At 46.6% G+C, this 72,089-nt stretch overlaps 2 protein-coding genes and 1 long non-coding RNA gene across 5 annotated transcripts in view; 2 read left to right on the forward strand and 1 right to left on the reverse strand.

Moving 5' to 3' along the window:
* Positions 1 to 26,624: 26,624 nt before the first annotated feature.
* LOC120651733 (disease resistance protein RGA5-like) lies at positions 26,625 to 54,886 on the forward strand. Of its 3 annotated transcripts, none has more exons than XM_039929342.1 (11): positions 26,625 to 26,830; positions 26,911 to 26,937; positions 27,434 to 27,528; positions 28,147 to 28,300; positions 28,468 to 28,741; positions 28,948 to 29,164; positions 29,276 to 29,399; positions 49,587 to 49,781; positions 50,008 to 50,385; positions 50,482 to 51,395; positions 52,505 to 54,886. In XM_039929342.1, the coding sequence occupies exons 4-11, from the start codon at positions 28,157 to 28,159 to the stop codon at positions 54,468 to 54,470; spliced, it is 4,212 nt and encodes a 1,403-aa protein (XP_039785276.1). In that variant the 5' UTR covers positions 26,625 to 26,830; positions 26,911 to 26,937; positions 27,434 to 27,528; positions 28,147 to 28,156; the 3' UTR covers positions 54,471 to 54,886. The 3 variants fall into 3 exon arrangements, with proteins under 3 accessions (XP_039785276.1, XP_039785278.1, XP_039785277.1); XM_039929343.1 differs by having other exon boundaries at positions 26,649 to 26,830; positions 28,420 to 28,741; XM_039929344.1 differs by lacking the exons at positions 27,434 to 27,528; positions 28,147 to 28,300; positions 28,468 to 28,741; positions 28,948 to 29,164; positions 29,276 to 29,399.
* A 9,304-nt stretch (positions 54,887 to 64,190) lies between these two features.
* Positions 64,191 to 65,197, forward strand: LOC120648736. Its single transcript, XM_039925414.1, has 2 exons — positions 64,191 to 64,804; positions 64,912 to 65,197. Exons 1-2 carry the CDS (start codon positions 64,384 to 64,386, stop codon positions 64,956 to 64,958), a joined length of 468 nt encoding a protein of 155 aa, XP_039781348.1. The 5' UTR covers positions 64,191 to 64,383; the 3' UTR covers positions 64,959 to 65,197.
* Positions 65,198 to 71,795: 6,598 nt separating this feature from the next.
* LOC120651734 overlaps positions 71,796 to 72,089 on the reverse strand; it is a 3,268-nt gene continuing 2,974 nt past the window's right edge. The window contains exon 4 of the long non-coding RNA XR_005666297.1: positions 71,796 to 72,089. This exon is cut by the window's right edge and continues 7 nt beyond it. This is a non-coding gene — a long non-coding RNA (uncharacterized LOC120651734).

Raw genomic sequence — 72,089 nt, forward strand, 5'->3', positions numbered from 1 at the left:
GCATTACCAACAAATATTTATTGTGCTATCAAAATTATATAATATGAAAACTATAAAAAAATACTACTCTAAGTCGTGAAGCAAATACTATATACTCTAAATTGTGAAATTACTACCTGAATATGAGCAAAAGTACTACTCTGATTTATAAAAAAATACTACATAAAATTATTTGTAACTAAGAGGAGTAATTAATATTCAAGTAAGGAATTACCAAAATTGTTTTAAAGTAAGAGGAGTAATATTCAAAGAAGTATTCACCCCGTGCATGCATCTACCCGTCAATCCTTATAGCTTGCGGCTTATGTAACAGAAGCGCATATACTACTCTAAATTGTGAAATTACTGACCAAATTTGAACAAAAATACTTCTCTAAATACTTAAAAATACTACTTGAATTTCTTTAAAATTAAGAAGAGTAATATTCAAAGAAGTAATCACCCCATCATGCCCATTCATGTGACGCCCCTGAATCCTTCTAGCTTGCATCTAATAGAAACACATACTACTCTAAATTGTAAACTTATACTGCCTGATGTGAACAAAGTACTACTCTAAAATTACAGAAAAATGCTACATATTTCTTAAAATTAAGAGGAGTAATATTCGAAGAAGTAATTACCAAAATGCTACATTGTATATGGGTACAAACAAGCAGTAATGTTTCAATCTATTGGGTAAAATCTGAATACGTACATTCTAGCGTATCTAACCACTACCAGACAAGATCAATGAGAGCATGAATAGTTTGTTTGGTTTGCGATGGAACAATAATGCAGAAAGATAATACTTAAAAGGCATACATGCCTGAGCGAAGCTTTTGCCTGCCCTAAGCGGTTTGTCATTTGATTAGCACATCCAAGTCACAATTAGAGAAATGGATTGGCAAACAAAACACATAAGAGAGGTGCATGGAGCTCATCACTCACCAGTCACCATCCCGAGAGAGAGGCGCATCACGGACACCTCTCTAGCTAACGTGATATCCTCCATCTCTTCATCAAAACGAGGGAAAGAAACAATGAAATTTCTCTTATCGTTATATAAATTCATAAACGCACAGAGAAGTGGGAACCTAACCTGAAGATCTTCATCCGTGCAAGGATCATATATGAATTGCAAACAAGGACAAGGTTGCCACCATGGTTACTGCACAAGCATACAATGCGATTGTTCCAATTAATGGTTAATTAAATCTTCAGAACTGAAGATGACTGTGGTGGATCGAACAAGCATGTAGGTGTGGTTGAACTCACCTGGTTTCTGACCGGAGGTTGAGCCCATGGCGGCCAATGGCTCCGACTAGCCGGCAGCGGTGGTGGTCGAGCCCCACCAGGTGGAGGACACCTGAATCATGGCTATGCCCAGTCGACGACGGTGGTGAATCATGGCTATGCCCAGTCGACGACGGTGGTGGCATCCCAAATCACAACTTGATGAAGCTGCAATTAATGAGAGAGGAAATTAGGGGAGGAAAAGCCGCAATTGCATTTGCAGCAGGAGGTATTAATGGCACAATCCCCGAGTCTCCAACCATCCTCATATTAAAATGGGTGATGTTGGCAACATGGACCGTAAAAGGTTCTGAATCTAATTACTCATTTAGATGGGAGTTTTTACTATCTTTAGTGGGTGCCCAGTCATTTGTTGGAGTTAAAGCGCATTGACTGCGGTGGCTACCTTTCTGCTATGAATTTAAAAAGAGCGGTGCTTTTACTGGCTCGTCGGACGGTGGTGGCGCCGCCGGCGCGCTGAATAATATTCAGCTCGCTGGGTACCAAATAGACTATATATATATATATATATATATATATATATATATATATATATATATATATATATATATATATATATATATATATCCTCATGTTATCCAAATAATGAAGAGAGAGATTCATAAAAGGAGTATTCCATTTCCACCATCCACCTTCCACACATGTGTACAATCTTGATCAACTTGTGAGATTTGTCATCTTCATGGATCCTTTGTTTGATTTTGCAATATATGTGACACAAGAGCATGCTTCCATTTCTCCTACCAAGAGCTCCACATAAGCTATCTTTAGAAGTAGGATGAAAAGAGGCAATGCTTTGGTGAGGATATATACACACTAAGCGACATGAGAGATCTTATAGAGAAGTAAAGCTATGGTTGGTCTTTGCAAAAATATTTCCAAAACCCCCAGTCATATAGCAAGAAAGTGGAGGAGACTGAAGTCAACACCGTTCCACTCTTCAACTTCCCAAATAATTCATGGTAGATACATCAAAATTCATAGGTAAGGGTGAAGTTAAGAATAATCTGTATGCAGGTGTCATATCATATGGAAGTTGGGTCCGCCTTAGTTCTAGCCTTTACTCAAGGACGAACAAAGAACTAAGTGTGGGGGGATCTTGTTGACGGTCTTTATTGACCCATTTTGACCGTCAACTATCGTGCAATAGTTGAGCATCGGAAGGAATAAATGTTGGCATATGATGATTATTTGACGAATTCCACAGATGCTGGTCTGAGAATGTGTGCAGGTGAATTTAGGTCAAAACTGCATGTAACAAGCATATTATCCAAGGCATAAATTCCTAGGCCAAGTACAAGCAAGCCCAAAAGCCAAAAAGACCCATTCGGCAACCACACAAGAGGGGGAGAAGCAGCCCATGCGCATGACACATCATCAATCCAAGGCGATCTCCTCTCAACCAATCAGATGCAAGCGCGAGGATCCATGGGCCCACATGGAGCAAGAAACCGACTTAAGACAGGGCCTATCACAGAGATCTGACACATGGGACATCAGAGCAACACAACTGACCAAGGGGGAGGTCGGTTGGGCCTGACTCATGGTCGGCCGACCAGGCGCCACCGCCTTTCCCCCTTTGATGTGGCACTCTCCCATTGGTCCTAAACGTCGGTTCAAGGAGGCTTAACTGCAGAAGGCACCCGTGCAAACCAGTGGATCCCTCCTATAAATAGTAGATGAGGGGGGAAGAAATGGAACATACACACAACACAACACACCACACAACACAACTCAACAAACCTCTCTTCCCTTGGAGCTTGAGGCCTTCATCCTAGATGCTTAGGTAGTCTAGGAGGCATAGAAGAATAGGAGGAGAGTGAGGAGGAGTCGGGGGAAGTGCCGGGTTTGTCGGCACTCCTCTCCGCTTGTACCTCGATGGATACTTATTCGGTTGTAAGTGTTCGAGACTTTCTCATTTAGAATTAGAGTTTAGATTGCAAGTTATCATATCTGCCTTATATAAGTTGATGTGTATGCTTAGAGAGTAGCATTTGATTTTAGCTTAACACCCCGAATAGAAAAGGCAAGTCTTGGCCAAGGCTAAGGTTAGTAGGGAAAGGTGTAAACGTGGTGTCTAGGCTGGACTATACCACTCAGTTGTCTGATAGTCCCATGGTTTGTAGAGGCAGCCAGCAGGTGGTGACAGCCTTGTTCGAGCCCTAGTAATCCTCCACGTTCGGATATTGGATAGAGCACGTATTATTGGAGCTATCGGCTTGTATAAGCCGGTCGAAACCAGTAGCTCTAAGTATAACTGCGATGTGATCCCTTCTTCTAAATATAGATTCTAGATCATAGAAAGTCCTCTTTTTTTCTGTCCCTCCTACACCAGCGTGTGTCCTTGGATGAGCCTGAACCCGTAGATAGTGCACTCACGTTCCTCAGTGGATATGATACCTTGGAATACTCTTGAGTGAAAGCTACAGCAGTATCCGTGTGCTTGCGGATTTTATTCGTGATGTTACAAAGTACCAACAGCGGCGCCTCGGCCTCGCATTGGGGTCGCTCGAGAAGCGACCCCACTTGTCGCGCGCCTGCATGAGCGAGGAATGGTCGGCGCATTCCGCCATTGCGGCTGGGGTGCAGAACAAGGACACAAGGGGGAGCAAGGAAGGCGGCGATGGATTGGAAGATGAAGTCGCCGGCGACGGAGACGGAGAAAACCTATCTGCAGTCAATCGTATTGGGGGAGAAGGCGAAAGGGGCGCGGTGGTTTTTTATTCTTAATCTAATAAAACGAAAGTCCATGCCCCAACTTAGCCAATTCACTGACCGACGGGGGATTCTTGCCCCCTGGATGGTAAATCAACGGCCATGATTCGCAGTCAACTGTTGACGCTCACTAACAACCATTTCCAGGAGTCAACTTGATCAGAAAATCATGAGAGTTTGCATTTCTTACATGCATCTTTATCCAATAAAGTCCCTAAACCACACTTCACCTTCTAGAAAATGCAAGTTGTGTTTTTAAGCTAAAATGCAAGTTGCAAGCACACTTTGGCCCGACATAAAATCACAGAAAATATCAGAGCGACGATTCAAGATCAATTGGACCAAGTGTAGCCCAAGAACCACACCAAATCCACTCAAGACAGGACAGAACCAACATGGACCAGACAAGGCAGTCCAGGACAACCCACCAGAGGAGGTTGGGGGCAGTTGGCGCCACTGGCAGGCCGGCCGACCAGCCTGGTCGGCCGACCGGCCCGTGGGCCCCACCGCCTTAATCCAGACACGTGGCGACGTCCCATAGGCTCACAACGTCGGTTTGCTGAGAATTGGTAGCTTCTCACCTATGGCTCCCTGCTATAAATACAAGGGGGGTAGAGATTGAGAACACACACACACACCTCACACACCTCACAACACTCACCTCTTGCATAGCCTTTAGGCTTAGTGGAGTTTAGGAGAAGTCTAGGAGTCTTCGAGTCGCTGGAGTTGCTCGAGAGTTCTGGTATGGGTTCATCTCTAGCTCTCTCTTGTAATATTCGGTTGTTTGTAATAGAATTAGACTATGGTTACCGATATCTGCTCGAAGTATGTTTTGAGTTATCGGATATATGCTTCTTGGTCTGGTTGCGTTATTATTCAATGTTTGCATTGTATGATTGCCCTGTGCTTGCGATGGTTAACATATCGGCCTTAGAACTCTATCAGCTGCTCCAGTATTCGTATGTTTGCTCTAGTGTGATGTCTGTCCATCCGGAGGGTGGGGGCTCCGCGCGGGACACTAGAGTATCGCTTACTAGTGTAGACATGGTGTCTAGATTAGCTAAGAGTTGCTAAATGTCAACTATACCCACGGTTTGTAGAGGTAGCCGGTAGGTGGTGACAGCCCTATTCGAGCCCTAGTAATCCTCCACGTTCGGTATGGGTGGTAGGAGGTGCATAAAGCAGCCGGGGTGTATGGGCTCCCCCCGTTGCTTCGATAGCGGTCTCCCTGTTGTGTAGTTTAATCTCTGACGATCTAACCATAAGATGGCATAGATATAGCTAGCCTAGCACAGTTGAGTCAAGCTCTAACTTCTACCTTGCTCCCGGCCTAAAGTATATTTTCTTTTCTTTTATTTGTTTACACTACTACAAAAAAAAGCTTTGTAGGGGCGGGCTAAATCATATTTGTAGGGGCGGACGGTGCACCCGCCCCTAATCTCCGCTCCTAGAAATAGCTATTTCTAGGAGCGAGTGCATTACCCGGCCTTGGAAATTGATTTCCAGGGCCGGGCGACCGCATGAGCCGCCTCTGGAAATTGATTTCCAGGGCCGGGCGACCGCATGAGCCGCCCGTGGAAATCGATTTTCAGGGGCGGTCCACGTCCCAAACCGCCCCTAGAAATGGATTACCAGGGCGGTTTGTGGGGTGGACCACCCCTGAAAATCAATTTCCAGGGGCGGCTCAGGGTGTCGTCTGGCCCTAGAAATGTTTTTCGGGCCCACAAAAAAATACAGCGATTTGAAATATGGATTCCCGCTATATTGTTCTATGGAGCTAGTTCACAATCCAATCTCCACTATATTGTTCTATTGAGCTAGTTCACAATCGAATGTCCTAGTGATCGACATGGAACCTTTCATAAATATCAATAAATATGAACGCAAAAATAAATGTAGTGATTAACCACACACATGTATCATTACATAGCGTATATAACTAATATAGTACACCATTAAAATTGTATCTTGAATGCATGATTTTCTCCTATTTACCGACGCTACTAGAGGAGGCACAGTGCTTCTTGTTCTCCCACTCATGAAGACCAAGATATTTACTCTCCATTGCTAATTCGCTGTGTTTACCATAAAATGTTCCCCTCGGGTTGATCACTTCGTGCATGATGAAATGGCATAAATCGGCGACTACTTCTAGAAGCTGTTTCTCATGAAGTTGCCCATAGTTCCTTTCAGCATGGTCCTGAAATTAACGAGAATCCATGAAAAAAGTAAGCACAAGTGTTAGATATACGCAAAAATAATGTAACACATGTAAATCTATGCGTAATAAATAGTAGTCCCTTACATTTTCAGGATTAGTTGTGTATCTCCCTTGTACCCTGAGATGCTCGCACAAGTAATACCCACAGTACACGGAGCAAGCAGGTTGCTTGTGGCATGGAAAGTGTGTGCGTAGAGTCATTTCTTTAGGCTTCTCAGGGGGATGAGCACCATTTAATGCAATATATTGTTGGTAAGCCCTGTTTGAAAAAGATAGAAGTGAGAAGTTAGTCTATAAATGCATGTTATTTATGCGAAATTTTACATGATGTATGTATGAAGCATAGTAAGTGCACTAACATTCTGAGGACGAATAAGAAATCAGTGTATGTTTTCTTTGGCCAATCCAAAGAGTCGAAGACAAGGACTCTTCCAATCTTGGGTTGCAGTGCAAAAGCGATCCAGTGATTTCTGCAATATTAAATATGTATTTTTTTTAGCTATGAATCGCAGCAAGTGTATATTGTAACAAATGATTAAAAGTAGAAGTACCTAATGTTATATGGCGCAAAAATGACATCAGCATCATCTTCCCATTTTTTCATCATTTTTGCTATGTAGGCTGCCACCATCTTCATGGCCCCTTTGAGGTGAAATTTTTGTTCCTTAGCTATTTGCGCATGCGTTTTACAGTTCTGGAAGAGATCATGGTCCTCTTTCCACGTATTTGGCCCGTTGTGCTTGGCCTCACAAATTGCTAGAGGATCAAGATACTTGATCCTTCTACCTAAGACAAATGCATCACTTATTTGCATCCTGTAGAATAGAATTATATAATTAATAAGATATGCATATATATAGTAGTTAAGACAATAGCATAAAAGAAATTAAGTATCAATGAGGCACTTACATGCACCATAGTCTAACTATCTCGATGTCAAGTTCTTTGAGGCGGAACATAGCGTGGATGTCTTGAAAATCGAATAAGACATCAGTGATGCCAGGGCCTGCAGGTCCAAATACTTGGGAATAGTATGGAGCGGATATGGTACGAAGCCCAAGTCTGTATGCCCTAATGTACCAATTATGCATCTGCTGCATTTCACTTGGAACATCCTGGAGGCATCAATCAGGTAGAAGTGCCTGTTCGTACATAAACTTCTTAGGACAATCAAGCAAATCTAGAATCTCATCGACCCCGACTATTTGTTTAAAGTGTGTGTCAGTGCAGCGCTGGGAAAATCCTGATATTTTAGCAATAGAGGTTGAATCATCTTTTGACTTCGCCTTTGTCTTGTCCTTCGCTTTAGGCTTTGGATCAGCCTGCTTCATGTTTGCCTTGTGCCACAAGTTTGAAATCTCTTTCCCATCCTTTAGCTCCTCATAAGCACGTATCACTCGCGGCACCTCATGCGGCGGCTGTTGTTTCTGTGCTACTATTGGAGCCTTTGTCGGGGCTGATGATCGCGGGGCAAGTGGAGATGCTTCTCGAGATGTAGCCAGTGGTGATCGCGGGGCAGGTGGAGATGCCTCTCGGGATGTAGCCGGTGGTGATCGCGGGGCAGGTGAAGATGCCTCTCGGGATGTAGCCGGTGGTGATCGCGGGGCAGGTGGTAATGCCTCTTGGAGTGGAGCTGGTGGTGATGCCTCTCGGAGTAGAGCTGGTGGTGATCGAGGGGCAGGTGGAGTTTCCTCTCGGAGTGGAGATGGTGATGCCTCTCGGGATGGAGCCCGTGGTGACCGCGGAGCCTGTGGTGATGCTTCTCGCGATGGTGGAGCCGGTGGTGATCGTGGAGCAGGTGGTGATTGCGGAGCCGCTGGTGGTGATGCATCTCGCGGAGCCGAGGGTATTTGATCAAGCAGTATGATATCTCGCTTATGCCAAAGAATTGTGCTGTCGACACATTGTCCAAGGCAATTCTTCCAATCTGCAGTGGGGATGTCTATCTCATTATACTCATAAATTGAATTCAATACTTGCTCCACTTGTACGCATGCATACAGGGGTGGGACCGGCTTCCCCTCAAATAAACCCCCGACGGGCTCCACCAGGGCCTTAGCGACTTCTTTTGTCTTCCCGGCCCTGCCGATCAGATAGAGCAACAAGCAGGGAGTACTAGTTATATTTTATCCACCGGTCGAGGCGACACTGCTCTGAGCACATGTACTCAGTTGGGCAAGTACCGGAGGTGGCGCCGGCATGACCACCAACTAGTTTTGCCCCACCTCTTGCGCCGAGTTGAACAAAAGTAGCCCCGACTGCTGGTCCACAACAGTTGCCTTCAACAAATCCTTAAACTTTGCCTCCATTGCAATCTCTGCCGCTGCCACAATTTCTTCTTTGTAGCGGTGTTGGCGCTCTTTAAGTACCCATTTTATTATATGATTAGGAGTGGTTTTGGTAAATTCTTCGGGATGATTCATATACTAACCCGCCACTTGACACCCGAACTTGACCGTTTTCGATTTGTCCTGGATTTTGGAGCATGTTGCATTTTGACAGGAAATTGGACATTTTCGGAGATGTTTTGACGCATGGTTACAACTGGGCTAAGATGAGGAATAAGAGGAAGATTCAACACGCGAAAGTTGGGACCGAAAGGGGCCAGAAAAGGCCCAGGCCGGCCGGCCTAGCCCTTTTCGGAGCCCAATCGATCTCGGTTTTCTTCAGCACGAAGTATGCGTCAACCCTAATCTATGTTTTACCAAAATCACCGACTATATCTGCCTATAAATACCCTGAAGCCGCCGTCAAAGGGGGGAGAGCGGAGAGGCACCGCAGAGGGATCGCAGAGATCGCAGAGAAAGAGCATCCAGAGATACATTCGAGTTAGACACAAGAGAAAGGCGACACCGGAGGCCTCATCGTCCATCGGCGCCGCTGCAAGTTGGAGGACAGCAAGGGATCCATCCCTTGCCGGAGATTTCGCCACCATGATCGACTACACTTCGCTTAGCTTCATGGGGTAAAGTCCTCGTTTGTTCATGGGGTTGTAAGGAGATCTTGAGTTGTAATTGCCAAATCCTTTATGAGATTGATCTATCACGATTCTTGTTGATGATGCTTTGATGCCTAATAGTTCGCGACTTGGCTTTGGGTTTGCTTTGCTCTTGCATGGTTTACTTAGATTACATCAACTATCGTGTTCTTGTTGATTCGTTACCGATTATCCTCGTGTAGTGACAGTATGCGGGAGGGAAAGGTTTTGATCTTGGAACACACCTTTGGTATATTAGATCCGTTCTTCGTTGCTTGGCGATTACATCTCTAGTGATCCTAGACCCTATGGACAAATGCTCTTCATATCTTGTGCACACATCTATCTTTGCTCACAAGTCTAGATTAGATTAGATTGGTTAGATTAGATCTATTTCACATTCAAACACTCAATATAGATCTTTTACCAACATCATTAGTGCTTAGTTAAGCATAGTAATACACTTGTTCCGTGGATTGATAAACCTTGGGGGAATACTCTAAGAGAAAAGCTACACGATCCGTGCGCTTGTGGTACGTAAATTGGCGCTTTAAGAAGCGTCAACAAGCGGTCATGGCACCTGTACCTTGACCGGTCCTTACCGAACCCATCCTTGAGGCTCAACTTAGAGGACAAGCCTCTGGCGCGCCCTCCATGCTCCTTTGACCCAATTGCTGTACTCAGCACATCCATCTGATTATAGCGCCGATGGCGTTATGGAACTTTGCTGCAATCTCCGGGGGTTCTACGGGCTCTCCTGCCGCGCTAACTGCATTAACCGTATACTTCCCTTCGGGGTAGTGGTTTCTTCCTTGTTGACCCTGTTTCCTTTTGTTTTTGTTCTCCGAGGACGTAGTTGCAGGATCAGGGCCCGAGCTTGCATTGTCTTCCTCTGTAGGGCTAGGAGGTTGGCGTCTGCGCTTACCCCTTCCTGTCTCTGCCGCCTACATGGATCATACAATCCGACAATTCGTTAAACATAGTCTATGAAAACATATAGTATGGGTTCAATCTTATATGCATTACCTGACGTGGTTCCGGTTCGTAATCCGGATCAAGTTCCTCCCTTGAATGGCTTTGTCTTGGTTCAACAGGGAATGGATCAAGCGGATCTTGCCACTTGCCATCAACCCATGCCCCTTGACCAATCCTAGGACCCTCCTCGTCCTCAGATACGGAATTGCGGTCATACTCCTTGTCCCACTCAATCTGGGATGCAATTCTTTCAAGTTCGTCACCACCCTCACCTTGTGGTGCGGCATCATCCCTTCGGGACGAAGATGGCAATGATAGATCCATCTACGATTTTTTCACTACATAGCCATCGACGATATATTTGAATTTGAAATTTAAATCACAGTAAACAAAATGACATTTATAATTAAATGCATATTAACATTAAAAATTTAGACAAGTGAAATTAACAATACTGACGAAGGATATCACAAGTATAGAATAAATTTTCATTTCACGTGTACAGAAAAATTTCATATACTCAAATTCACATGCTCAAATTTCATATACTCAAATTTCATATCAAATTCAAATGTACATTTGAAATTAACAATACTAACGATGTGAATGTACATTTGAATATCAAACTCAAATTTTCATTTCATATGTACAAAAAAAATCATATACTCAAATTCTATACTTGATTTGCACTATTTGCACTAAGATCCCCACCAAGATTTTGAAAAAGCAATTTGCACTAAGGTCCCTGCAAAGATTTTGCACTCAAATTCCATAATCAAATTCACCACTCAACTTGCACTAAGGTCCCTGCCAAGATTTTGCACTCAAATTTTATAATCAAATTCACAAACAATTTGCACTAACGTCCCTGCCAAGATTTTGAAAAAGCAATCGGGTCCTCGGCACCTTCATACGGCGTCGGCGGTGAGGCCGGGGCGAAGAGGAGGCGCGCGGGGAGGAGGTGTGCCCGGGGCAGAGGAGGGCTCGGGGAGGAGCAGCGCCGGCGGTGCTCGGCGTCGAGGAACAGCGGCGGCGGCCCTCGGTGGCGGGCCGGAGGGGGAGGCGTGAGGGGCAGAGGAGGAGTGCTCGGGGAGGAGCGGCGGCGGCGGTTGTCGTCGAGGAGGAGGAGGCAGGCCCGGTGCAGAGGCCGGCCTGGGGACGAGCGGCGGCAGCGCGGGGCGCGGTGAAGGCCGGATCCGGCGGATCCGCACGCGCGGAGAAGGGCTGGGGCCGGGGAAGCACGAGGCGCCGCGGGGCGAGGAGCAGGAGCACCGGCGCGGGCCGAGGAGGAGTGGCGGCGCGCGGGGAGAGAAGGGGAGGAGCGGCGGCACGCGGGGAGCACCGGCAGCGCGGGGAGAGCACAAAAAATTTCGGCAGCCTCCCGGCGTCGGTCTGAAGTGTGCCCTCGCGGTTGAAATTTTTCTAAGTCCCAGCTGTATATATAGTCGCAATTTCCAGGGGTGGAGGGGGGCGTCGCCCGCCCCTACAAATGGATTTCTAGGGGCGGGCGACTCCCCCGACCGCCCCTAGAAATCCATTTGTAGGGGCAGGCGGGGGCGTCGCCCGCCCCTGGAAATTCATTTCTAGGGGCGGGCTAGGCCCCCGTCCGCCCCTAGAAATCATTTTTCAAAATTATCCCATACTTCTTTTAATGCAAAACAAATAGTAAAACACATCAAAAATATTTGAATTTTTTTCCATACGTATACTATGCTATGTATCACCATGGAAAAATATAAAAAATCATATTTTACTGCATTTAATGAAAAAAAGTGTCCAAACTACAAAGTAACCCTATACACTACATATCAATGTACCCTTAAGACTAACTTTGTATTTTGCTCACTCTTAAACAATAAAAAGCACTAAATTATGTATTTCATAATTTTCTCTAGGTCTATAGGTCAGCATATTTCTATGGCTTAAATCATTTTTCAGAATTATTCCAAAAATTCGGTTAATGCAAAATAAATAGTAAAACACATCGAAAATTTATGAAATTTTTTCCATAATCATATTGTGATTTTGAGAACATAAGAAAAATACCTAAGTCACATGTCAATGTATATAGCAAAAATAAGTGTTCATACACAAAGACCTCAAATGTTAATATAGTAACAGGTGACATTCATACTAATAATTATTTGAAAATATAGAAATTTATGAGATATTTAAGCTGTAACAATTCTTGGTTCGCCATCTTTGCGTGCCGATGGCTTGTCGTCTTTTCTTATGCCTGCTTCTATAATCTTCATGTTATGTGCTAGATCTGTGAAAAGGTTCATTTGATCATACTGATTATATTCTTCCACATCGTCGATACCCTCAACTCCGATGATATCTTGTTTTTCATGGACGACAATATATTTTGTCTTTTTTGCAGGATCAGCAACATACAGTACCTGTGCAACCTGTGAAGCTAGTACCCATGGGTCGTCTTTATAACCAATATTGTTGAGGTCAACAATCGTCAATCCATAACCGTCCACCTCAACACCTTTCGGGTGTTTGACCCAACGACACCGAAAGTCCGAGATTTGTATGTTGGAACCATAGTGCACTTCCCATATATCATCAATGACACCAAAATATGTTGTATTTTGACTTGTTTTCTCATCTAAGGCCTCAATACGAACACCACTATTCTCGGACACAGTCTTTCTGTCCTTGGTGGCAGTATAGAATAGATATCCATTAATATCATACCCTTGCCAGAATGTGACCTAGCTAGATGGGCCAGCTGCTAATCTTTTGATTGTTTGCTCCCCACGGTCTCCCCATCTGGTAGATGCAGGTCCTTCAACCATGCAGTTAGTCGACGCTTGTGCTCTCTCATAATCCAATCATCCGAGCGGCCGTTACTCTCTGCACGAATCATGCTCAAGTGTTCGTTGACTAAAGGTGTCATTATCGTGAGGTGCTGCAAGATGCTATAATGTGCTTGCTGCACACCTTTGAAATCTTTGTCGATGAAAATTTTCCTCCCTACTCCCAAAAATTGTGGAGTTGGCAAACCAATGGACACATTATTCTGTAAGTAACCAAGGCAAGACTCGATGACTTCCTCAGTACTGTATCCCTCTATCATGGACCCCTCAGGATGAGCACGATTCAATACGTACTAGTTGAAGATGGACATAAAACGCTCATACGTCCACATTTCGTGTAGATAAAGTGGACCAAGTGCCCGTATCTGATCAACCATGTGAATCATTAGGTGTTCGATTATATCAAAAAATCCCGGAGGGAAGCACATCTCGAGTTGTTCCATAGTCTCCCCAATGAATTCTTTGAGATGCAGCAACTCATCTTCGTCGATCACTTTTTGTGAAATCCTATTGAAGAAGTAACACAACCGAGTGATTATCATCTTTACATATACTGGCTTGATCGCTCTGATTGCAATCGGGAGGAACAACATCAGAAACACATGGTAATCATGATAGTTATAGCCACATAGTTACAAATCTTTCATCGACACTAGTTTCCTTATGTTGGACCTAAAACGACTCGGGACTCTGATCCCTCTTAAGCTCTCACACATTGCCTTCTTCTCATCACGTGTCAAGTTGTAGCTAGCTGGGGGAGGTTCATATCTACCATTCCATTTGTCAACGGGGTGAAGATCTTTTCTTATCTTCATGGCTACCAAGTCCTGTCGTGACTTGTACATATCCTTTGTTTTGACAGATGTCTCCAGAAGGATCCCAATTGTGTTACCAAACATATTCTTCTTGAGGTGCATACCATCGATTGCATGGCGGACCTCAAGATCTGCCCAATACGGCAAGTACTTGTAGAAGATGGACTGTTTCTTGAATGGTACGCCTTCGATAGTGGCCTTATCTCTCTTTCTCTTCTTCCCATCTTCCTTCTTCTTCCCATAAATGACCTTGACATTTCGGACCATATTGAAAACATAATGCCCGTCTCGTCATTCTGGAGTAGAACGGAATTCAGGGTTGCCATCAAAATGATTATAGAACTTCTTACTTCGGTACCTATGCCCGTCAACCAAGAAGCGTCTGTATCCAAGGTAAACTACCTTTCGAGAACCCTCAAGGAAAGCCAATACGGTGTCATCCACGCACACCGTGCATCCCGTCCTACCTTTGATCTGTCCTGACAGGACAAACAATGCCTGATAATCATGGATAGTGACGAATATAATAGCTATAAGATTAAAGGGCTGCCGTGCAAAACCATCATATATACCGATACCCTCCTTCCATAAAGTTTCCATCTCTTGCATCAGAGGCTCAAGAAAAAACGTCTATATCGATGCCAGGATGTTTGGGGCCCTGTATAAGCACGGATAGCAAAAGATACTTCCTCTTCTAGCACAGCCATGTAGGAAGGTTGTACATTGTCAGTATCACTGGCCACGTACTGTGGGTGATACTTCTTTCACCAAACGGATTCATTCCATCCGTACTCAATGCGAACCGAACATTTCTTGGGTCGTTCCCAAATTCCATATAGTACTTGTCATCGAATTCCTTCCACTGCCGAGCATCAACTGGATGTCGGAGCTTTCCGTCACCCTTTTTGCGCTTATCTGAATCCCACCATCGCATCAGCTCAGCATCCTTTGGGTTCGAGAAGAAACGCCTAAGGCGATCAGAAACTGGGAGGTACCACATAACCATGGCGGGAATTCTGCCCTGTTTCTCATAAATGCCTAAAGTAGCATCATCTGTCTCAATGGAGGCAACACTATTATTCTTCTCCATGTTCCCCTTCCCCTTATTCACACCGGTTGGACCTTGATTGTCGTCACCATAGTATCCGGCATTATTTTTGTACCGACTTGCGAAACATATAGGGCATTTTTTCAAGTCTTTAAAAGCACCCCCACGATACAATATACAATGATTTGGACATGCATGGATTTTTTCCAAACCCATGGTGAATGAGCTGACAAGCTTCTTTGCTCGGTGTGTGTTTGCTGGCACTTTATTTGGCTTTGGAAGCAAACAACCCCAGATACGCAGCAGATCGTTGAAACAACAATCTGACCAACCATGCTTAGCCTTCAAAATCAACAGCTTAATTACAAAACGAAGTACGGTCCAGTGTTTCGGGCATCCCTTCGATCGCTCATATATATTTTCCTCTGCTGATTTTCTAACCGTATCGAAGTTTGGTAACCCCCTGGCATTAGCAACCAATACCTCCGCTTCGGTGTTCCGCAACAACTAGCTCAGAAAATCACCATTGTCAATTTCCTCATCCCTGCTCTCACCATCGATGGGCCCGTCATCAACATCATCACCATGGAATCCACCAACACCGTCATCATCACCTTCGCCATCATCATCAATATAAGCATCAAACATTCTGTCAAACTTCAAGTCTAGTATCATTTCATCCGGTGGATTATTCGCCGAAGGGGGAGCATCTGTCTCGCCATGTTTCTTCCAGATCATGTAGTCCTTAACAAATCTACTCACTATCACATGCAATCTGATTGTGGTTGGGTCGCTGAACACTCTCAAATTCTTGCATGCTTTGCATGGGCAATGTATCTATTGTGTCTTCTCATTTCTTGCATGGTTCTGCGCAACTTTAATGAATTTATTAAGCTCTCCACGGAAATAGGGTTCCGTCCTATTTGTCTTGTACATCCATGTCATTTTCATCTCTGAACAACAACAAATAAATTAAATGCATTAACACAATCAAGTTTTAATGTAAATACATGAAAACAAATAAATCAACAGAAATGGTGCCTTAAATTCATATCAATATATACTTATATATATGCATATGTGTTGAAAAAAATTGATTTAACTACTACTAAGTACAAACAATCAAAACTCAGCATATTATATTACCACAAAATATTGAAAAAAAACTAATAGGTATCTTTGTAAAATAGGAAAAAAATCTTCTTCTCTCTCCTCTATAGATCTTGGGCACTATTTTCTTAAGAATGAGGCTAAAAACTATAGACTAAGTCCAAATGATAACATAATCTTGTTCTCCTACTAAAATAGCACAATTTCATCCAAAAGTTTGAGAGAAATGGTGTCTCAAATGGCTAATCCACACTATGGAGATCTAGATCTAGTTAGAGGCTAATAGAGCCCCATTTGAGCCATAAAACTAACAAAAGAGCTAAGATATGAGAGAGAATTAGCGTTAACTTGCTTCCTAGACCCTCCAACTCGAAGGAATTCAACTTGAAAACCTCCCCCCCTTTCTTTTTTTAGGATCTTGGGGGGAGCTCCTCTCCCGACCAAATAATGGGGGGTCGGGAGGAGGAAGAAGGGCCCAGGTTTTTATACACCTTTTTAGGGGCGGCTCATCCCTTGGGCCGCCCTTACAAATTTCATTTTCAGGGGCGGCTCACGCCCCAGGCCGCCCCTGAAAATGACATCTATTTTCAGGGGTGGCCTGGGGGGTGAGCCACTCCTGCAAAAATTTGTAGGGGCGGCTCACCCCCCTAGGCCGCCCTTGAAAATAGACGCTATTTTCAGGGGCGGCTCACCCCCCAGGCCACCCCTGAAAATTAGGGATGAAAACGGTCGGAAACGGTAATTATTCGGTAATCAGTTTTTTGGTCGTTTTTCTTTGATTGTGAATAAATAGGATATAGAATCTTGTATAAAAATTTGTATTCTTGTTTTGAGCATTGAGCTTGTAAAGATTCATAAAAGGTAAACCTTAAATTCATCCTATATTTTCTCAAATGATAGATATAAAATTCGGTATGGATTCGGAAACAAATTCGGTATTTTTTCACTTTTTTTGTTGTAGGGAGCAAATAATGCATAAAATAATTTATGCAAAATTTTATTCTTATTTGTAATAATATGCTTGATAATATAAGAAATGATCACCATCAAATTTTATACATATCTATTTTAAAATATTAAATTTATTCTAACAGTTCAGATTACCACTTTCATCCCTACTGAAAATAGACGTCATTTTCAGGGGCGGCCTGGGGCGTGAGCCGCCCCTACAAATACATTTCTAGGATCGGTCATTTTTTTGGTCCGTCCCTGCAAAAAAATTGGGGTGTTGCTACAAATCATTTCTGTAGTAGTGTTATCCAGAGGGTAGTTTGTGTGTGTCACACTACCTCCTACTATGTTATCTATCTTACCCCTGTTTATGCATGAGAATATCCAATCTAGATAAAGTTCATCAACTAGTCTATATCTCTTCATTTACCGCCTTCTTTGCAGAAATATAAATGACACCCCGGTGTACTCCCAGGTAAAATGCTACAGCGGTATTCCGTGTGCTTGCGGATTTATTCGTGGTTCATGAAATACTGTCTCCCCAAATTGGCGTCTGCGGGCATCATCGATGCTTTCCCGGTGGTGACGCTGGTAGGCGCCAACATCAACCTAGGGTAGACTCAACCGAATGGTACCACCACCCACTCCGGCCAGAATCCCCAATCTTAAGCGGCGGCGGCAGTGGTGGATCCTTGTGTTCCGGGACCCTTCGCCCAGCCGGTACTCACCCTAAACCAGAAGTAAGAATCCTCGCCCCGCAATCATCTATTTATTATATGACTATAGTTTGGCAAGTGATAGCTTTGATTTTCCTCTAGTAGATTGTTGAACTAGTTCCAATCCGGGCACTCCATCACCCTGATTTGTTTAGGAAATTCAAATATTGAGATGGACAGAAATTGGATAACTAATGGAAGAAAATTCACACCTTCCTACACCCTTGGAGTGGAGCAATTCATGGAGTTTGTTAAGCAACGATCTCCTGAGCACGCCCATATAAGTCGCCCATGCACCCGGTGTCTTAACCAAAGTGGCAGGGCTCAGGTAGTTGTCCACGACCACCTTCTTCTGTTTGGAATGTCAGCTACGTATACAAAGTGGACGCATCATGGGGAATCTGCAATTGATGCGAATGTTGAGTTTACAGAGCAGGCGCATCCACATGAATATGATGGGATTTGGGAATCTTACCATTACGATGGGATTCATGTTTCCGAGAAACCCAATGTTGGTGACCAAGCAATCCCAGATCTGGAGATGTTATCAGAATTGTATGCAGCCGCAGAGGAGGATGGACAGTTCCTAATTTTACTGGAGTGTTGAAAGATTTGAAGCGGACGCTTTGCCCAGGATCTAGCCACTCAAGATTCTCCTTTCTTGTGAGGCTGCACTGTATCAAGTCGTGCTACCGAATCAGCAATACAACATTCAATGCAATATTAAAGCTGCTATCCTCGGCATTCCCTGACTCCAAATTGCCTTAAACATATGATGATGCAAATAAGTATCTTCGTGAACTGGGCCTTGGATACGACGAGATCCATGTGTGCCAGAATAATTGTGTGTTGTTCAGGAAGACGTACGCCAACATGGATGCCTGCCCAAAATGCAAACAATCGAGATGGGGAGATAAGGATGGCAAACATGTTCCTCGGAAAGTTTTGAGGCATTTCCCCCTAATTCCAAGGTTGAAGAGGATGTTCGCTTCAAGCCGAATAGCTAAGGACCTCCAGTGGCATGGGACGAGGTGCGAAACGGTTGAGGGTCAAATGAGCCATCATATAAGTTGTTGTCATCCTATCATTTATGTAAGTCATCAGTGGCATTACGATAGCCGCATATAACTTTATTATATGCTTGGTTGTAGATCGCGGAGCTGCGCGGAGAGGATCCTAATGCGGTCAGCCAGGGATTGTTTGCACTCTCTTGTGGTCCTGTCTGAGTCTAGACGTGTGCAGCTTGCAGTGTCAATGGAGTTCGCTATAGCACAGTTGCCCGGGAGAAACACCTAAAAACACAGAATAGTGGTGTCATGGCCAAGGGGACACATAGAGGCGAGACAATTGAATTTTATGGTGTTCTCAAAGAGGTAATACAGTTGCAATATAACTCTAATCTGCAACACCGTCGGTCAGTGGTCCTATTTCGATGCAACTGGTACAATCAAGAGGGAAAGACTATAGGCATTAAAGATGATGGACATTTTAAGTCCATCAACATCAACTCATTTTGGTACAAGTCTGACCCTTTTATTCTCGCAACACAATCCACAAAGATATTTTACTTGCAGGATAATAATTTAGGCAAAGATTGGCGAGTTGTGCAAAAATTTAACACAGGGGCATTTATGATGTGCCTGAAAAGGATGGGGACGTACACCAAGACGATTACTGTTCTGATACGGAGCATGCAGTGCATGAGGGCGATGAATATGCTGCTAATGATGTGCACCAGCATGAGGATGCAGACGTCATTGAAGCTAATCTAGCAGACCTTGTAATGGGAGATTCAGCAAATGATGAGGAAGACGAGGAGGAATATGAGAATGAAGGAGATGACACTATCATGGATTATTGTACTGACACTAACGCAATGGGAATGGTGATGATGACGATGACGAGGATGACAATCTCTAGGATTATGCATTATTGTTTTCGGACGTGTGTCTTGTTGCCTGTTATTGCACATTCAGACTTGTCATAACATTGTTGTTATACTGGATTTGCACACAGTTGTGTTCATTCATGAAATCAACAAAAGATTGAATTGTTCATTCATTATGTTTCAGGTACAATCTAATATTCACAAAGGAAGACCTTGGTTACAACACTATCGACGCTGACTTTATTGGCAATTGTGTTAGCTATTACATCAAATTGCACAACGAGATTGTTGAAGCCTGCTCGCCCTTCTCCTTCAGGGAATACAGGCTCCAAAAGGAGAAGATTGTGCCCGGTACAGGTTTGTGCCACAGTAAGAGCAGTTGCAGCCCCCTACCGGACACCATGGGTGGCAATCTGCCTGGCGCGGTTGGGCATGTCCTGCAGGCGGTCCACCAGAAGGTCGCCTCTGGCGTTCACCGTGGTGGCGGCGCCATTCGCCGCTTGGTGGAGAGCCTGAATTTGTGCCTCCAGGGCTATAATTTCCATGCAGAAAAAAGAGATGTTTATTAATGGGAACAAATAATCTTCATGGAGAATCAATTATGCTCAAAGAGAAGAACCGTACCTGCAACTCTGCCATCGGCAGCGGACAGCATCGCCCGAGCGGTGGAGGCCTCACCCTCGGCGGTGGTCATGACGGCCTGGGTGACCTCCAAGCAGAGCTGGGGACGCACAATCTCACGAGTTGCCTCAGAGTAGAGGTCGCGTGTCCCCTTCCACCAACGGAGGTAGCGCCGAGCGTCGTCTCCGTTGTAGGAGTCGCCAGAGCCACCAGAGGAACTTGCTGCGGCTGCGGATTTAGCTCTGCGAGCACCCCTGCAGGCCAAGCCGGCCATACAGATGGTCCCGTATGAACAGAACAGAATTAGTGGTACGGACATATACATGAGACCACGCAGGATTAAGATCTTCTTACCTTTGCCGGAGAAGGCGGGCACGGAGCGGCAGATTGCCTTCTGGAGCTCCATCTGCTGGGCGCTTGTTCTTTCTACCCATGGGAGATTGAGATTGAGCGGCCCATGGAGATTGAGAGACTGGAGGATGATAGAGACTAGAGCAGATGAGAACATATAGATTGATTTTCCCGATTTTCTCAAGATTTGTATTTATAACCGCGGTGAAATTGACAGAGAAGGGACGCGGTCGCCGGCAAGTTCAGGCGAGGCGCGCGGGAAAATGAACCGTCACGCGGGAAATGGCAAATGTCTAGCGCAGTGGTTTTTAGCGATCTCCAAACTGCCGGTGGCCCATGTTCGAACCTGCGCGGTAGCAGATTTTTTTTCACACCTTTTATGGAATGTTCGCCACACATGTTTCCAATGTGGGCCTGTTTCTCTTCCTGGGCTGGATCGAGCTGGACCCCGGTTACACGTGTAAACCACGTTGGCCTACTGCCCTGCACTCCTACACGTGGTTGCCAACGACACAAACTGGACCAGTCAGCCAGCAACGTGGCAGCCGGTCTGGTTCTATGACGAATCGCACTGATCGTAGGGACGAGGAGTTAATTGGCGCACTTTTTTTATGACGATATGAAATGTTGTTCTGTGACGCGCGTTGTATTTTTGTCATAGTTTCGTATGGGCTGAAGGTTTCGGCGATGAACGATGACGAAATTCCAATTTTCACGTGACGCATTTTTACTTTCGTCACGGTTGAGCACTGTTCGAGGGATGTAGACGAGGACCTATGACGAACCTGGAATTTTCGTCATAGATGGGATCTGTTCAATGATGAAATTCAAAACATCATGCGCAAAAACGTCACGGATGCTACTATTTCTACTTGTGTAGGGGGTTGCAAGCCGTCCTATCCACAAGTCTAGTTAGCCTAATTCTATTCACACCAACTACGCAAAGCTACCACTAAGGCACTAAGAGAGAGCTAACAAAGACAACTAGCAAAACTAGTCTAGCTAAAACAACTTAGTTAAACTACTCAACTAAGAGCTAAGCTAGTTACACTACTTACACTAGAGAGCTACAACTAGTCAAGCAACAAAAGCTACTCTAGTGAGCTACTTACAACTAACTACTTCTACTCTAGCTAACAAAACTAAGTACAAGAAGTAAAGAAAGTAAGTGCGCGGGAGAGGGAATGAGTTGTGCAAACCGTGCCTTTTGGATTGAATCCACCGAAGCCAATACAATGCCAATCACCGGGTTGATCAATCACAATATGAATACCAATGAATACCAAGTGATCAACAATCTCAAACCAATCGGGTGATCAAATTGACACAAAGAATTTATCCTGAGGTTCACGGCTTGCCGGCACGCTATGTCCTCGTTGTGGAAGCACACTTGCTTGGTGATTCACGCGCTAATTGGGATCCAAGCCCAAACCCACAAAGGGTGCCGCACAATCACACAAGCCAAGGGCGTTCAAGTCCATGGCTACAATCCACTAGTGGTTTTTCGTCGCTCCGCCGGGACAAACCCAATAACCCCTCACAAATCACACTGCACGTGCGGCCGGAGACAATCAACAACTCCTCTACACCACCACAAGCTCCACAACTGACTAGGCAACGGCAATTGCCAAGAGTAATAGGATGAAGAACAGCCGCTCGCCAATCAAAGTGCCTCTCTCATCCTAATCGAGAAACTCGAGGCAGTTAATCACCTCACCTAGGGACAGCTAAAAGAATAATACATCAGCTCTATACTATTGTTAAAAGACTATCTTCCATCCAGCAAGTCTGACAACTTAAATTAATCTTCTTGTAATAATGGGGGTAGTACCTACTCTCTTTTTTTTTTGGTTTTTTTGGCAAGTGGGAAATGATTACACCAAAGAAAAACATTTTCTTTTTTTACATTGAGGTCCCGTTTGACATGGCTTCGACATGTGTTTTAGAAGTCCTTTGGATGCTTTTTCTACCAATCGGGCGCCCAAAACCAAAAAAATCAACCAGGAAGCCTCTTAAATTGTACTCTTACAAAGGTTTTGAGGTGAGATGAACCCAAAAATAGTGGTTTCACCTGACTTCATCAACTCGTCTTTACGGGTCTACATACGGTTATGTGAGAGCATATGTTAAGGAGCTCCACGTATGGAGCCGTCTTACCTAACACTACTACATAAATCTTAACCGAAGCGGTCAAAAACGATTAACAGAGGCTGTTTTTCCAACCGCCTCGGACTAAAGGTCATGGTTAATTGTGACCTTTACCGAGGCTGTTGACCAACCGCCTCGGTTAATCTATTAATCGAGGCGGGCAGTGTAAAGCAACCGCCTTAGTTAATCGATTAAACAAGGCGCATAGTATAACGAAACACCTCAGTTAATCGATTAACCGAGGCGAACACGGTACAACACCCACCTCCGTAAATAATTTGTGAATTAAAAAAATAGCCCGGTGAGCCCAGTGGCCCACCGAGCCTGATGCCAAGGTCCAATAGAGCCTGGTGCTGAGGTCCACCGAGCCCGCTGCCTCCACGCATATCCGCTGTCGTGTCGGCGCCGCCACCGCCGGAGAAGGCCGACCCCCACACCGGAGAAGGGAGGAGAAGCGTCGAATCTGCGCTGGCCATGTTCTTGCTCGTGCCGCCGCAACGCATATCTGCCACCGCGTCCATGTGAGTGCCACCACCGCTGGACAAAGGGCGAGCGCCGTGCTGGTGCATGGGGAAGGAGGGGCACCGGGATCTGTTGCCGACCGTGTCCATGCCCGCGCTGCCGCCGATGAGACCCGCCGCTGCCGTGCGTTGCAAGAAGAGGTGCTCGCCGCCGCCTTGCCTTGGCTGGAAGAGACGCCCGCCGCCGCTCCTGGAACTGAGAAGCGCAGCTTGCCCGGCCGGATGTGGATGGCACCGCCGGAGGTGGAAGTGGAGGGGCTGGCCGGAGATGGAGGTGGAGGAGTGTGGCACCGGGGAACAAGGTCGTCTAACTTCACCCGAAATGACTGCATGACGCAGTCACGCCATCCGTGCCGTCCGCTGAGAATCGGAGGATGCAGCTCTGAGCTGCAGGTCTGGCCGCCATGCTCCTCTACTATTTGGGCCTTGGCCCAAGAGCAAGTACATCCGTCGCTCGCCTTTTGGCGCTATTTTTTCCATCTTGGTGCGAGTTCCGTTTCTTTTTCCCGTGAGAGAGGGTTTCAGCGGTGTCGGAGTCGGCGATCGGCTTTTCCGCGAGCATGAGGGTGAGGCAATTGGCTGTTGCTTGAGTTGTGTCGCCATGAACATGCTTGCAGGTGTGGATTCCGTCTCTCCGTGTGTCTTTAGATTGCATCAATATTCTTCTAATTTGTTTGCCATCCTCTCATCCTGTCACCTCGTGTTAGACTTGATTAAAGAAACATCAACTTGCGTCTGAATCTTTTATTTCACAGGGGCCAATCACAAATGATGTTATTGCTGATTTCTAGTAGTACGGAAATTTTTTGTCATTGATGTGCAATCTGAATATCTTTTGCAAATTTATTTTATATGACTTTCTTTTGCAATCTGAATTTCTTTTGCTACGATGTATGCATGTTTACTGAAATGAGAGCATCTGAAGCTCTTTTCCAAACAAGACATGATCATTATTATTCAACAATCTGTACATCCAGTCATTCACTTGGGCAATTCGGTGATCACATTCTCAAATTTCTATTCACAATATCACTTTACAATCTCACAGTCCTATCTAACGACTCTGCTCTAAAATACCAATAGCTAACATTACAGTCTGAACAACTGAACAGCCTGATATGCAGAACTGCAGAACCACGCTGCCCTTCCCCTTGGAATCCCGAAGCACATGGAGAAGGATGGAGCGCTGGTGGTGCTGCATCAGTTGCGGCCACGTTGCATGAAGGGGTGCTATCGGCCGCATCGTGTACCTCCATGCAGAGCGTTCGGAGGGGAAGAAAGGTGCGGACCACAGAGGACTGCACCTACCCGTGGGCGGCGGTGCGGACGAGGGAAGCGAGCACTCGGCGATGAGAGCGGCAGCGCGGCACATGGAGGCTAGCAGCAGCGCGGCGCGTGGCAGGTAGCAGCTAGTTGCGGCGCGGGCGCACGGCGGCTACCGGCGGCGCGGCGCTAGATGCCGGCAGCGCTCAAGTGCTCCGGGGCTGCAACTCAACCAGCTGTGGAGAGTATGGGCTATAGTTGGGCCGGATTAGCTGGCCGTGAGTGCATAAATTATTGACAATAAATTATTGACAGATGCTGGCAGACGTCCGATCTTCTGCCAACGACTCAGATGGCGTGACCGCGTCCTACATTCCTTTCACGTGAAGTTAGATGATCTTGTTCCGTCACCGGAGGTGGATGAGTTGGCAGGAGTGGATCTGTATGCGTCGTCTAAAATATTAGAATGGGTGGGAAATATGCTGATATCAGGTAGGGCCTAGGTGTCATTGGTTTTGAGAAAACACAAATTGAATGGATGGTGGGGATGAATTTACGTGGCCTGTGATCCATCCCTACACGTCAGCGATCCGTGGGAGCTGCATGCGCCTCCATGTGCTGTTGCATGCGCCTCCAAGTGCTGTTGCATGGTGGGGAAAGCTTCATGCGATTTTTTTTATTCCTCAAACCTAGAGTACAACTATCTGAATACGCCCAACACACCACATACAATCCATGCACCTCACATATACACTCTTAAGGCGTACGTTAGACCTAAATTTATACACAGAGACACACCTATAATATATTCATGAAGACCAAACTTCACTTAGCGACGAAAACGTCGCCTCCTATTGTGCTACATACGCACCTGAGGATACAACCGTAGAAAATGGAGAATGGGGCATCAGACGTCGAAGCACGGCTTGAAACGCGGGCGGGCAGGGAGCACACCGGCTTCCTTGCCAACTGAGCTACGGCTCAGTCCCCAGCTGCATGCGACTTGACCATGCGCGATTGCAGAGAAGCAGGTTGGATCAAGTGCGCCTTCAATCTCTGTAGGCATTTTTGTGGCAGCAGAGGGTGTGGCCACCGGTTTTGTGCCACGTGTTGGCTGTTTTGTCAAAACCGTGGGCGCTGCAGCGGATTTCGAAATCGGAGCAGAAAAACAGGCGCGCGCAGCAGTTTGTCCACCTCGGTAAATTTGTTTTAGGAGTCGGGCAATTTAAATGTCCAGCTGGGTTAATTGGTATTAATCGAAATGGTTGTTTTTAGGATAATCATCTCAGTTAATATATTTTTCGAGGTGAATTTTTGTACCGCCTTCATTAATAAAATATGACTACCTCAGTTAATCAGAGACATTAACCGTGGTTGAGTTGCCTGGGCCGCCTTTGAGGCCAAAAGTCCAGCGTCCCGCAAAATCGTTTGTGTATTAGTGAAACAGTTTACCAAAAGCTCCACCGATAGACTGTTCATGGAGCTAAAGCAAAAAAAAAAGTATCGCTGGTGAAACGAAGTCGTGCCAAATAGGGCCATATTATGTACCAGCTTATTTAATTAATCTCCTTGCAATAATAGAGATACCTACTACTTTTTTCTCTAGCTGTTTTTACAGCAAGTGGGAACAATCTCTGCTCTGAAATTCTTAATAATATACTCACCCATTGCCGTCGGCCACACAACACAAGCGCTCCGTTTGGTTTCTCTGCGCCGGCTGCTGGCACAAATTTTTTTTATACATGGAGTATTAAATTAAATCTATTTGTAAAATTTTTTAGAGATAAGTGTAATTTTTCATGACAAATCTAATAATGGTAATTAATTGATGATTAACTACAGTGATACTACAGTAACCATTCTCAAATCACGCAGTGAAAGATCTTATTAGATTTTTCAGGGTTCCTAGTGCAGAGATTCTAGAGTTTATTTTATAAATTATCATTATTTAATAATTCTGTTCGGCAGCTCCAGCAGCCTCTAGCCCAACAGTGTTTTCCTCTCACACCGCTCCAGCACCAGCTTCCAGCCACCAGCCAGCCACAATATTTTTTTCTCACATCACTTCAACCACCAGTTCCAGGTTCAGCCCAATGAACAGAGTGAATATCTCTAATTATTAGTTAAAATTGTTACACTTCATAGCATAGTAGAAGGGCCAAGGAGTATAGCTAGCTGGGGTTGACCCAGACCCAGAGACGGCTGAGCACCCGACTCCACCTGAGTCTTCTTGGTTCTCCACGTTAGATCTTACGGGCAATTGGAGCTGTGGCGCCAGCAAGAAGACTCAACAACGCTGATAGCCTCGCGGGAGGGGACGGCGCCAGCAAGAAGACTCAACAAGCGCTTCGAACCCAAGCTCACTCTGACCACTTCGCTCGTCAAGGTTAGTCAAGCTCCCAGTCCCAGATCTGGATGTCTGCAGTCTCCTAGCATGGTCTGATTTAATCTGTTCCTTTTTTTCAGTGAACATCGATCCAAGGAGTCTTGCCGGTACTTTTACCAATTCCTTTCGTCTCTTTCCTGTGTGTTGCAAAAACGTTTTCGAAGGATTCACTCCTGCAGTCCTACGTACAGGAAACTGAATCTGACACCTTTTTCCAGTTAAATTTCTACAGTAGTTTTCGTTTCTGGAAAACTGATCTGCTACATTTGTGGCTCACCTTCATGCGTATTCGTTTCTCGAAAACTGATGCGAACTAATTTTCTTGCTTATAGCTTGGTCTTGTAACACGTACTACTTCCCTTTTGCCTAGATAGGGCTAAGTATAGAATGAGATCTTTGAGAGAATGACCACCGGATTGGTGGAAACGCAACAAAGTGGGAACCGAATATGTTTGGGGCATACAGATCGATCTATGGTTATGGGTTTAACCTTTCGATCTATATGTTGTGAGAACTATTATGCATGCTTATTATGTAACTTTTCGTTTTCCTATATACATCGCCATACATCCTAACCACCTCTCTTTCCATCTTTATTGGAAGGGATGGTTGCATCGCTTGGAGAACTGCATAGTTGGGATTTGTGCTTTAATTTGTAGACCACAAGCGTACTGGATTACTGTCTAAATATAATATAGGTACGCACCTCCTTTCTATGGATTTCTGTTTGAAAGTTATTTCCACTTTATTTCCAGGTTTAACCTATAGAGAAGAAAACACAACTAGTCTACGAGTTCACAAGAATGCATATGTAGTTCTAGTTTTCTTGTAGGCCTTTGGTGTAATACATTCTAACATCTCCTCACATCGATTGGAGCAGCTGTTGGGTTAGTTTGTGCTTCATATATAGACTACACACAGTGCTAGCAGATAAATATGCAGTAGATATGTAATGTATTTTCTGGCTGGGTACTATCCAAAAATTTCCATGTGATTTGTTCTGCACTGAACAGAACAGAGATAACACTTATACAAGTAAAAATATTTGTTTTCACTTTTATTTTTTAACCACATGTTAACAATTTTGATTCTGATTATTTTATCTTACCCTTAAATATTGAGGTTGTAGATTTTTTTTTGAGATTTTTTCTACATTTCTAATACTCAAATACATAGCATGATGTTCAAGGTATAATAAGTATATGTCCTTTCGTAGAACATCTAAATCTCCTGTACGTAAGTAATAAATTCCTTTTTATGGATTATTTCTGCAAGTGAAAGCATGTCCCAAGCAAACTAATTTTTGCATCCTCCAGTTTTGATAAAATGGGGGATAGAAATGTTCTGGAGCGCATACTGTCCGGCCACGAGAAACCGAGGGATTTGGCATTAGCACTTTTACAGAATATCACGGAAAATTTCTCCGATGACAGAAAAATTGGTAACGGTGGATTTGCAGAGGTTTACAAGGTAAGATCTGTGTTTTAGACATCACCTAATTAAAGGACCTCATCAAGTGATGTGAAACGTTACTCCACTACATTGATTTTGATTTGGTGTTTTTCCCTCCTTTTGAGATAATGTTTCAGTGTTAGATCAAGGGTTGAGAATGATCTCGTCGAAATTCTTATCCACAGGGTGTGCTAAAAAACAAGAACATTGCCGTGAAGAAGATTCTTTTGAACGAACACACAATCGATGACAAGCTATTTGATAGAGAGGTTAAAAACTTGATGATGATGGAGATTATTAGCCATTCAAATGTAGTCCGCTTTCTTGGCTTTTGTGCTAACAACCATTACGAATACGAAATGATAAAAGATAATGGAGAATGGGTTAAGGCCCAGATAAGGGAAAGATTACTTTGTTTCGACTATATCAGCAATGGAAGCCTTGATAAACATATCACCGGTATGACAATGCTTCATTTCACACACTATTTATTACCTTTACATCTTTACTAGTAATTTTCATGTCAGGGTGTACAGATTATTAGAGCATACGAAATACTTCCATTAAAATGGTTATATACCTTTTCTCAAAAAGTAATTTAGTATTTTAGTTTGAAGCATTCTCCATACTTTACTTTTACCCCTTTTAATTAATTTCTTGTGCAGATGAATTAAGAGGGCTTGAATGGAGTAAACGCTACGAAATAATCAAGGGAATTTGTAATGGTTTGCACCACTTGCATGAGAACAAAAAAATTATCCATATGGACCTAACTCCTGGCAACATTATGCTAGATAATGAAATGGTGCCAAAGATCACGGATTTTGGTTTATCGAGACTCGACAAAAACACACACACTACTGGTCCTCGTTATTTGACGCGGTAAGCCATCAGCTTTCTAGAGAACCTGTTGTCTTCCCTGGCATGTAGTACACAAACTAATCTGATTATGCATAACGCATATATACACACATGTGCCGTATCTTCATGCAGAGGATATTGTGCTCCGGAATATGAAAGTGGTGGTAAACCTTCAAAGATGGCTGACGTATATAGTCTGGGCGTTATAATTACTGAACTAATAACAGGACGTAAGGTCGATCCCAATAAAGACAAAGTAAGCATGTTTCTCTCGCTGCACAGATGGTTGCCTTTCATTTTTTGTTGCTAAAATATACTTCTTTTCATAACAGTTGTCATTCTATCTTTGTTTTAAATATTTTTTCTATACGATGCACATGTTGTTCAACTAGATGAATTTTTGGGAACTAATGGGATAAAAAAATATTTGACTTACAGCAAAAATAGAATGGAAAGAATTTGAATCAGGGGAGTATTAGATTGTCATATTGCCCGATAACTTAAATACCAATATACTACTGGATAGCTCATAAAAGACGACATTTCTATTTTTTTGAACATTTAAAAGACGATATTTTGATAGTCCACGTACAGATAATATCAAATAATTTGCTGCTCTTACATCTTTGTTTGTATACGAGCATTGGAACAGTGACTGTTCCCTTCTTTTCTTTACAATAGGACAGCAGTAGTTGGAAGTATGACATAGGCTAGAAGGAGCCCACCTATGTTAATTTGTTACATTAGTAGAGGCGGCACAATTTAAGGCACTTGTTCAAGGTTAACGGACGCGCTTTAAACAGCCCACCTCCGTTAGTGTACTTGCAACCAAGGTGATTGTCGTAGAACGCACACCTTCGCTGATCCATTTACGGAGGCAGACATTATAATGTGACCACCTCTATTAGTTCTCCATTAACGAAGGTGATTGCCTTTAATGAAGTATGTCTCGGTTGATTGATTAATGGAGGTGGTCTTCTTAGAGTGTCCATCTCCCATTAACATAGAGGTTGGCTTAAGTCATCCGCCTCCGTTAAATATTAACAGTGGCAGCCACTTATCCCGGGGATGAGCAAGCATTAACAGAGGAAGCACTTTGGTGTGCCCTCCTCCATTAATCCTTGGTCACTCTCGCAAAATCTTTTATGTAATAGTGCAAGTATGTGTTTTTAAGTGAGGTGTGGTGACACAAACCTATGTGACAAAACTTGTCAACGAGTGGTACCAGGACCGCGGATGGGCGATCATCGGCAATGTCAGGAGTAGGAGTGTGATTTTTGTCCCTAGACTAGTGAAGCACTGGATGTCTCTATCGCCAGAGTGATGCCAGCTCATGGTGCATAGGATGGTGAATGCGGTTGGAGGCGCCCAGTATATATCCCAAGCTCACCCACACCAACTACGACGAATGGGCAATGCCCACGAAGGTGTTGGTCTAGGCTTGGGGTCTATGACATGCGGTGGGAACCGGCACCAAGGTTGAAGTCCAGGTTCGGTCCATGATGGAGGCCATCCTCTGATTATTGTGATCAGAGTACGTCAAGACCCTCGGTAACATGGACAAGGCCAAGCTCCCAAGGACATAATCTGATAACTTAAATACTAATACTGGCCAATCTTAATGGGCGGTTTCATCCCACTGTTTCCAAGACGTAAAACTCGTCAAGAAATGAGTCTCTCTCACAGCACAGTTTCATCAGATTATTTTAACAATTAACATGGGTCCCACCTTTTCCTCTATCTCAAATCAACCTCGACAAAGTCGCACTGACCATCGAGTCGCGACCAACACTCGCTACGGAGCCACACCAGCAGCCGGCGAGTCGTGACGACCGTGAAGGAGCTCCTTCCTAGCAGCCTTCCATGGCGGAGCTACACGGAGCCGCACTAGCGCCCCTCACGCTTGGGGCCGGCGCTCACGCCAAATGCGGCGAAGCCCGCGCGCGCCTGCCGCCTGCCGGCTTTCGCGGCCGCGCAGAAGGATGCGGCGGAGATACTCGAAGCCGCACTAGCACCCCTCGCGCTCGTGGCCGGCGCTCTCGCCCGTTTGAAAGGAGGATGCGGTGGAGCCCATGCGCCTAGGCCGCCGCAGAAGAAAGAAGCAAAGGAGCCCACGCGCTCACGGCCGGTGCTCGCCCCCGCGTGTGGCGGAGCGCGAGCCCTCGCACCTGCTGCCTACAAGGATGCGGCTACGGAGGCATGGAACGAGGAAGTAGAGGAGCCCGCACGCCCGCGGCCAGCGCGGAAGGACGCGGCGGAGCAGTGAGCCCTCGCTCTCGCTGCCAAAGAGGATGCGGCTGTGGCGGCACGGAAGGAGGAAGCGGAGGAGCCCGCCTTCCCTTTCTCTTGGCAGCAGCGACCATGCCCGGTTCGAAGGAAGAAGGAGAAGTCGTACGATGAAACGTACCTAGGCTTTCAGTGCGAGTTTCACGGTGTTTCTAACGTTTTGGAAATGCTACACTCTTTTCACCCCATGAAACGTTTGCCTTCTCTCTTCTAGTTTCTTGCAAAAGGCTGATGTGGCACCCTATTTAATGTGCATGAACAATGCTTTCAAATCGAGCGACTAATCGCGATTAATCGACCTTATCGGTCCAGCGTGCTCGATTAGGGTCCACGACTCGATCAGGAAGCCTGATCGACCGATCGACCGACTAATCGGCGATTAGAGGCGATTAATCGTCCGACTAGGGGTGTTCTCGATTAGGTTTGTGTAACGGGGCTGGATTGCTTGTGGGCTGGTGAGAAAATCAGAAGCCCAAATCCCACTAGGGTTAGAACTTAAGAAGCAAGACTGGAGAGGCTCCCAGCCAGGCAGCCACCATTCCGTCCCGACCGAGCCGCGCCTGTGTTGGCGGCCGCCGCTCCCTCCATTGCCGCCGCCGCCACGGCCCATCGGCGCCGCGAGCGAGCTGAGCTGCCCCGACCGGCGACCTCCTTCCCTCCTTTCCCTCCGGCGAGCTCCCTTCTTTCCTTCGTTCCCTCCGGCAAGCTGCCCCGACCCGCGACCTCCTCCTGTCGGCGCGCGAGCGCGAGCACGGGTGATGGGTCTGGCGAGCTCCAGAGAAGATGGCTTCGTCGTCCTCTAATAGTGGTGAGCAATCCCTTCTTCCCTCCTTTCCCTCCTCTATTCCAGTGTGCCGATTTGCTGCCAAGTACCATTGCATCCTGTGATTCGTTTGCGTCTTGAGCAGAAGGGGAGCTGAGGCGCGCTATGGTGGAGGTTATAATGCTCAAACCAGATGCACCCAGCGCTGGTGGGAGTGGTGACGCTGCCGACCGTCTTTCAGTGGTTGCCTCCACTGGTGTTGTTGGTTCTTCTTCCTCAATTGCTCCAGATTCTGCAGCATATGCTGAGAAGGCTATAGCAAAACTGCCACCGCACCTTGCTAGTACTTCAGTACTTAACTCCTATACTGTACAATAATATAAGTATATATATATACATATATATATACATATATATACATATATACATATACATAGACACACGCACACACACATATACATATACATATACATATATATACATATATATGTCCTGGACGACTAGGGTCGATCAGACCCGACTAATCGACCCTAGTCGACGACTAATCACGATTAGTCGTCTGGTCCACCCATTGTTCGATCAGACGATTAGGCGATTTAAAAACATTGTGCATGAAACATCCCATGAAACCCCATTGAGAATGAATAAAGGAAGTTTTTTATGAATCCGTGATCATTATATCGAGTTGATACAATAAATATGAATCCACTTCTGGTCTTTGCAAAAGCACATAACCTAAAAACAAAATAGGAGAGCTGACAATCTAACGACTAGCAATCCTAAGACTAGAGCCGACACACATGTACTTAGGGGAAAACACCATAACCATTTGTGTCGATTGTCATGCTTTTGGAGCATAGCCCATGTGTGAATCCAATGGATAACCGAATGTACCACCTGCAAAGGAGAATAACATTGTCTTTTTACAAAAACCAAGTCATTTCTGCATAGCCAAATCAACCAACAAGTATATGCTGCACGTAGCATAACTAGAAGTTTTAAATCCCTACCAAACCCCTGGAGCCAACTCTCAAACATATGAGAAATACTATTAGGTTGAGAAAGACCTATAGCAACACGTATGCAGTTGCGTACTGCACACGCGAAACGACACTAAAAAAAGGGTGCTTAATTGTCTTATTTTTTATAGCAAAAGTTACACTTTTCACTGTTGCGACAACTGCGTTTAAATTCCAAATAATTTTGTTTAAGTTTGGAGTGTCTTGATGAATCAGATCTAAATAATGTGGTTTCACTGAAAATTGAACCTTTGAATTAAAATTACAATGAAAGATGTCATGGTTTTGTGTAAGACTAACATTAGCAATGCGGGAGAGAAGGCCATTCCAGACTAGTAATTTTGATCCAATTGGATCACGCCTCCAGATGATGTACTAAAGACCTCAGCTACAGAACATGAAAATGGTGGTAAACCTTCAAAGATGGATGACGTATATACTATATAGTCTGGGCGTTATAATCACTGAATTGATAAAAGGACACAATAAGGTCGATCCCAATAAATGGCATAGGCACGTTTGTCTCGCTGCACAGAATACAGACGGTCCCAGTTTTGCCTTTCATATTTGTTGCTTCGTCCCCCTTTTCACAACAGTTTTCATTCTATCTTTGTTTTAAATTAGTTTTTCTATCTTTGGCAATAAAATATTTTTAGATTCACCATGATAAGTACTTTGATAGTATATCATATCCATATACTATGATACACATGTTTTGACTAGATGAACTTTTGGAACTTAATGGTCAAAGAAAGAAAACATTTGACATATAACAAAAATTAGAATGGCTAGAATTTTAATCCGGGGAGTATTAGGTTGACATATTGCCCGACGATTTAAATACTAACAAATTGAAAAGCCTCTAATTAAAAGACGAGATTCCGATAGTCCACATACAGATAATGTCAAATAATCTGCTGCTCTTACATCTTTCCTTTGGTATACAAGCATGGTAACAGTGTGACTTCTAGTAGACAAGATTTTAAAAGATGTCTCCTATTTCTAACAGAAATGGTTTACTTAGGAAAACCGTCTGTAACTGCTCCGAAGTGATGGACTATGGATAAAAGCCCCCACCCCTCCCACTATAACACCTGGGTTTTATGGTCGGGTTGGCTAGGTGGGGCGCGCTAACATGGTATCAGAGCCGAGGTCCCGGGTTCGAACCCACCCGGCCACGCATTTCCGTTGCGCGATTTCCCCTGCGCCTCTCGTGTGCTGAGACCTGCTGCGGGCTACGCCGGGCTCGCACGCCGTAGGGGAAATGATGGACTATGGATAAAAGCCCCCACCCCTCCCACTATAACACCTGGGTTTTATGGTCGGGTTGGCTAGGTGGGGCGCGCTAACACGAAGGACTGGAGCTTATATTTTGGAGTTCTGTTAAGTAAACTGTTAGTAGAAATAGATCTAATTTTTAAGGACGATCAGACTCCTAGGTGAACTAGGCACGTGGTGAGGCGACACCATACACATACACTCACATACATTAGAGCAGGATAAACATAAGTTGATTCATACCTTTTTGCAGCCATTTTAGAGCCTATGCACAAAGTCACTACCTACACTACCAAGAGCAGTTTATACCTTATCCAAATATCCAAGCACTAGCAACATGCCACATCAAAGGAGTATACCCATGACCTAGATTCAAGCAAGCATAAGCAATATAGTTTAGACTCCTGAGCAGAAGAAGGAAAGGAGATGAAGAACAGATGAAGGAATTGTGATGAAGAGCAGAGGAGGGGAGGGGAGAAGCCGATGTGAGGGTAGTGGGCTGCTGGTAGGGCATTGAGCATAGGAAGAAGACATTGAGTCGCAACAGGATGACAAAGGCTGACGGAGCGGAGGTTGGAGATGCAAATCGGTGGGGGCTGTGAAGTTGCAGCAGGAGCTGTGAATCGAGCCGGAGCGAAAGGGGCGCGAGCAGCTCAGGTGCTCCTTCTGCCTTGGCCCTTCTATTGTGTGCAAGTCACAGCAGGAGCTGCAAATCGATGGAGCAGAAGGGGTGCGACCTGTACAGATGGCCATGACCCTTCTCCTGCGCGTATGACGCCTTTTCCTCCTGTGGCCTCGTCTCTCATGTGCACAGCTCCTTTCTCCCCCGTGCACAATTCCTTTTTCCGCGCGTTGTCTTTTCCTCCCGCGGCCACTTCTCCCGTGCCACGGCACTTTCCCTTCCATGCATGGCTCTTTTCCCTCCCACGGGCAGCGTCCTGGGCAATGCCTTGGCAAGTCCGACGCCTCAGTTGGGAAATCGCCTAAACGTCTTAAGAACTACGCAAATGACAACCACCCTTCCCAAACACTGGATTAGTATAGTATTTGGGAGAAACTGGATTTTGATGACCCCTTTCTTTCAAAAAGTATTCATGTCAACTTCTTGAGTGGCACCATGCTATGAGCTATGAACCCTAATTCATATCAGGTATAGGGAGGATAACTATTGCCAAAAGGAAGGCCGGACAAAGTCGACGTGGAGGGAGACTAGAATGTTTGGGGGTAATTGGATTGTTTGGATAGCATTCGATGAAGTCGGCAACTATACCCATCGTGAGCACCGGCTAGGAGTGTGCTACAGCTATTAGAGTATATTTGGTAGTTGTAGAATGGTATCACGAGATTAGGGTTTGAGATCCTAGACTATCTTCCGCTGCCCTAACCCTAGCGCCGCCGGCGCCCCTCCTGCCTCTTGCGCGCCGCCTCGACGGCCTCCTAGAGCGCACCTTGGGAGGTTGCTCATGACCTCCGCCGGGGGCGGCGCCCTCTACCCCCTCCATGGCAGATCGAGGATCTGCCGGTCTTTCAGGTGTCGCGGCAGATCAATTTGATCCGTCGCTGTCGTCGTCAAGCATCAGCGAACCGTGATGGAACTCACCTTGGATGTGTCATCCGTGGCCTCCCCGTGCCCCTGCTTCTTCTTCATCAGCGCGTCGGGTGTCATCCTCGCCGGGATCCGCTGCCGCGAGGATCTGACGCACCGCGCCTCCAACCCCGCGGGCTTCTCCACTGCACTGCCGGGAGCCTCCTCGCGCGACCCCGCATGTCCGCGACCCCCCCTTCGACTCCGGCGGATCCGCCCCGCCCCGGCCTTCTACCCCAGCACCGTGCGCCGAGACGCCACCGTTCCGCCTCGCCGGGCCTTCGCCCGCCAGTGGCCGTGGCATCGGCCGGCCGTGCTAGGCTCCCTCTGCGCCTCTCCTCCCTGGCGGGGATCCACCGCGGGTGGACCGGCTCCGCCCCGCTCGTCGCCTCCCACCAGGCGCCCCCCCTCTGCTTTCTCTCCCCCTCTAGCTCGCTTCTCTCTGCGGCTGTTGACCGTGGTGAGCAGAAGGAAAGAGACAAGAGGGTGAGCCCCTGCTACGTGCACCCAAGAGTTCTACACGAGACATTGCTGCTGGTTTATTTTTGGTTAGTTTCTCTGATTTTTACTCGATCACTGATCGAGATTGAGTCGCCCGCCTCCCGTCGACCTCGCGCCTCTACTTCGACGTCGGCGTCGACTTCACCGGCCTCTTCTTCGTCTTCGACATGCGACATAGTGACATGGACGGTGGCCTAGGGGACGCCCATCTGCACTGCCCTCCTCGCCGCTTCGTTCGCACGTCGACCTTCGCCAGCTCGTCGTCGCCTTCACCGATCGGGACGCCTTCATCGACTTCGCCCACCGTCGTCTCGCCTCACGCTACTTGGTCTGATTAGCCGATGTGCGTGATCCACCCGGCTCCCGTGATGTCTGTCCTCGTACTGCGCGCCTCTTCCCCGAGTATGGAGGGCTGCCGCTGCTTCGCCTCTTCGGGCTGCGCGCCACCCGTGATCTCCTTCGCCGTTGCATCCCCACCGCCGCCGACTACGTCCACGATCTCATCGTCGACTTATCGCTGTGCGTCCCGCGCATGGTCTTCGTCGAGCTGTACGGGTTCTTCGCCATCTCCTTCGAGCACCGCCGCCGCGCAATCCGGATCATTCGGCCTTGTGCTGGAAAATCTGGGTTCCCTTCGCCACTTCGTCTAGCACAACCACGTCGCCAGCATCGCCATCTTGTCCCCGACTACTTCGTCTACTCCAGCAACAGCAGGCGTTGGCACCTTCTACCTCACCTTCTTCTGCGCCTGCGACCGCCATGGAGGCCTTCTTTGCTGGTCCCCCTCGGCAACGGCGTCTGGTTGTGCATCCTCCCTTGCACGTCTGGTATTGGCAACACCGGTGCGTGCCCATCGTCCCCGATGCGTTCCCGAGCCTGGCAAACTCGAGTATGTGTCGCCCGATGGCCTGACTGCATCGACTTTGGCATCGCTCCCTCTACGACTGCCTTGACGCGTCGCCATCTTCGTCTCCGGCGTCTTCTCCATACGCCACCACCATGGCGCCTCCTTGTGCGCCCGCGGCTTCATGTGCGGCTTCCTCGTCTTCGGCAATCTCAACAGCTCTATATCGACCTTGGCTACTCTACGCACGGCATCTTCGACCATGGCTCCTCGCCCTCCAGCTCGGCTACCTCGACATCGGCACAAAGGCCTACCATCCGCATGAGTTACTCGCCGGTTTTCTCTCCAGTCGTAGCATCCACCACATAGACGTTATGACTGGGGGGGGTGTTAGTACGTTGGCTCCTGCTTTCGGCCTCTTCTCCAGTCTCACCGTTTGCGGTGCTCCCGCTGTGACTGCGGGGGAGTATTAGAGTATATTTGGTAGTTGTAGATATACGTATCGTAGACTACCATATGTATCCCGGGGAGGCTTGCCCCCCAAGTCTTGTACTCTTATATATACCGGCCGAGGCCTCAATGAAATAATCCATCCATTACACCAAATCCATCTTCCTACAGCAGCGACACCTAATGATGCGGTGAATGGGATCATTGAAGGCGCAAGGTTGATTTTTGCTGCATCTTGTGGTGTGCCTTATCGGGAACCCTCTCGCTGCCGCCTATAGCTGCACCACTGCTTGGAGTTAATGCTCTGACTTCTCCAAGTGAGCATGGTAGCGGTTGAACATCATGACAGAGCGATCCATCTCTTCTCTGCAAGATGGTGAGTTCTCTCAGCGGGGACAATGCTTGGATCATCACTTGATGGTGATGGATGACCAATAGCAGAAGCCATGGGAAATTATCCCTAACTCATGACATGGAGGCGGCGGGAGTCATTGGTGAGGCTAGTGGGTTTGGCAGCAAAGCAGAGGTGGAAAAAGAGCGCTTGGAAGCCGCCACCAGATGTTATGAACTATCAACCCTAGTTCATATCGAAGATAGGGAGGATAACCATTGCCAAAAGGAAGGCCAGGCAAAGTCGGCGTGGAGGGTGACGAGAATGTTTGGGGTTCACAGGATTGTTTGTTGTTCATTTCTTTACAGTCTCTGTTAGCCAGTTACAAGATATAAATAGAAATTCCGAGCCCTATCTCCTCGATTCTCTCCTAGCTTTTAAGTTCGTACTCCCTAATCGGCAGCTTACTGCCATTGATTGCATGCAGCTGGCTGTGCATGTGCCTCCCTAGGTTTTAACCCCTAACTGGCAGCTTAATTGCCATTGATTACAGCATGCACCTTCTGGATTTTCTGTTCTGGCTGCATCATGAGTCCACACTATGTCTAGCTCAGCATTGCCATTTTCTTTCTGTTGGAGTATATTGAGCCCATGTGTATAGAGGCTCATGTATTGGATCTATATATACCCACCCATCTAGGGTTGGAGGAATATAGCAATAATTCCCGTCATTATGGTATCACTAGCCTAGGTTAGGGTTCTCCTCTGTTTCCAGCCTCCTCTGTTTTCTAGCCGCGCCTCCCCTGTGCCCGCCGCCGCCGGCCATGGCCGGCCGGCCGCTGGCCCCCTTTTTCCCCCCCTCCTCCTTCCCTCCCCTCCCTCCCTCCCCCTCTGCTCCCACTCGCGCGGATCTGGGCGCCCCGCCTGGATTTCCTGCAGCCGCCGCCGCCTCTGGCCCGCGCCCTTCCGCATGGTCCCGTTCCGCCGCTGCCCTTCCAGGGCCGGGCGCGGGCGCGGCGGGAACTGCGGGATCCACCCAGGGTGCGGCCGCCGTCGCCCCTGCGGTGGTCCTGGCCGCTGACCTTGGGCCGGGGACGTCGCCCCCCTTGCTCCAGGCGCGGGCCCCGGCGCGGGTCCTCTGCAGCAGGCCCAGGAGCTCCCTCTCGTGGTGGAGCAGCCCATGGAGGCCGCCATGGCTGCCGCAGGTGCCGATCTGGCTGCCCTGCGGGCCGCAGCACAACTGCTGCAGGCCGCGGGTGCCGATCCGGCGGTCCTGCGGGCCGCAGCCCAGCTACTACACGCCGCGGGGGCTGCTCGTGAGGACGCGGCCGCCGATCCCGCCGTTGCTGCTGCCCACCGCGCCGCCATCGCTGCAGGCAAGCAGCCCGTCGTCGACGCCGCGTCCGACACTGCGTGGACCGGGCTCGGGATGCCGCCCGCGGATGCGCCGCTCTCCGCCATTGCCATCCGCGGGCAGCCGGCCGACGCCGCACTCGCCGCGGCCCTCCTCACCGCCAAGTCGGAGGCTTCGGCAGCTCAGGAGCGGGTCCGCGCAGCTTCCCTCGCCTGGGAGCATGAGCGCGCCACGGCCGACGCCCTCGCTCTCCGGGTCGCCGAGGCGGAGCGCTTCCTCCGCGTCTCTTCGGGCCGGCTCGTCGACCACGAGCCCGGCGCCTCTTCCTCACGCCAGGCCCCGATCGCTGGAGCTGGAGCTCGGTACGACCCGACCGACCCCATGGTCGCCCAGCTCCACCTCCAGGCGGCTGGCGTCCAGAACATCAGGGCCCTGGTCTCCGTCCTCCTCGACCCCGCGTCCTCCTCCTACGGCCGCTGGCGGGACCAGGTCCTCCTCACCCTTCGCCGCTACGCCCTCGACGACCACGTCCTCGTCGACTCGCCGATCTAGGCGCGGGACGTGACGTGGCTGCGCCTCGACAGCGTCGCCCTGTCCTGGATCTTCAGGACCTCGTCAGGACACACGGCGGCACCGCGCGGCAGGCCTGGGTGGCGCTCGAGGGGCAGTTCCTCGGCAACGCCGAGTACCGCGCTCTCCAGCTCGACGCCACTTTCCGCACCTTCGTGCAGGGGGACCTCTCCGTCGGTGAGTACTGCCGGCGGATGAAGAGCATGGCCGATGCTCTTCACGACCTCGGGGATCCAGTGTCCGATCGGGTCTTGGTGCTCAATGTACTACGGGGACTGAGCAGCACCTACGACCACCTGAAGGGCTGGATCGCCCGCCAGAGGCCCTTCCCCACCTTCCTGCAGGTCCGGGACGACCTCGCCCTCGAGGAGATCACCAGGGGTCTCGTGCCCGGATCGTCCTCGCCCACCCCCGCCGCGCTCGTTGCTACTCCACCGACCTCCTCCACTGTTCCTCCTCCCGTTGGGCAGACCGAAGGAGGGGGGACCGTGGACGTCGCAGGCGACGGGGTGGTGGTGGCGGCACTGGTGGCCCTGCTTCTGGCAACACCGGTACCGGTGGGGGCCGTCGGGGCGGCGCGCCGACATCGGCTCCGGCTCCCGCTCCCGCCCCTGCTGCTGGAGGTATGCCTTGGCCATCCTTCAGCAACCTATGGTCAGGGCGCATCTCGATGTGGCCGTTCCAGGGTCCGGGAGGGGGGCCTCGTCCTCAGCTCCAGCCGGCGGCCATGTTCACTGGCGCTGCTCCACTCCTCGCGCCTTCCTGGACCCCGCCCGCTCAGCCCAGCCAGCAGCCGACTTGGCCTGGGGGGTGGGACCAGGCCGCTCTGGCGCAGTCCTTTAGCACCATGAGACTGACGCCGCCGACCAGCACCGAGTGGATCGCCGACTCGGGCGCCTCGTTCCACACCACTCCCGATGCTGGTATCCTCTCTTCTGTCCGACCCCCACACCCTTATTGTCCTTTTATCATGGTTGGTGATGGGTCTTGCCTTCCTGTCACCGCCGTGGGTTCTGCTCCTCGTCTTCCTCATGTTCTTGTTGCTCCTCAAATGGTTCACAACCTTCTTTCTATTCGCCAGTTTACTGCTGACAACTCTTGTTCTATCGAATTTGACTCTTCTGGTCTTACTGTGAAGGATTCGGCTTCCCGGCGTCCACTTCTCCGATATGACAGCCCGGGGCCCCTTTACACTCTTCGGCTTCCTGCTTCCGCTGCCTCGCCTTCGGCTTCTTCGTCTTCTGCTTTTGCCGTGACGGCTTCTTCCACTACCTGGCACCGCCGGCTTGGACACCCCGGCCGCGACGTTTTGGCTCAGCTTAGTCGTAGTACAGATGTTCCTTGTACTAGGGCTCCTGCTGAGCACCTCTGTCATGCGTGCCAGCTAGGTCATCATGTTAGACTTCCGTTTTCTTCCTCTTCTTCGCATGCTGCGCATGCTTTTGATCTCATCCACTGTGACATGTGGACATCTCCTGTACTCAGCATGTCTGGATATAAATATTACCTGGTCATTGTTGATGATTTTTCTCATTACTCTTGGACTTTCCCTTTGCGCGCCAAGTCTGAGACTTTCTCTACCCTCCTCCACTTCTTTGCCTGGGTGTCCACTCAGTTCGGCCTCACCGTTAAGGCCGTCCAGTGTGACAACGGGCGGGAGTTCGATAACTCTACCTCCCGGTCTTTCTTCCTGTCTCGGGGTGTTCAGCTGCGTATGTCTTGTCCGTATACCTCTCCTCAGAACGGCAAGGCTGAGCGGATGATTCGCACGACGAACGACGTCGTGCGCACCCTTCTGATCCAGGCTTCTCTCCCCCCGCGCTTCTGGGCTGAGAGCCTCCACACCGCCACCTACCTGCTCAACTGTCTTCCGTCCACTGCTTCTCCTGCTCACACTCCACACCACGCTCTTTTCGGTACCCCTCGCTACGACCACCTTCGGGTCTTCGGGTGTGCGTGTTACCCTAACACGTCCGCCACCGCTTCTCACAACCTGGCGCCCCGCTCGACTCGTTGTGTATTCCTTGGGTACTCCCCTGACCACAAGAGGTACCGATGCTTTGACCTCACCTCTCGCCGCGTTCTGATCTCCCGACACGTTGTCTTCGACGAGTCGGATTTCCCCTACTCCACCTCTTCCACACCTTCTCCTGATCCCGAGCTGGCGTCCCTGTTTCCGACTGACCCGGTGGTTCAGCCACCGTTACCTGTCTGTCCTTTTCCTGCAGATTTTCCCGGCGCACCGGCACCACTTCCGGTGATCCCTGCTGCTCCGAGCGCGGCCCCGGTACCCGCGGTCGCGCCACGCGCGGCCCCCGGACCTCCGGTCGTGCCGCGCGCGGCCCCGGTGTCTCCCGCTGCGCCACGCGCGGCCCCGGTGCCTTCCCCTGCCCTTGCGCGGTACGCTCAGCCGGTGCAGGTGTACCAGCGTCGCTCGGCGCCGACCTCGGCGCCGCGGCGGTACGCTGAGCCGGTGCAGGTGTACCAGCGTCGTTCCGCGTCGACACTGGCGCCGCCTCCTGCTCTGGAGGCTCCTGCGATGCCGACACCGGAGCCGTCGCCTCCTCCGGCTTCCTCTCGAGCAGAGCCGGAGGTGTACCACCCGCCGGTCATCCATCGGGATCCTCGACATATCCATCCCATGGTGACTCGGCGGATGGCGTCCCAGGCCGCGACTCTCTCCGCCACCGAGGGAGAGCCGCGGGTCTCTCCGGTACCCTCCTCTGTCCGCAATGCCTTGGCGGATCCTCACTGGCGTCGCGCGATGGAAGAGGAGTACGCGGCTCTTCTTGCCAACCAGACGTGCGACCTCGTGCCGCGTCCGTCTGGTTGCAATGTGGTGACTGGCAAGTGGATCTGGACGCATAAGCGTCGGGCTGACGGCACACTGGAGCGCTACAAGGCTCGCTGGGTTCTCCGGGGGTTCACTCAGCGGCCTGGTGTGGATTATGATGAGACTTTCAGCCCGGTTGTGAAGCCCACTACGGTGCGCACGGTCCTCTCACTTCGCTCTCGCGCACTTGGCCTGTGCATCAGCTGGACGTGAAGAATGCATTTCTTCACGGCACCTTGTCAGAGACTGTTTACTGCTCTCAGCCTGCGGGATTTGTGGACTCGAGTCGTCCGGATATGGTCTGCCGGCTCAACAAGTCTCTCTATGGACTGAAGCAGGCTCCACGGGCTTGGTACTCTCGGTTCGCCACGTTCTTGCTGACACTGGGGTTCACCGAGGCCAAGTCTGACACGTCTCTCTTCATCTACCGCCGTGGGGATGAGACGGCATATCTGCTGCTATATGTCGATGATATTGTGCTCACAGCTTCCAGTCAGCAGTTGCTTCAGAGTGTCATCTCCTCTCTGCAGCAGGAGTTCGCTATGAAGGATCTTGGTCAGCTCCACCACTTCTTGGGCGTCACTGTTGAGCCTCGCCCGTCTGGTCTCCTGCACCAGCGGCAGTACGCTCTCGATATTCTGGAGCGGGCTGGGATGACTGATTGCAAGCCCTGCTCCACTCCAGTCGACACTCAGGCGAAACTGTCTGCTGATCTGGGTGATCCGGTGGCTGACCCTACAGCCTACCGGAGTCTGGCCGGCGCTTTGCAGTACCTCACCTTTACCAGGCCGGACCTCACCTACGCTGTTCAGCAGGTCTGTCTCCACATGCATGATCCCCGGGAGTCACACCTTGCTGTGCTGAAGCGTCTCCTCCGGTATGTCCGTGGCACTGTGGACCTCGGCCTGGTACTTCACCGCTCGTCCTCTGCTGAGCTGGTGGTCTACACCGACGCTGACTGGGCTGGCTGCCCGGACACTCGTCGCTCCACCTCTGGCTACGCCGTCTTCCTGGGCGGCAACCTGGTCTCCTGGTCGTCCAAGCGGCAGTCGGTTGTCTCCCGCTCCAGTGCCGAGGCAGAGTACCGTGCTGTCGCTAACGGCGTGGCGGAGGCGTCCTGGCTGCGACAACTCTTGGCGGAGCTCCCATGTCCCGACTACCTCCCAGTTTGCTGACATCTTCACGAAGGGGCTGCCCTCGTCGACCTTCTCGGAGTTTCGATCCAGCCTCAACGTAGCCGTTGGCTAGTTGTGGCTGCGGGGGGTATTAGCCCTTTTGTGCTCCACTTGTACTCTCATCTTGTCCAGTCTTGAACACCGCTGCGTCGGTTGTTCAGACTGCGGGGGTGTTAGCTTTCTTGTTGTCCAGTCTTGAACACCGCTGCGCCGGTAGTTCAGACTGCGGGGGGGGGGGGGGGTGTTGGAGTATATTGAGCCCATGTGTATAGAGGCCCATCTAGAGGCCCATGTATTGGATCTATATATACCCACCCATCTAGGGTTGGAGGAATATAGCAATAATTCCCGTCATTACTTTCCACTGCGATGGTTAGTACAACCTCATGACTTTTCAAATGGAACTCAACATCGTCCCATTTCTTTAGCTCTTCCTCTAATGGAAAGGTCACAAGAAAAGCATCTTCGCGCTTGGGAAAGGGCTTCCTAATTCTAGTCTGCATGAACTAGTCTTTTAAGCTCATTCTGAATCACTGCAGCTTCAAGTTTACCTCCTAAAATAGTAACAATAGCAGTTGGAGCTTGTTTAGAGCCTGTTTGGAATGGAGGAATGAAGTTTTCCTTTCCTATGGAAAGGCTTGCCTTCATGAAATGGTGGAAATAAAACATCCATTCCAAGCTCTTGGAAAATTTTCCTACATGTGAATGGACATACAAGCAATTCCTTGTTCGATAGAATGGAGGAATAAACATAGTCTCCTATTCCTGTGTTCCAAACACCAATTCTTATGTTTTTCAATCCTTTGTTTTCTACCTACACATTTCCTACTCCTGTGTTTTATTCGTTTCCTCTATTTTACATTCCTTAGCTCCAAACAAGCCCTTACAGGTTTCCAGCTTTACCGAGTAATAAGACATTGGGTTTTGACATCATAGTTAACAGATACTTGGATGCCAAATGAGCAATTGTTACAAAGATAATAATTCAAATCTGCCTTGAAAGCGTCATTCATTCAGAGGACCATTACATTTTACATCCAAAACAATGTTGTGATCCCTGGCTTCTTGGCCTAGGTTTCAATAGATGTAGTATTTTGCTGTTGGTCAATAAGTTTAGTTCTTGTTGATCACCCTGTCCCCCAGCTCTCCCCACCTAGTTCTACTTGATGCCCTAATCTTCATTTCTACCCAAGTCCTCTCGCCCTGCTAGAAGCATCTGGCGTGGCTGGGACCTGGGAAGAGGCAAACCTCATTGCGGTGGTGGTCTTCTCAGTGTGCAATAATTCCTTTAGATTAGTAAAAGGTCTAGCTCACGTATGGACCTGAATTGATCGAGATACAGTCTTCGTCATCCTCGTAGGTACCATTCTTGGTGCCAGCATGAATTCGGCAAGCATGACTACTAGTCAAGGTCTAATCCTTGTTCTCTTTTAAAATCATTCTAGAATCAGTTTTCTTGACTACGAAGAGTCTCCGCCAATTGAATGTTCAACACTAGAGGTTTTCTTAGCGATGACGACAATGAAATTCCTTATTGCCATCATTAAGAGTCTTTTGGGAATCCAATATTATGTTTGGTTCCTTCAGCTTGTCTTGGGCCTAACAACATGTCTATATCACAAGAGTCAAACATAGGGGTATGCTATGTCCAAAGGAAGAAGGGAGCCAACCGACGGACCCCCACGCCACCGATCTCTTAGATCATCGGGGGATCGAGGGCTATACCCATCGAGTATGATCACACGCACCTCTGGAAAGGGTATAGGGGAGCCCGAGCACACCTATGGTCACTGCTCAAGGCTCGTGGGCCCTAGATAACCAGCCTACTGAAGAACGAAAACTTGAGCTTGACTCCAATCTGATGCACGCCCGTGCTTGAGCTTGACTCCAATCTGACGCACGCCCGTGCCAGTGCTCGGACAACAAACTGACATCGCGAGCCCTAGATAACCAGCTATGCATCTGATGCCTAGCAGATAATAAGATGACGCATCGTCTGCCCGTTTAACAGGCAGAAGCCCCTGTCGCCACTCCCTTGGCAGGGTCACGCAACTGGCGTGACATAATAGGATAAGAGACTTCACCTACTCTAGACGTAGAGGGCTCCAGGGTCCACTTGTCAGTCCCTCCATGCAGGACTCCTTCATGGCCAAGGAAGCCTCGAGAAGATTAACCTAGGGAGAGGCACTCCACAACAAATAGCTCCTGACAGTGAAGAGCCAAAACAAGGGCAGCGGCGTTAGGAGGCTGTTAAGACTCTGTCGACTCACTCCTACACGACAAGGTGAGGTCCATCCACAGCATGGAAGAGATCTCCTGCACCCAGCGTACATAGACCATAGACTAGAACTGTCAAGGGCCTGGGCGCCCAGGGTAGCAGGACCCTTGCTCCTTAGCTCGTACTGAGGTTTGGGTAAATGGCGGTGCTAGGGTTTTTGCTTGACTACCGCAGCAGGGGATGAGATTAAGAGCAGTAAGGTATAGAGGTTAGGGATAACTTGTTTCTTTCTTGATTGATTCGTTCTCAGCCGAGAGATGGATACATATAGGAGGCTGGCTCCTTGATTCTAGCCATGCATTAACTTCTAGTCTTAACTCTAATCTCTCAACCACTCCTTAATTGCTAAATATAGCCTCCTCGGGCTCCTGCTGGCCCTGCATGTCCCCAGGCGGCTGCTGGCCATGCAAGTCCCTAGGTGGCTGCTGGCCATGCTTGGCCTCGGGAGTGCCCATGACATCTCTCCCTCCCTCGAGGAGCAGCTCGTCCTCGAGCTGGAATGCTAGATAGTGGTCGAGGAAGTTGCTGACGTCTTGCCTCAAGAACCAGCAAACCGGATGATTCGTGTGCCAAAAGGACATAGTGAAGGCCTCAAAATCCCACAGGATTGGGCCGAGTGTGGCGAGCCATTCGGTACCCAGCACCACTTCGTACCCCGGCAAGGGAAGCGAAGAAGTTGGCAGAGAATTGATCACCGGCGATGGAGAACAATGCTCGCCTATACACGCCTGTGCATGTCACGCGCTCGCCATTGGTCATTGTGACAGACGCATAGCTGTTGCTGACCATGGGGAGACCGCTGCGGCTAGCCACTTGGCGATGAGGTTGTGCGTCGAGCCCGAGTCGATTAGCGCGTGGACGGTGACATCGCCGAGCCGGAGGCGCACCTACATGGTCTTGATGGGGTGGACGCCGGTGATTGCATGCAGCAATATGAGTGAATTCGTGGTGTCGGCAACGTCATTGTCATCATCCGCTGGCGCCATGTCCAACAAGAATAGGCGCTGGCACACTTGGTTGTGACCACGCCCGAACTTTTTGTTGCAATTGAAGCAAAGGTCGAGCTGGCGGCGCTCTTGCATCTCGGACATTGATAGGCGCTTGACGGGGCGGCCATCCATCGTGACAGTGGCGGCTGCAACAGTCACTGCAGGTTGCGGAGCAGGAAGAGCGAGACGTGGTGGAGGCGCCGGAAGAAGGCCTTGCTGTTGTTCGCTTGGTGGCGCGGGAGGTGGCGCGACAACGGCGTATTGCTCGCGGACCTCCAGCTTGCGAGCGAGGCTCATGGTGACGATGAGTGACTAGGGGTTGTGGAGCTCGACGTCAGGGCTGAGAGGCAGCTGAAGCCCAGCGGTGAAGGCTTGGACCCGCTGCGCCTCCAAAAGCGTGCCCACACGGGGGAGCAGGGCCTCGAACTGGTCCCGATAGTCGCTGATGGAGCCGGTTCGCTTGCAGGCCATGAGCTCACCCAAAGGGTTGGAGCAGATTGGGGGACCAAAGCGGAGGTTGAGGAGCTCGGTGAGGCAGCGCCAGGATTGAGTGCCTTCATCGTGTTGGATTTGGTGGAACCACATTTGAGCGCCAGCTTCTAGGTTGTAGGAGGCCATCCAAACTTGTTCCTCAGCTGCAATGCGTTGTTGATGGAAGTAGGACTCGCAGCGGTTGATGAATGCTAGCGGGTCAGACTTGCCGTCGAACTTGGGGAAGTCCAGCTTCTAGAATCGTGGTGGCCGATCGCCATGATTGTTGCCATGACCAGAGCCCGCGATCCCGAGAAGGTGCTTGCTGGTGGTCGCTCTTGCTGCAGCGCGGCGACCTGGCCCTGGAGGTTGCTGATTGAGGCGGACAGGGTCTCGATGAGCTTTGCCAAGTCTGTTGTGGTTGGCTCAGCCATGGGTGATGATATGGGGGCGGTGGAAGATGAAGGTGAGGTAGAAATAGGTGGAGTGGTGGCAGCTGGGTGGACTGGTGGTGGTGCAGCAGAGGAAGAAGATCGCCTGGAAGCCGATACCAGGTTGTCAAGGGCCTGGGCGCCCAGGGTAGCAGGACCCTTGCTCCTTAGCTTGTACTGAGGTTTGGGTAATGGCGGTGCCAGGGTTTTTGCCTGACTACCGCAGCAGGGGATGAGATTAAGAGCAGCAAGGTATAGAGGTTAGGGATAACTTATTTCTTTCTTGATTCGTTCTCAGCCAAGAGATGGATACATATAGGAGGTTGGCTCCTTGATTCTAGCCATGCATTAACTTCTAGTCTTAACTCTAATCTCTCAACCACTCCTTAATTGCTAAATATAGCCTCCTCGGGCTCCTGTTGGCCCTACATGTCCCCAGGCGGCTGCTGGCCATCAAGTCCCCAGGCAGCTGCTGGCCATGCAAGTCCCTAGGTGGCTGCTGGCCATGCTTGGCCTCGGGAGTGCCCATGACAAGAACCCAAACCAACTTGTATTCAAGACCTCCTCAGAATATAAGGAGAGGGCTGAAATTGTAGAAGGGGGACGATTCCCAAGCAATCTAGAGAACCTCAAGTAGAGAATGCTAGTTTCTTACTCGCCGAGGAAGAACACCGACAATCAATAGGATAACACTGAGCGATCCCTAATAAACTCAATCAATTTGGCACTCCTTAACACAAAGCACACTACACTGTCGTTTTGATGGACACTAAACTCAATCAATATGGTGGATCCGTTGTAGCAGTTGTAAGAACCTCTGACGGATGGAAGGCCAAAGTGAGTCATCGTTTGAACCACGCAGCATCCTGCTGTGATGGATGAACATCCTCTTGGTCTAATCCCACATCAAGGACCAATCCATCTCGATTGGCACCAGAAATGGCCCGAGACGAGTAGCCTTTGGGATCTTAACTACGAGGTCGGTGATGGCCTGCTGTGGAGGGCCAAGGCAGCACCTGTCAATACCATGAAAGTTGAAGGCATAGCCCTGTCGTGGTCCTCCGGCGAGTCCACCCTCCACCGTAGCCCTGGCATCGAGATCCAAAAGGAGACGGAGGAGGGCAGCCAGAGTTGCCTCCAACAGCTATGTTTTGATTAATTGGTCGATATTCCGCACTCGGATAAACTGCTATACATTGAAATAATATTCAAGGACAAAGGTGGATTAATATGTGTAATTGCATCGGCATAATTAAAGAAAATAACATTTGTGAATTTTTCTCAGGTGCTTCGATGGTGGGGCTACAGGTGGAAAAAATCACAAAAGCATTCGCCAATACTATCCCAATACTTGATGCAAGTAACTCAATGTATGAAAATAGCAGCACTATGTAGGATTAAAGAACCTACATATAGGCCTTCCATATCCGATATAACCAGCATGCTCATGCGAACTGAAACAAATGTGGACGCTGCTCAGGTACAGTCTTCTATATATGGTCCCTAGCTATTATTTAAATGATAAGTGCTTTTTTGAGTAACAAATGTTTTGAGATTATTGAGACAGTTGGAAGATATGGCTTATAAAGCATGTATTGTGAACCCTGGTGTAATATGTGTGCGCGTGCACACACTACCATATCTCATTCTCATAAAACAAGTGCAATATATTTTTGTGATGACGCATGTACTCTCTTTTGCCACAGATAAATGACGAGATGCTTGGAATAGAGCCGCTCACGCTGATGCTTCCATCCGAGCTTCAGAAGGAGACATATGAAGTTAAGCTAACTAACGAGACAAATGATTATTATGCCTTCATCATCGAAACACATTGCCAGCAGTACCATGCACGGCCAGACCAAGGCATTGCGTCACCACAATCCAATTGTAGTATACAGATAACAATCCAAGCACAGAGTACTACAAAAGATGATTTTATCGTGAAAAGCACAATAGTGGACAAGGATCTTAGAGCCGAACACATCACTCAATACATGTCCAAGAAAGATCCAAATGAAGTCGATGAGGTGCCTTTGGTGGTTGTTATATGTAATCCTGATACAGCTGAGGCGCTTTCCAAGGTGAGCTTCATTAATTAGACAATAATACAACTGGCGCCATTTGCTGAAACGAGTTTATACTTAATCTCACTAGTACTTCATTATTCTGCATGCTAGGATCATCGCCGTAATTTCCACCCGCCACAGAGCTTTTCAAGTGATCATCCTACAAACATGAGGTACCTAAGTAGACCAAGTGACCGAGCCATGGATCTCGCAACGGGGGCCATGGGCAGCCTGCTCCACAAGCTTGGAGAGCTCCTCAAGGAGTGCAATCTGGAGGAAAGTGTGAAAAAAGACATCGAATCTTTCTCAGAAGAGCTGATGAAGATGCAGCTAGTCCTCAGGAAGTTGCCAAACGTGCATCTGAATGACCAGGATTATTACCTGGTCAAGCGTTGGGCCAACAATGTGAGAGAGATGTCATATGACATAGAGGATTTTGTTGATGGCTTTTTGGTGCACAGTGAGCCTACCGCTGATGCGGGCGGCTTTAGAGAGCTCACTCATAGGGTGTTCAAGGCTCACCCTCAAATCAGCGACAAGATCGAAGCCATCAAGAAACAAGTTCAGGATGAGATCCAAAAGCGTAAAGAGTATAACGTCGACAATGTTGTGGCTAATGCACCTGCTGAAATTACTGATACCATTGTTCCTTGCATGTCGTGGGTTCCATCATTCAAACATCACAAAGACCTTGTTGGCATTGAAGAGCAAAGAAATGAACTAATCAAGAGGTTTTCTGATGATGGGGATGGAGATGGAGATGGGGATGTGGATGTGCAACTCAAGATATTCTCCATCTATGGATATGGAGGACTAGGCAAGACAACTCTCGTGAGGGAAGTGTATGACAAGCTTAAAGTAGACCAATTCCATCTGAGAGCTTTTGTTTATGTGGGTCAGAGTCCAGATAAGAAAGAAGTAATTAGAAACATTCTCAAGGAACTTATTGGCAATAATTTCAATGCAGAAAACTTGAACGAAGAGCAACTCATCACAAAACTCCAAAGACTACTTGAGAACAAGAGGTATGCACTCACCACATATCCTTCCTTATCAGCAATCGTTTTTCTTTCTTTTTCTTTTTGCAAATATGCATAGTTAAAGTACCTGAAATTGTCATAGCTAGTTGACATGTTAGCATATATGGGGTCTAGCACCACAAAAGCCCAAGTCCATTGAACTAGTAAACGAATGAAGATTTTTTTCGTTGTCACGTAGGGAAGTATCATATTTTTTAGTCTTGTGTAAGACATCCCTGCTACACCCTGATGCAGTTTAAATTTATGGAAGTGCCTATATAGTATTATAGATCATATACAACAACAACAACAACAACAACAACATAGCTTTTTTTTCCCAAGCAAGTTGGGGTAGGCTAGAGATGAAACCCGAAAGAAATAAGTTCAAGGGTCAGGCACATTGATAGCTAGTCTCCAAGCGCTCCTATCCAAAGCTATCTCTTTAGATCATATACACTTTTAAATATTTTTAATTATAGATCATATACACTTTTAAATATTTTTAATTATCCACAGTAGCGTTAGTGGCATATTTTTTTAGTGCTATATAGGGAATTTTCTTTAAAGACATCTCTATTGCACCCTGATATACGTTAAATTTAGGTTAAAACACATACAGTATTATAGATCATATACGTTTTGACATCTTTTAGTTAATTACCCACAGAAGTGTTAGTGTAAAAATAGCACATTGTAAATATTAGTATTTTTTATATGTACATGATGAGGTTCAAAAGAAGATAAAATCCACAAAAATGTTGCATGTATATATTGCATTTTTATGATTTCTTCAATGCTAGAATTACAATTTTTTTTGGAGTGGATGGAGTATATAACTTAACCTTTGGTTTCATTAAATTTGTACCTAATAGATTAATAGACTTTAGCATATTTAGCAATAAATTTGATGAATCACTCTGAAAATAATCGGAATCACAACAGCGTGAGACTAAAGCAAGTGTCAATGGTTTCTTTTTTAAAAAAAAGATGAGTTGTATCCCTGTAAAAGTAGAGGTTTTTGACCACATGGTTGGGTATTTTGGAACTGATATAGTGTAAATAGTATCATTTACCAACTGTACTAAGACTTCACTACTACATGGAATTTTCTTCAGGTACTTCATAGTAATCGATGATATATGGGATTGGAACATTATTGAATCTGTTTTCCTAGGCAATAGTTGTGGTAGTAGAGTGGTGATAACTACAAGGGTTTACTCTGTTGCTATTGCCTGTTGCAAGAATAAAGAGAATGTTTATGAGATGAAAACACTCAATGAGCAAGACTCAAGAGCACTATTTGTTCGTAGAATATATGGTACAGAAGAAGAAGCTTGCAATGATGTACCAGAAGAGATCTTAACTGGTATTCTAAAGAAATGTGGTGGTTTGCCACTTGCTATTGTCAGCATAGCAAGCTTGCTTCGGGCTAAAGATCCTTGGAAAAGGTCAACGTGGGATTATGTAAGGAAGTCTTTGGTAGCCATGTTTGAAGGAAACAATCCTACTCTTAAAGAGATGGAGAAAATATTGGATCTTAGCTACAGACATCTCCCTCACCATCTTAAGACATGTCTTCTTAGTGTTGGTATGTATCGAGAGGACCATGAGATAGAAAAGAATGAATTGTTGAGGCAATGGATAGCTGAAGGTTTTGTGATCAGTACAACCCGTGGCCTGGATGCAGAGGATGTTGCAGAAGAATACTTCAAAGAACTCATCAACATGAGTATGATCCAGCCTGAGAAGATAGATTACAACAATGAGGTTCTCTCTTGCAGAGTACATGATATAGTGCTTGATCTTATCAGATCCAAGGCCGCACAAGAGAACTTTTGTCTTGTAATAGATGGTTCAAAAGATGTGAGACAGCCACCCGAAAAGGTTCGTCGAGTTTCCATCCACTGTCATCGTGGGATGGACTACAGAGCACTGGCAGCAGCAGCAGCAACCAGTGGGTCACTAGAGCATGTTCGATCAGTCTTATTTTGGGGAGGCAGGTATATTTTTTATTCTTTTCTGATGTTGAAGTATGTACGGGTTCTTCACCTTGAAGATGGCGGCTGGACTTCCAACCTAGACCTCAGCAGTATCTCTGGTTTGTTTCTACTAAGGTATCTAAAGATCGCGTGCTTTTTCTTTGCAAATGTGAAGCTACCAAGTCGATTTGAGGACCTACAACAATTGGAGACAATAGATGTACAAGATGCGAGCAATATTCCACAAGGTATTCTCAGTTTGCCCAGGCTATCGCATCTCAATGTTGGAATTTGTGCGGTGCTGCCTGAGGGAATTGGCAGGTTGAAATCCCTGCGCACCCTAGGATGCTTTAATTTGGCGACACAGTCGGTGGAGAATATCAAGTGCCTTGGCGAGCTAACCAACCTGAGAGATCTGACCATCTGTTGGCGAGAATCCAGTGATCCAGTGGATGCAGGCATGCGTATGGAAGCCTTGCGCTCTTCCGTTGGTAGTCTTTCTGGGAGCCTCAGGAGCCTTATTATCGGGCCTCGATGCAGCATCCAACTGCCGGTGCATGGCTGGAGCAGCGCACACTCCCTTCCAGCACGTAACCTTCGGAAGCTTGACCTGAGTGGCTGCAATTTTGACAGGTGCCCTCGGTGGATCGCCGAGCTCCGCGACCTCTATAGCTTACGCATTAGGGTCGAGGAGGTGGCTGATGGTGTCAGTATTGTTGCACAACTCCCTTCACTTGCCTACTTGTACCTGGAATGTCATGGAGGAAAAGAAGAAGTGGCTGTTTTCTCTGGCTTCCGAGCACTAAAGCACCTGGATTTGGACTGCAAGAACCTGTCGCTGACCTTCCATGCTGGGGCCATGCCCAGGCTAGAAAAGCTCGAGATATGGTTCCGTTACCACATCAGTTTTGTAACTGGCTATTTTTTGCCTCGTGGCATCGAGCACTTGCCAGCGCGCACCCTCCGACAAATCTGTTTGAAGGTGGTGGATACCGTCGAGCAACACAAATCACTCGTCAGGCGTATATTTGATTTGGCATTTCAGCCGTATCATCCTTGCGCTAACATCACCATTTACTTTCATGAAAGGATCTATTATTAACGCGGTTGGACATGTCCTCATGCATTCGTGAAGTATTGTTGCCAGCTGGTGCAGGTGGAGCCATGGAGCGACCTATTTCGAATGTAGTTTCCTTTTGATTATCAATGATTGGCAAATACCATCGAATTGACTTGGCGTGCTTCTTTACTTTATTGTGGGCAATCTTTTGCAATTAGAATAACTAGTCCATCAACCTGTGCTCCCTGTGCTCTTGTACGGGTTAGAGGCTTTTGAGTGAATTTTTGTACTAATATTTACTCATAAATAATCATTAATTTATAAGCCTACATCATGTCACTGAAAATTAATGATAGAGTTTGATGTGATTTACGATGGGGAAGACGTAGGCACCTATGTAACATCCTCCTTTTCTCTTGTATGTACTAATGGTTATATTGTCATGTAGATTTAAAAAATAAGAAAATATATATCTCAAGGATGTGTATGTCTGTGTGTGATTTGCATGCTGCAGGATATGTATATTTACTTTAATCAATTTTTAATCTATTAATATTCATACAATGAGCAATGGAGAAACATATTTGTGCTTTATGGTTTTTTATGAGCTATTAAAATAACATTAAGATAAAAATAATTTAAACACAAATCAAAATATGTTACTTTATATTATCTTTCATGATGACATTATAACATCATTTTCTAGAACATAGAGTGCTTAAAATTAAAATTAAATATTTATATATTATATTGTTTTTGTATTGTTTCTATCAAAATTTGTACACCTGTCTTGAACAACATGCAAAAGTTATTATCTTGGGGTATTAATATAACTGAATTACTTTGTCATTTATTAAGGGAATTTTTATTCACACATGATAAGTTGTCAAAATAAATAGTTGTTCTAATGTATACATGTATAGTTGGTCTGTATGGAGGAACATAATGTTATGCTTATTTTTAACTTAATAGTTGTAGAAATATATAACTTAGAAATATATAGCTGCTTTATAAATATTTTTTTTGATAACTTGTATTAGTATATATACGTTGCATGGGGTCTTTATTTTAGTTTTATTATATGTGTGTTTCATTAAGTGATATATTATGTAGGCATAATAGTAGTTAGTAGATTCTATGGTTGCACAGGAGTTGCTTGCCAGAATGGCTCAAACTGACTGAATGGTATATGGCTGTAGATAAATACATTTGACAAATCTTAATGCACTGAATAATGTATTAGAAAAGAAGAAAATGGATTCATAAATCTAAAAGTTAAAAAGGCATTGAAATGGATTCATAATTATATTTATCGTGAAATAGAATTGACATTTGTTTATGTGCATTGGTTGATGACAAAGAATATGCTACAAAATATCAATTTCTTGTTCCCCTTGAAAGTTTGTTGAAAGACTACTATTATTGAATTATTAACATTGAATTTGGACCTACTGCTAATTTTTTCACAGTTGATGTTATTGCGATGACATGAGATATTGACCTCTCATCGGTTTGCTCAACTTTGGTCCCCAAAATCGAACCTTAACTTTTTTTGCCACTGTCAAATATTTTGAGCTCAACAGAGTTCTGCAGTAGCATGGACGTAAAAGTTTATGTGTTCTGTAACACCCCAAAATTTGGACCTTTTCTAAAAATACCAAAATTTTTGAACTTTTTGAATTTGTTGGATTTTCTCCTCTTTGTTTCTTTTTCCTCCGAGTTTTCACCCTAAATTTTGATTGAAGGAGGGTTTCACACTCTTCACCAAAATTTAGTGTTTTTCTTCCCATTTAATATTTTATTTGCACCTAAATTTAACCTGAATTTTTCAAGCATTTTGGGAACTCATTTGAAGTAATATGCTTTGAATACAATGGGAAAAGGAATTGAGAAAATAGAAAAGCCCTTCGGGCTCAATCTCTCCCCTCTCCCTTTTCAGCCCAAACAGCAGCGGCCCGCCTCCCTTCCCTATCCGAAATGGGCCGGCTCGGGAGCCCGCGGAGGCTAGCGGCTCGCTGGGATGGAGGCCGAAAAGGTGGCTGCGGGTGAGGTTGTGCAACCGGCGGGAGCGAGGCGGCGCAGGTGGTGGGGGAGGAAGGTCGAGGGAAGGAGGGAGGCGGTCATGGTGGAGTGGAGGTGGAAGGAACGAGCGGTGGAGGCGTGGGTGCGGGAGGGAGGGAGACAGCACACTGGGTTTATCTGGTTTTGGATATTTCCCGCTCGTGGTGTAATGGTTGAAGCCACAGAACTACCATGTGGGACTCATATGTCGGTGTTACAAATAGCACGCTGTACGAGTACGGCTAGACATGGTTGAAGCTTCCATGACTCCCTGGTTAGTAGAGTCTTATCTCTGTATTTATTGATTTTTGCTGATGTGGCACCCAATTCATTGAGGAAAGGGGAGAAAAATAGAAGACTCGACGTCTAAGTTGGACGGGACGTCTACGCGAAGATCGAAGCCTTCCGTCCACGCGCCTAGATCCCTATGCGGCCTCGCTCGCGTATAGCCGCCCCGTGCGCGGATGGTCCGCGCCGCCGCGGAGCCTCACACGGCCCCTTGTTGTCACACCCTGAAATTTAAAAATTTCAGAATGTGATTAAAATCAAAAATAAAATAACAATTTTCTTATAATTTTAAAATTTTCCCAACATTTAATTTTGTTCACAGGGAATTTAGTGTACAATAAAATATATTTATTGTTGTTTTCTAAATTAAATAATTTTGCCCTATTTTTTTTGCACCCATGCTGCATTGCATTGCTTTATGGATGTTGTTCAATTTGAATTCAAATTTGTTTGAGTTTGGATTTGAATTGAATGTGTTTGAATCTTTTCAAAATGGAAATGTCTTGCCTTTTCTCCTTCCTCTTTTCAGCCCAGTCGGCCCAACCCATCCCTCCTTTCCTTTTTCTTTTTCTCCCCGTTGGCCCAATTGGCCTTTTCCAACCCAGCCCGTGCGCCCCTCCTCCTTCCTTTCTCCCTCTCCCGCTGCTGCGTGGGGCCTCCGTGTGGGGCTCGCCTTCTTCCTCCCGTCGCCGACCGGGACTCTCCCGAGTTCGGCCACCGTACGCCTCCCCGTGCTGCTGTGGCCCGCACGCCTAGGAGCCGCGCGCCCCTATATAAGCGGAGCCCCTTGACCCCCTAGGGCCTCTTACCGAAGCCGCATATGCCCGAAAACCCTAACCCTAGCCCGCGCCGCCATTGCGCGAGCTCGGAGCCACCGCCGCTGATCTCCCGCTCCGTCGCCTTCTCGTCGACCTAGAGCGCCCCCGGTACTCTGCACCGTGGTGAAGATCACGCCGTCCCCCCCCCCCTTTTTCTCTCTTTTCCCCCTTCGTTCGCGCGCGGAAAGCTCATCGGAGCGAGCTCCGACGACCCGAGCGGCATCTCGCCACCGCGCTCTTGTGTCCGGTCTCCAATCCACCTCCCAAGATCCGTAGATGAGTTCCCCATCTCGCGCTCTCTCTCCCAGGCCAAATCCAAGCCTAATTCGTGGTCGGAATCGCGTTCCCGGTGAACGCCAGCGAGCCCGCCGCCGCAGCAGCTCACCGGCGGCGCTCAGCGCCGCCGCCGCACCACCCGACCCACCCAAAACCGTCAGATCTTGATCCAACGGTCCCACAATTGATCTAGACCAAGTCAAATAGATCAGATACCGGTCAACCCTAGTACCTTTTGCAAAAGAACCCCCAGTTTCTAGGAAATCAACCCGCGGTCCCTTCCAGTTCAAAAGTAATTACAAAACAGCCCTTTGTTTTATGTTTTAGCCCCTGGTTTCTTTAGAGCTAGCCCCTGAAAGTTTAAATCTATCTCAAACAAGTCCTTAGAACCTTGTTTTAGCCATAACTTCTTCGTTTTAACTCCGTTTTCATCGATTCTTGCGCTCACGTGATCCTTGCAACGTGTGCAATAGCTTTATCACTTTGTCATCCTCTGTGAACACACTTTGTTGTGTCTTACAAATCTTTTCTATTATTCCTTAACCTTTTGGTTAATCGCGACTAGATCCCTGAAGCACCGTTTAGTCTATAGAATCGCCGTTTTAGTTCTGTTTTCTGTGTTTCTTGTGTTGTCGTAACTGTAGCAATGAGCCCTATCCTTTAGTGTGTTCTTTTTATGCCTTTGTTTGTTTTGGTGTGTTGTTCTTAGTTGTACTTGTTGTTTGCTTTGTATGGTTGCTCGATGATTGCTTCGAGTAGAAGGATCGTTGTTCGAAGATTGAAGAATCAAGATTTCCATGTGAGCCAGAGCTGAAGAGCAGTAAGAGTAGCTTTTCGTTGGAGAAAGGCAAGTGACCCTAACCATACTTCTATCTATGCTTATTTACAAGAGTATTATATGCATTAATTGGAACATGGAGAACCACCCAAGAAAACCGTGCAACCACAATACTATATGGCTCTGGTCTTGGCTAAGTAATTAGAAGAACTATATGTTGTGTTGGGGTAGTTTTGCTTGGTGGTTATGAGTTTGTGTGGTGGAGCGGGTGAAGGAAGCTGTGTCTTCTGAGGGACCGCAATGGCAGGGACCAACACATATATATAGTGATTCTTTGTAAAGGCCTCGTAGCGTCCCTATGCAATCACACCTCGGAAGTGTGGTATTGTGCCTGATCAGCACATATGCGTGGTTGGGTTCAAAGTTCTTCGAAACTTTTACGCGAATTGTGGTGAAAGTGTACAACATCTGCAAAGTGTAAAACTAATATATCAGCCGTGCTCACGGTCAAGAGCGGCTTGGACCCTCACATGATTAATTTAACTTAAAGATGGAATTAAATCATTTTCTGGTTATATCTTGTGGCCTTGCTGAGTACCAACCATAAGTATACTCACCCTTGCTTACTGCTGCTCAGAAGGGAAAATTGCTGAGAAGTATTTTGAAGATGATGCTGAGTTCTAGGCGTACGCAAACTCCAGTCGATTGCCTGTGAAGTTTGAAGCCTTCATTTTCAGGATAAGCTGTAAACTCTGATAGTCTTTTAGTTGTTGTTTTTCTCCTTTTCATGATACTATTACTGATTAATCACTTATAATGTCTCTATATGTATGAAACTTGATCCTGACATACATATAGATATGCATTCGGTTTTATCCTTAAAACCGGGTGTGACACTTGTTCGCCCGTGACACCACCTAGCGGCCGCTCTGATGGAGCTCGCCGGACGGCTCACCGCAGCCGCCCCTACTCCAGCTCGCCTCGCTCACCGCGGCCGCCCTGCGACCGCTCCGATGGAGCTCGCCGGACGGCTCACTGCCATGGCTGTCCCGACTGCTTGCGCCGCCGCCCGCTCGCTCCTTGCGGTCGTACGTGCCTTCCGCTCGGTCCCGCTCGCGACTGCTAGTGCCACCGCCCGCTCGCTCCTCGCGGTGGTGGTAGGAAGGTTCGAAGAAAGAGAAAGCAATGACCCGGCGCAGAGGATCCAGAAAGAGACGAGAAGTGACCAATTCAGAAGACTCTGGATAAAAAATGCATTGGGAAGGATGATTTCTTGACACAATGTCCAAAAATGTAGAAATTATGAGTAGAGTCTGCATTGGGAGTGCCCTTAGGCCAATCCCAGTGGAGGGTTTCATATTGATGTTTTCAAGATAGCCACATAAGCAAAAAGACTATGAAACATAGTTGAAACTATCTCTCCCAATGCATAATTTCATGTTGTGGTTTCCTAGGATCTATGTTACATTTAATTTCAAGACTCATAGAGTGTTGGTATTTGTGTAGAGAGAGTTTCATCTAGATGAAACTGGTTTCTTCTCTTTCTTCTTAAATTTTATGCCATGTCATCATATAATCCTATATGGCATGCTAATTAATATGCATGAAACTTCTATGAAACTCCCATTGGGAGTGGCCTTAGTTTGGGCTATTTGGAACTCAACTAGCCATTAAGTATCCAAACATGAGGGTTAGATTGGGGTTAGTTGTATCTAGCCCACCAAAAAAACTATCATTAAAAGGTGATTATTAGAGCTAGTTTGAGCTAGAATACAACTCTTCGTAACTCCCGTACGTGCAGTTCCAGGCCGGAATTGATGAACATTATTTTGCACTCCGATTGTCCTCCGACTTCTATAAATTGCTCGCGAGCTGGGGCACACCATCAACGATCTCTGTTCGATTTCATACCAAACGCACCAAGAACAAGAAAGCCATGGCCCAACGAAGGACGACCATTGTTCTCAACATGGCCCTCTTTGCCCTCCTCTCTTTCACCCTCTACTTCCAAGCCCGAGGTGAAGGTACGATGTACACGTCTATATACACGTACTACAAATGTATCTATCTTACACGTCAATTTGCACATTATACACTGGTGGCCGGTACGGCAGCAGGCGCGTTGGGACCGGCCGCCAGCGGCCAGGGCACCGATACGGCGGAGTTCGTGCTGCTGGAGCCCATCCCGGAGCGACTACTGCTGGCGGCGACGGCTGGCGCGGTGAACGCGACGGATCCGGATACCCAATTGACCGAGCTGACGTGCTTGCAATGCAACTGCTGCCTCAAGAACACCAACCCACAGGTGTGCCTCACGACGTGCTGCTACCAGAGGATCTGCGGCGAGTCCGTCTTCTCGATTCCAGAGGTGGTCTCCTGTGGATGCAACCACTGCGTCCCTCCTCCTTCTCACCATAGTCATCGTCCTTCTCTTCCTCCTCGGACCAACTAAAGCGTGCATCGTTGCACATATACGTGGACCTTCAAGTGGGATGTGCAAATAAACCCAAGGCAAATATAATCCATTCAGTGTTGATGTATGGGTGGTGTAATCCTTGTGACTATGTAACGAACGTTATATCATATGAATTTTACCAAGTTGATCCTCATGTAAACTATTTTTTGTCACTCTGCCTTGTTGAATTTCCGTGATTTTTTTTTTGAAGAGTCAGGAGGAGGGCTCCTACTGTTAAAATATATTAAAAAGAAGAGAAGAAAGTTTGGTACAAACAGGGCAAAAAATAAAACCAAAGTTAGAAAAGAAAAGAAAGGGGGAAAGGGGAATCAGGGTACATCAAAGGATGAGAAAAAAGCCCAGGGGATTACAAATTTGTGCTGATCCATGAATCTAACAAAGGTGTTATCCTAGGTTTTGTTCTGTGCACCAGCAGAGAGATTTCCTCAGACATATAACTCTTGCAGGCTTGAACTGAGGGAGCTTTATTTCTGAAAATGACATTGTTTCTTACCATCCAGATAGCCCAACAGCAGATAATAAAGATACACTGGGAGAAATCTACCATTTACTTTGAGTTCCAAGCTTGGAAAATTTGCGGGATAGTGAGGTGCTCAGCGAAGACAAAGTTGATTAGCCTCCAGCAGCTCTTAGCAAAAGAGCAATAGAAAAGCAGGTGCATAACTGTTTCTTCTGAAGGTTGTTGGCAAAAAACACAATGATAATCATCTAGGACCATTCCTCTTCTTCTGATCATATTTCTGGTACTTAGCCTATCCCTTAGTGCAAGCAAGAAAAAAAAATTATGTTTGCCCTAACAAGAAGTCTTCCAGAGTGACTTGAAGATTGGTTCAACTTGGGAGGTCCCAGTCAAGCTTTTATAAGCTCTAGAGGAAGAGTAATGAGTGGAACCCCAAATATCACCCCAATTGTCATTCAGTTCACTGCGTTCTAGGTTAGAAATTGTAGTTGCAGATCTTGCATTTTCGAATAAGCTTCAACTGAAACATGAAGGCTGAAGAGATCATGTATATCAGGGGCACCATGGGCTTTATGTAAACTGATTGCTTTGTTTTTTGCGAAGGAATGCAGCTTTGATATTTTAATTTTCTGACTTGGCCATGTTGGATTGATCTCTTTCCTAATAGACCCAACGGTCTATTAGGACCTTGATTTGCGCCCTGATCGGGGGCGCCCAACCTTAATGGTTGGTGGGCCCCCGCTGCACAGCGCTAAATAAAGAGGGGTGAAGGGGCCGGGGCACGGTGACCGAAGTTCGTCGCGCCGCCAGTACCCTCTCCCACATTCTAAACCCTAGCCGATCTAGAGGGTGCGCTGGAGCAGTGGGAAGTCTCACCGCCGCCACCATCAACCCTGGTTCGTCGTCGTTGGCGCCGTCGTCCACGACAACGCCGCTACGACCGTGAAGCCGCTGCATCGCTCGCCGCTGCCCTAGAGCAGATCTTCATCAGTGAACCTGTGATGGCCGCCTCAAGCTCCTCCGGTGGTGATGGTCTCTCTCTCCCTCTTTCTCTGTACTCTAATGTACTCTATATCCTAGATCTAGGAACCCTTTTTTGCACTCGTGAAAAGGAAAGATGGAAGATACCCCTCTTGACCCGTGTCTAGTCGATCCTAGAACCCTCACAGAATTTTACAATGGTATCAGACGTTATGCTAGTGCATAGATCCAGTAGGGGCAAAGACGGATTCGGACTTGAATCGAAAGAATCAAAGAAAGATCCAAACGAATCGATGCAAATCGAACTCAAAAGCAAAACCCTAACCCTAGGGGAAAAGAGTGGCGGGGCTTACCAGGGCCTCACCACCGTCTCGAACACAGAGCTCTACACAGAGCTGGTTCGCCGGCGCAACAGAGAGAACGGACCGCCGCTCGCCGGGATCCAGTTGCCGGTGCGCGCGCGGCTTCGGGCGCCACAGCGAGGCCGCTCGACGGCGGCGCGCTCGCACGGGGGCGAGTGCGCACGCCGGCGAATGGACCCGCGGCGGCGCCGCCACCTTTCCCGGCCAACCGTGCCGTCGTCGCCTCCACTCAGTGGCTGCCGCCGCTCGTGGAGAGAGGAAAGGGGGAGGGAGAGAATGATGCTAGGGTTTGGGGCGCGGCTACGGCGATGCGGGTTTTGTTCTGGCGACAACCTCGGACGACCGTCCGATCGCGATCAACGGCTGCGAGAGCGTTTCGCCTTCTGGGCCGGAAAGCAGCCCATGCGGGCGGGGAGGGGGACGCCGCGGCGGGCCGATTCGGCGGCCCGGCCGTTGGCTGTCGGGCCTCGGGCCCAAGGAAAGGTGGCCGAGCAGGCCACGGGCCGGTTTATGCTCCTGGGCCGCCTAAATAGTATTTTCATTTTATTGTTTTTCTATTATTCTAGAAGCAATTTCAATAGTTTTTTGAATGGTTTTGATCATAGTTTGATCTCTATTCAATTTTGCACCAACGTGTTTATTGTTTAGAGATAAAAGTTTATAGTTTTGCTTCTGGAAATAGAAATTCCTACATGTTTCCGCTGCTAAGTTTATATAGTTGCTTTTATACTTTAATTCGAACCAACGAGACAATTAAAGTTTAAGAGCATGGTTAAAAGGTTATTTTTGAGGAATATGGTATTGTTAATTTTCTGACCAACGTTGTTAATTACAATACTGTAATTTTCATAGTTTTTGTGCATTTATTTCTATTTCTGCCCGACGGTGATATAGATTTAATTGCATAAACAGTTGTATGTTCTATTTTGACCAACGTTGAAATTTTACATGCAATTATTGTTATTATGTTCTCACTATTTTTTTAAATTTTCAGCGGGGATGAACTTGATGGGATTCATCAGTCACATCCCGACTCTAAAAGGAGACAACTATGGCGAATGGATCAAGAAGGTTGATCTTGCTTTCGTCTGTGGAGAAGTGGATGAGATAATCACCACTCCAAAGCCCACTGAGCCACCGGCTCCAGTGAGAGGAGATTCTGACACTGATGCTGAGTGGCAGAAAAAGCAAAGGAACTATGCTCCCTTACAGATGGCTTATGATCTCGAAAAGACAAAGTGGAATAACGCCAACAAGAAATGTGTGGCAGTTATAAAGAACACAATTGATCCTAACATTTTGGGTTCAATTGGAGAGTGTGATTCAGCTGCTGAGTACCTTGCAAAGATAAAGAACCAGTTTACTGGTTCTTCAAAGACTTATGCTACACAGATCATAGAGCAGTTGATCACAAAGAGGTACTATGGCAATGCCGGTACAATAAGAGATCATATCATGGGGATGTGCGCTTTGAACTCCAAGCTCAAACCAATGAACTTGGATCTCAAGGAAGAGTTTATGGTGCACCTGGTGTTCGCCTCTCTGCCAAAAAAGTTTGCAACATTCGTTGTAAACTATAACTCACAGCCAGAGAAGTGGAACATGGAAAAGGCAATTGCCATGTGTGCACAAGAGGAAGATAGACTCAAGAAACAGAATGGTGGGTCTGTCAATTTTGTGCATAATAACAAGAAAAGGCCTTTCCATGTTGCTTCTTTCTCTAAAGCTAAAGACAAAGCCCCTATGCCACAGAAGTATCAGCAACAGCGTCAGCAACAGCGCACTCCAGCTCAAGATGAGTGCTTCCACTGTTTTGACAAGGGGCATCGCAAAGCAGATTGTCCCGCTTATTTAAAGATGATAATGGCAAAGAATGGTGAGAATGTAATTTCATTTGTTAATGAATCCCTGTATTTAAAGTTTTCTAAATCTACTTGGTGGATTGATTCTGGTGCAACTGTGCATGTTGCAAATTCTTTACAGGGATTCCGTTCGACAAGGACTACGCTAAGAAGCGAAAGACAAATTAAAGTCGCGAATGGAGTACAAGCAGATGTGGAAGCTGTTGGCGATGTCTCCCTCGAGCTAGTTAATGGTTTCATGCTTGTATTAAAAGATGTTTTATTTGTTCCTTCGCTTCAAAGAAACTTGATCAGTGTATCACGCTTAGACACAAATGATTTTGGTTGTCATTTTGCGAATGGCAAATGTGAACTATGGTTTGATAATAATTGTATTGGTGATGCTGTCCTTTACAATGATCTTTATTTATTATCTATGCGTGATAAAGTGCATTCTGTATGTAATGTGAATGTGAATGAATCCTTGTCAGAGAAAGAAACATAGAAAAGAAAGAGAACTCAAGATACTTCATCGAAATTATGACATTGTCGTTTATGCCATATTTCGAGGGGGAGAATTGAAAGATTAGTGAAAAGTGAAATTCTTCCACAGCTAGAGTTCTCTGATTTTGAACAATGCGTTGAATGCATTAAAGGAAAATTTGTAAAGCAAATCAAAAAGGGTGCCAAACGAAGTACAGGAACATTAGAAATAATCCACACTGACATATGTGGCCTGTTTCCTGTGAAAAGTGTGGATGGTTATGATTCGTTCATAACATTCACAGACGATTACTCCCGTTATGGTTACATTTATCCAATTAAAGAAAGATCTGAGGCATTGGATAAATTTAAAATATTCAAAGCTGAAGTTGAAAATCAGCTTGACAAAAGAATTAAAATAGTAAGATCAGACCGTGGAGGGGAGTACTACGGTCGACATACCCTTTATGGACAAGTTCATGGACCTTTTGCGAGGTTTTTACAGGAAAATGGTATAATTGCTCAATACTCTACACCGGAGGAGCCTCAGCAAAATGGAGTAGCTGAAAGGCGCAACCGTACACTAATGGATATGGTGCGCAGTATGATGAGTTATTCCACATTGCCATTGAGTCTGTGGATGGAGGCGTTAAAAACCGCCATCCATATTCTCAACAGAGTGCCAAGCAAATCGGTGCCCAAAACACCGTATGAGCTATGGACAGGAAGAGAACCCTCACTAACTCACCTACGGGTCTGGGGGAGCCCAGCTGAGGCTAAAGTGTTTAATCCAAATATTGGAAAGCTGGATCCCAAAACTGTAAGCTGCCATTTTATAGGCTATCCTGAAAAGTCGAAAGGTTTTCGTTTCTACTGCCCAGACAGACATACAAAGTTTGTAGAAACGAGACATGCTGTCTTTCTAGAAAGTGAAATGATCAGGGGGGCATGGTACCTAGAGAAATTGACCTTGAGGAGAAGTGGGTGTATGTGCCTACTCCTATGATTCAAGAGCCATTTTTCTCACTACCTGTTGATGCTGCACCAAAAGTTCCTGAAATAGTGACGTCAGTACCTTCTTCGGTTGTTGCTGCACCAACTATTCCAGTTATTACGGTGTCAACACCTGTCGCAACTCCACCCATACCAACAGTGAGCGAAGGTTTGGAACCTGTCATCCAGGAACCGCCTGAACCCGCGGTTGGACATGAGGAGGAAATGCTACAGCCCCCTATGGAAAATGTGCCAGAAGTTGAGGCACAAAATGTGCCACAAGCAGTGGCCCTTAGAAGGTCACAAAGAGAAAGAAGGTCGGCTATTTCTAGCGACTATGAAGTTTATAATACAGAAGAGGTTCATATGGAGGGTGATCCCGCTTCATATGAAGAAGCCATGAGAAGTATTCACTCATCCAAATGGCTGGAAGCTATGAAGGATGAGATGAAATCAATGAGTTCCAATGTTGTTTGGGACTTAGAGGAAATTCCTAAAGGAGCCAAAACAGTAGGCTGTAAATGGGTTTACAAGATAAAACATGACTCCAAAGGAAATGTAGAAAGGTTCAAAGCACGACTCGTGGCAAAAGGCTTTACGCAAAGAGAAGGGATAGACTATAACGAAACCTTTTCTCCGGTTTCGTGTAAAGATTCCTTCAGGGTTATAATGGCATTGGTGGCACATTATGACTTAGAGTTACATCAGATAGATGTAAAGACGGCATTCCTTAACGGGGATTTGTATGAAAATGTTTACATGGCACAACCAAAAGGTTTTGTCGTGAAAGGAAAAGAACATATGGGGTGTCGCTTAAAGAAATCCATTTATGGATTAAAGCAAGCCTCTAGGCAGTGGTATTTAAAGTTTGATGAAACCATAAGAAAATTTGGGTTTAAAGAAAATGAGGAGGACAATTGCATTTATGCAAAGTTCAGAAGTGGAAAATTTATTTTCCTGATCCTATATATGGATGACATTCTACTTGCTAGTAGTGATGTTGGTCTGCTACTGGAGACAAAGAAATTCTTGTCCTCAAACTTTGATATGAAAGATCTTGGTGAAGCTTCATTTGTTTTGGGAATTGAAATTCACCGAGATAGAACAAAGGGGGTATTGGGACTGTCACAAAAGATATACTTAGAAAAAGTTCTAAAGAAATACAGTATGCATATGTGCAAGCCTTCACCTGCTCCAATAGTCAAGGGCGATAGATTTGGGAAATTTCAATGTCCCAGGAACCAGTATGAGATCGATCAAATGAAAGCGGTTCCATATGCTTCAGCTGTCGGAAGCCTACAGTATGCTCAAGTTTGTACACGCCCTGACTTAGCATTTGTTACCGGGATACTTGGCAGATATCAAAGTAATCCAGGACAGGCACACTGGATCATGATAAAGAAATCATTACATTATGTGCAAGGCACAAAAGGCCTCATGCTAACATACAGAAAATCTGATTCCCTAGAGATAGAAGGGTACTCAGATGCGGATTTTGCGGGGGACATCGATGACCGAAAGTCCACGTCTGGTTATGTGTTCACACTCGCAGGGGGAGCTATATCGTGGAAAAGTTCCAAACAAAGTGTCACTGCATCATCGACGATGTACGCTGAATTTGTGGCATGTTATGAGGCCTCGGGACAAGTTGAATGGTTAAAGAAATTTATACCCAGTTTAAGAGTGGTAGACAGCATTCAAAGACCACTCAGAATGTACTGCGACAATGAACCAGCATTGTTTTATGCTCACAACAATAAGTCAAGTGGTGCTGCCAAACACATTGACATAAAGTTTTATGTTGTGAAGGAGAAGATCCAGAATCACTCTATTACATTCGAGCATATAAGTACAAAGAAAATGCTTGCGGATCCGCTCACTAAAGGCTTACCACCCAATGTGTTCATGGAACACATAGCCGGCATGGGTTTAAGGGAAAGCTTGTGATTTCTGGAAAACAAAAGAGCCCAAGAGATAAAGAATTTATTTCAAAACAGTGATGTGTATGGTAGCTGTTGAGTCCATCGGTCTTGGACCGTGACGATAAAGCATGCTCTATTCATTAATCTGTGATGGAACAACTAAAGGAAAAAGTTTCAAGTTAAAGTATAAAGTTAAAAGAACAAAGTGAGATCAAGGGGGAGAATGTTGGATTGATCTCTTTCCTAATAGACCCAACGGTCTATTAGGACCTTGATTTGCACCCTGATCGGGGGCGCCCAACCTTAATGGTTGGTGGGCCCCCGCTGCACAGCGCTAAATAAAGAGGGGTGAAGGGGCCGGGGCACGGTGACCGAAGTTCGTCGCGCCGCCAGTACCCTCTCCCACATTCTAAACCCTAGCCGATCTAGAGGGTGCGCTGGAGCAGTGGGAAGTCTCACCGCCGCCACCATCAACCCTGGTTCGTCGTCGTTGGCGCCGTCGTCCACGACAACGCCGCTATGACCGTGAAGCCACTGCATCGCTCGCCGCTGCCCTAGAGCAGATCTTCATCAGTGAACCTGTGATGGCCGCCTCAAGCTCCTCCGGTGGTGATGGTCTCTCTCTCCCTCTTTCTCTGTACTCTAATGTACTCTATATCCTAGATCTAGGAACCCTTTTTTGCACTCGTGAAAAGGAAAGATGGAAGATACCTCTCTTGATCCGTGTCTAGTCGATCCTAGAACCCTCACAGAATTTTACAGGCCATTCCATAGATCATCCCAAAGTAAACAAGTTTTTCCATTGGCCACCGAAACACTTGCCAATCCTTTGTACTTGCCCAGAAGTTTTAAGGCATCACGCCAAGGATCCTTTAGGAATGGTGGGGCTTGACAATTTCCAATTCCTGTAATGCTTATCCCAGACCAGATCAACCCTAGGCAAGTTGCATTTGTTGAAAAATTTATATAGATGCTTGAGAATGATAGTTTCATTGTGAGTTTGGATGTTCAGGACACCAAGACCACCTTCTTTTTTGGGGGTGCAGACTATTGGCCATACTGCCTTTGCTACTTTTTCTCATTTGCTTCAGCAGCCCTCCACAGACAATGCCTTCTATATTTATCGATTTGTTTTATCACAGTCTTTGGCAGAATTATTGAACACATGGTGAAGGTAGGCAAAGCAGATAAGACAAGAGTTAGTGAGCTCCAACCTACCAGTCTTGATTGAGAAAAAAGGATTGATGTAATTGAGCCTTTTTTCACATTTATTGATGAGTGGCAGGAAATCATCCACTTTTGGTCTGGTTAAACACATGGGGAGCCCTAAATAAGTGAACGGGAAGGACCCGGCCATGCAGCCAAATGTTCTTGCAAGATGACACAGTTTCTCATTATCCAGGTTCATAGGAACGATCATAGATTTCAAAAAGTTAATTCTCAAACAAGTTGAATCATTGAAGGACCGCAGAACCCCCTTGAGGAAAAACAGGTGTGGAGCAGAGGCTTCCATTATTATTAAAATGCCATCTGCTTACTGGATGAGTGGGAAGTCAGGACTTGGAGCAGGTATTGGTAATCAAAGAAGGCCAAGTTATGTAGCTTTGTTTAAAATTGACTATAAGAGATCAGCAGCCAATATAGAGAGAGGATCCCCTTGTCCCACTCCTCTTTTATAGTTAAAAGATTTCCCACATTCAATCTTATAGTCTTACAATCTTATGTGTTTCTCAATTCATATGAGTCAACACATGATGGCATTCTACTTCTACATTTTTCCTATTATTGAGTTTTAGAATTATGTGTTCCAAAGAGGCCCTAGTTGATCTGTGATCCATTCAAATGCTCAATCTTATAGTTTTATTTAGAGTAAATTGCACCCACCATACAACAACTTATCAGGTGGGTACAAATTGGTCCAACAACTTATAAAATGCTCAATTTAGTGCAATAACTTGACAGGTGGGTGCAGATTGATCCAACAACTTGTAAAATGCTCAATTTAATGCGATAACTTGGTAAATATGTGCATTCACAGTCCAAAGATTACACAGCAATGTAACTAACGCAAGGTTTCAATAAAGAGTATATTCATGTTAGGACAAACTATTAAGTATTATCTGACCATTCATTTTCGTGCTGCACCTGCATGGCAATATATTTGGCTAAGATAAGAACCCTCGGTGTTTAAAAATTAATGTTATGTCTTTACATAATTATTTTTGTATAGTAATTTAATTTTGACTAAAACTGTTTAATTTGATAATCAATATTAAAAAATTCACCCTCATTGTTTCCGATATGTTTGATTATATGCACTTTAAGCTAAAAAAACAATATGTTGATATAAACTACTGGTACCTTTTAGGAGCTTGGTACATATATTTTTAAAGTCTCCTATATTCGTTAGAAAGGAAAAATGAGCTAAATAAATAGAAAATTATATATAGTTGAAGAACAACAACTGCATCACCATCAATAATTTCCATTTATAAATTTTAAGAATTACTAAGGTTCATGTACTTTGCTTAATATTTTGTTGTAATGGTGGTTAAATAATATATTATTTTTAATAAATACCATAATTAATTTATTCTGAGAATAAAATTATTGGCGTCCATTGCGATACAAAAATCTATGGTCAGATAATACATTTCAATGCGAATATAGTTTTTATTGTGACCTGACGTTAGCAAACACATTGTCGTATAATGTTTGAATTATGAAAGCACTAATTTATCAATTTATTGCACTAATTAAGAATTTTTGAAATTGTTGGATCAATCTGCACCCATTTATCAAGTTGTTGTACTAAATTGAGCAATTTACAAGTTGTTGGACCAATTTGAACCCACCTGCCAAGTTGTTGTATGGTGGGTGCAATTTACTCTTTTATTTAATATAAAATATTAGGCCACTCTATTCCTATATTTTCCAACTTCTACGGTTTCTAGCGTCCGGCCTATACATTCTAAAGAGTCCAAAAAAATTTGTGGTAGCTTAAGCAAGAACACAATCAGGGTCAGAGTTCAGGCATGTTCATCAAGAGCTAGCAACAACGCCTGTCAAACCGCAGGTTGGATCCCCACCATGTGTCGATGAAGCAAAGACTGGTTTGATTTTCTATTGTGTGAATCGATCGAACTAACTTGCATGTATCAACCATACTAAAACTCGCTTGCACACGAAAGCTTTACACATAATGAGCTAGCATCAGCAAATGAAGGCCATGAGACCTTCTATGAGCTAGAATCCTTTCCACAATAATTATCGGCGGATCTATACGGTTCCTAAGGTGATGCAGAATATCAAAAACATATAATAAATTATTACAATCATATTATTTTTACTATGGAGTCGGCTAAAATACGGCCGGCCGTAAAAACCATCCGTATGGCCTGACTATTTTTAGTAAAAAATTGAACCGTCAACTTTCCCACTCCGCACCCTAGGCCCACCCTGCACTCCCCCGGATTCGCCCGGCACACTCCCTCCCTCCACTGCTGAAAATTGCCCAAACACAAGCTGGCGTCTACCCCGCCGCCGCCATAGACCCAAAGAAAAACAGAAAAAAGTAGAACTCCTTCGAAGAGGAGACGACGGCACGACAGTAACATCAACAAGATAGTGTCAAGCAATAAAGTGTGCAGAAAAAGACTGCAGAGATGGGATGATAGCCGAAGACCAAACAAACGAGGTGCGTGTGTATCTATACAGACCAGATTTTTTTCAAAAACTGCTAGAAACTTAGGGCTCCCTGGCCAGGAGAAATAGATCTAGAACACATTATTGTTGTATCTACAAAGAGATAAACTGCAGTTGCCATCTTGTGATCTACACATTGAAGAATGATCTGCTTGATCCTGTGTGAAAAATCCTTGACCTCCACGTTGCTGGTCTCCCCCCACCTCCTCCCCTTTTG

The sequence above is a fragment of the Panicum virgatum genome, chromosome 9K, assembly GCF_016808335.1.
Source record: "Panicum virgatum strain AP13 chromosome 9K, P.virgatum_v5, whole genome shotgun sequence".
NCBI classification, from domain to species: Eukaryota; Viridiplantae; Streptophyta; class Magnoliopsida; order Poales; family Poaceae; genus Panicum; species Panicum virgatum.

Excerpts from the sequence above, each read along its gene's own strand:
- LOC120651733 (XM_039929342.1), top strand. The coding sequence starts at position 28,157 with ATGGGGGATAGAAATGTTCTGGAGCGCATACTGTCCGGCCACGAGAAA. Across the intron at positions 28,301-28,467 it reads GATTTGCAGAGGTTTACAAG|GGTGTGCTAAAAAACAAGAA; the intron begins GTAAGATCTGTG and ends TCTTATCCACAG. Across the intron at positions 49,782-50,007 it reads CAAATGTGGACGCTGCTCAG|ATAAATGACGAGATGCTTGG; the intron begins GTACAGTCTTCT and ends CTTTTGCCACAG.
- LOC120648736 (XM_039925414.1), top strand. The coding sequence starts at position 64,384 with ATGGGGATGTGCGCTTTGAACTCCAAGCTCAAACCAATGAACTTGGAT. Across the intron at positions 64,805-64,911 it reads GATGATAATGGCAAAGAATG|GGATTCCGTTCGACAAGGAC; the intron begins GTGAGAATGTAA and ends AATTCTTTACAG.